This window comes from Sciurus vulgaris (genome assembly GCF_902686455.1).
Source record: "Sciurus vulgaris genome assembly, chromosome: 8".
Lineage (NCBI taxonomy): Eukaryota > Metazoa > Chordata > Mammalia > Rodentia > Sciuridae > Sciurus > Sciurus vulgaris.
The window spans coordinates 137,308,446-137,380,534 of NC_136468.1; the positions used below are offsets into that span (position 1 = coordinate 137,308,446).

General features: G+C 43.9%; 1 protein-coding gene across 1 annotated transcript; it reads right to left on the reverse strand.

The window, feature by feature from the left end:
• Positions 1–18,369: 18,369 nt before the first annotated feature.
• Positions 18,370–50,259, reverse strand: LOC306667716 (piwi-like protein 3; the record flags this gene model as incomplete). Its single annotated transcript, XM_079150420.1, has 15 exons — positions 18,370–18,510; positions 18,675–18,822; positions 21,056–21,181; positions 21,812–21,962; positions 22,343–22,413; positions 23,834–23,937; positions 24,058–24,258; positions 28,469–28,541; positions 28,860–28,911; positions 35,251–35,377; positions 37,817–37,940; positions 40,081–40,275; positions 42,176–42,294; positions 42,851–43,062; positions 50,253–50,259. The coding sequence occupies 15 exons, from the start codon at positions 50,257–50,259 to the stop codon at positions 18,394–18,396; spliced, it is 1,827 nt and encodes a 608-aa protein (XP_079006546.1). The 3' UTR covers positions 18,370–18,393.
• Between the last annotated feature and the right edge of the window lie 21,830 nt (positions 50,260–72,089).

A 72,089-nucleotide genomic window follows, 5' to 3' on the forward strand; every position in this document is an offset into this window, starting at 1 on the left:
ATTCCAATGAATATACATACATATAATACATATACAATGTGATCTATCAATCACATTTTCTTTATTCTACTCATCTGTTGGCATGTAGGTTGTTTCCATATCTTGGCATATATACCAAGTAGTGGGAGTGCTGGATCATAAAAACATAAGTGTGATTTTTAATTTTTTGAGGAGTGAACCTCCGTACTGTTTTCTGTAATGGCTCTACTAAATTTATATTCCAGCCAACTGCATATAAGAGTTCACTTTTCTCCACATCCTTGCCAGCGCTTATTCTTCCTCTTCGAGAAGAGTCATTTGAACAAGTATGAGCTACCTCCTGGTGTGCAGATCTTCATTCCCGTGATAACTAGTGAGGTCGAGCACCTCCTCATAGATATGACAGCCATTTGCAGATTGTTTTTGGAGAAATGTCTGTTCAAGCCCTTTGCTCATTTTTAAACGTGAGTTTTCTCTATTGAGTTGCAGGAGATGCTTCTGTGTTTCATGACTACAGATTCTGCTGTATCACTCACTAGACCTCAGGCATTACTTTATGAATGTAATTATTTCTTCTGGTGACCAAATCCATGGCTGTGGTCACATTGTCATTAATGGAATGGAAGATTATTCACCTACACATGTATTTCTAGTCAAGCTGTTTAGCTTCAGAACTCTATAATGTGTTTTGAAAGTACTTCATATATCCATCTTAAGGAGTCATAGGAAACAGTTCAATGTCTCTGATAGACTGAAACCCAAAGGTTGCCCATAACCTTGATTTTTGTTTCATTATGGGACTAAACCTCTGGACAGTGATGGCATTTAGTAGTTGTTCAAAAAGTATATTTGAAAGAAAAAGTGAATAAAAAAACTACGAACATTTCGTCAACCCCAACCTATGGGCAAACATGGCTGAAAACGTTATTTCCGGGTTTTTATTCTTACATCAGACCTTTCATCATTCATCCACATTCCCAGTCATAATTGTGGACCTCTTAGAAATAGCCACATAAAATGTTCAAGCAATCTCCGTGTCCGGTATATTTCTTTTTAACCTTTATTCTTCTCCCCATAGTACCTATTTGGTGGCCAGTAACAACAAGCCAAGATAGAGTGGTAAAGGTACAGTTGACAAAGTTTTTGCATATTATATAATATGATTTGCAAACATTTTCTCCCATTTTGTATGTTGTTTTACTCTTAAATATTTTTAAATTGTAAATGGACACAATATCTTTTTATGTATTTGTTTTTATGTGGTGCTGAGGATCAAACCCAGCCCATGTTTTATTGTTCTTGATAGTGGTTATTGATGCACCCAAGTTTTTAATTTTTCTAAGTCAGATGTATATGTTTTCTCTTCATTGCTTATGCTTTTGATGTCAGATCTTGCAATCCACTGCCAAATCCAAGGTTGTTAAAATTTACTCCTACATTTTAAGAATTTTTTCCAGCTATTACATTTAACTTTTTAATGCTTTCAGAGTTAAATTGTTTAATATAGTGCAAGGTGCATGTCCAAATTAATTCTGTTGCACATGAATATCCAATGGTCCTAGCAACATTTGCTGAAAAGACTATTCTTTCCCCCATGCATAGTTTTAGCACTCTTTTGAAAGTAAATTGACCATAGATAGATAATTTATTGCTAGACTCTCAATAATATTCCACTCATCTATGTATCTGTCCTTACGTAGCATCACAGAGTTTTGATTACTGTACCTTTGCAGTTAAGTATTGAAATTGGAAAATGTGGGCCCTTTGTGTTAGTCAGCTTTCTGATACGAAATATCCAAGATAATAGGCATAAAAAGAAAAAAGTTTTTAAGTCTTTTGGATATACACCATGGAGTGGGATAGCTGAGAAATACGGTGATTCCATTTCTAGTTTTAATCTAAAATTTTCATAATACAGGAATGTAGCCATGACATTCCCAAACCATGGAACCAAATTCAGTGCCCTTCAATAGATGAATGGATAAATAAAATGTGGTATGCATACACAATGGAGTATTACTCAGCCATAAAGGGGAATGAAATTATGGCATTTGTTGGTAAATGGATGGACCTGGAGACTATCATGCTAAGTGAAATAAGCCAGATCCAGAAAGCCAAAGGTTGAATATTTTATCTGATATGAAGAAGCTAGTCCAAAATAAGAGGGAGAAAAAAGAAAAGGGGTGATTCCATCCAAATAGAAGAATGATCAGTGGAGTAGAGGAAGAGGATGTAGGGATAAGATAAAAGGGGAAGGGAGGAGGGAGGAGGGATAAGATAAAAAAGATTGGGACAAATTTGACCTAGTTTTCCTATGCACACATATGAATACACCACAGTGAATGTCACCACTCTGTATATCCACAAGACACTAAAAACCCAGCGAACACAGAAAGGTCAGAGAGTAGAGGGGAGGGAATGGAGTAGGGGAAAAGGGGGAAGGGGAACCATTGGGGACCAAATTAGAGCACATTATATTCTATTCTTTTATAATTATGTCAGAATGAATCCTAATGTTACATATAACTTAAAAGAATCAATAAAAAAGAAAAGCTTGCTTCTGGCTCCCAGTGTTGGAGGTTTCAGTTCATGGTTGGCTGACCTGTTGTTTTTAGGTCATCCTGGTGGGAAAGTGTGGCAAAGGAAGCCCCTTTGCCTCATGGTCGAAGATAAAAAGTAAAGGAGAGGAAGAGACTGTTGTCCTGAAATCCCGTGCAAGAGTATGCTCCCAGTGACCTCCAACCTCCAACAGGCCCCTCCCCAAAAAGGTTTCCACCGCCTCCCAATAGTGCCACGCTGAGGTCAACCCTCTAACACCTGGGTCTTTGGTGGGCATTTCAGATCCAACTTTATTCTTCCTTTTCAAGAATGTTTTGGCTATTTGGGATTTCTCATAATTCCATATGATTTTCAGGATTATCTTTTTTTATTGCAAAAAGAACGTTGAGATTTTTCACGTACGTGCTGGGGATTAAAACCCATGGCCTCACTGCATGCTAGGCAAGCACTCTACCACTGAGCTACACTCCTGGCTCAACACTGGGCTTTTGAGAGGAATTTCAATGAATCTGTAGCTCATTTGGGGAAGTCTTCCAATCCATGCACATACATCATCTTTCCACTTCCTTAGGTCTTCTTTAATTCTAGCAAAATTTGATAGTTTACAGTGTGCCCGATTTGTACCTCTTTGGTTAAATTCATCCTGAAGTGTTTAAGTCTTTTGGATGCCATTGTAAAGGGCGTTGTTCTTCTTAACTTTATTTTGAATTATCCATTGCTAGTATATGGAAAGATCCACATACAGTCACATTATTCAAAAATGGGAACATGTTTTGAAAAATAGGGTTAGGTAATGCCATCGCTGTGCAAACATCGTAGAGACATTTACACAAACTAAGATAGTCACAATATCACTAGGTAATACAGTTTTTATGGGACCACTGTTATATATGCAGTCTGTTGTTGACTGAAATGTTATGTGGCATATAACTGTAATGTGTTCTTATTTTCTAACTTAATCAGCAGTAACTACAGAATCATACAAATTGTTTCCAATATGAATTAAGAAAGTGTGTTTTCTTTCATGGCTGAAGATTATAGCTAAAAGAAAATAATTCACCTCGATGAGAAGTAGGGGTCACCAGGATGAGGAAAAAGTGTCACGTCTGAGGACCGTCAGAGGAACTGATCCCGGAATCTGCTAACTGCAGTTGACCACGCTAGGGAATCTGCAGAAGGTCTTTTAGTGTATAACAACTCAGAGGACCCGAGACGAATCTCTCTCAAGGGCCTCTGAGGATGAGATGGAGACTCTCCAAGGCACCTTTGATTACTCACTTAACGGTCGTCTTGATGATGCTTTGGCAGCATTTTGAGATCATGGATTCTGCACAAATAAATACCCTTCAAACTTCATACAATGGAAAAGTCCAAAGAATCAAAAAAAACCCACTCCCTCTGCACACCTTCTCCGACATAGATATTTATCGTGCAAGAACTGGGTCACTTACATCTTCACTTACGTGGAGATGGACTCCTGAGGTGAGGACGTTTCAGGAATGAGAGAGCAGGGGGCACGCATGGAGAATGGAACCTGTGGAAGAGAAGAGGGGCAGGGAAGGCGGCCCGAAGGACAGGACCCTCCTCAGATCCGCCCAAGGCAGGCCTGTGCATGGTGAAAAGATGGAGAGGGATCCGCAGCATTTTCATGGACCACAAGTGCATCTGAGGCTGGCAGTGAGAGAGACTTGGTTCTTGTGAAGATTGTTCACGGCTGAACGTGATTCTTCCTGATACTGAAGGCATACACACCAGACAAGGCTTTCCACTGAAGCAGCAGTGCTCCTGAAATCCTGGCTGTATATTAATATGTATTCCAGGAAGTCCTTGTAACTAGTTTTTAAAAAAAAAGAACATTTTGATTCTTGTGACCTGTTTAAAGTAAGAAAGCCTCAAGGCTTTTAGGTTTGGGACAGAGATGGATGGTTGGTTACCCATCTGATAGTGTAAGATACTATCTGATTCTCCCTAGAGAAGCCTCACACACATAGGGCAAGCCCATAATGGATTCCAAGAGTGGTGATTGGGTCCTAAGCATGAAAGATACCTTGGGGGAAGCCACTAAGAGAGACTTTGACTACTGTGAAATATGGCATCCCGTTTGGCCTAGAATTTAGGAAGCACAAGGATCGCATTGATCAAAAAGCAACAAGAAACCACTGGACTTTCTACAAGATTCCATTCTAGGTAAATAGACAATGTAAAATGAATGAAAAAATGGTATGGCTTGTGCAAAAGCTGGTGGAAAGATGTGTTTGTCAGCTTTCTATTACTGTAACGAATACCTGAGATGATTAGCTTATAAAGACAGGAGGTTTATTTTGGCTCACAGTTTTGGAGACTCCAGACCATGATGAATTGTCCATGTTGCTTTGGGCTTCTGATAAGTTCTGGTAAGGCAGCACATCTTGATGGAAGCATATAGCAGAACAAAACCACCCACCACATAGTCAGGAAGCCAAAGAGAGAGGAAAAGGAAGGGGTCTTGGTCTCCCCATTTCCTTCATGGGCATGCCCACAAATGACTTTAAGACCTCCCATTAGGCCCACCTCTTAAAAGTTCCTTCTCTTCCAACTAGCACCATGGGCTGGGGATCAAGCCTCCAACACAAAGGTCTTAGAAGGAATCTTTATGATGTAAACTATAATGCAAGACAATGTCGATTTCGGAAAAATATAACACATGAGGATTGACATTTCATTCTGATGTTGACTCATCAATACGACCTAATCCTAAATGTATGTGCACCAAACAACTTAAGAGTCATGACAGGGTTTTTTTGTTTTTGTTTTTGTTTTTTTTGATCAGGGATTGAACCCAGGGGCACTTGATCACTGAGCAACATCCCCAGACCAATTTTGTATTTTGTTTAGAGACAGGGTCTCACTGTGCTCCTCAGGGCCTTGCTTTTGCTGAGGCTGGCTTTGAACTCTCCATTCTCCTGCCTCGGCCTCCTGAGCCACTGGGATTACAGGCCTGTGCCACTGTGCTCAGCTGGTGACAGGACTTTTTGATAGCAAAAGCTCAAAAGGAAGGAAGCCAAGTCAATGATTATAATGGAACACTCCCATATTTCTCCTTCAGTAGTCATATAAGAAAAGTAGGTAGAAAATCAGAGAGGCTGATGCCAACAAACTAGACCAACTTGACCTCACTCACATTTACAGCACCCCACACTTGAAACAAAGATCACACTTCCTTTTCCAGGGCACCAGAATACCAAATATAGAACCATATTCTGTGTCATTTACACAAGGACATTTAACATAAATGAAATTAAACAAGGTACATTCTCTGACCATCCTGATTTAAAGATAGAAATATATTAGGAAAAGACACCTTGAAAATTCCCAAATATTTGAAAAAGATAAAAGAAACCGACACACTTTGAAATGATCCATTGTTATGGTGTAAATATGGTGTCCCCCTAAAGCTCATGTGTGAGACAATGCAAGGAGGTTTGGAGGAGAAATGATTGGGCCATAGCCTTAACCAGATCAGTGAATGAATCCCTGATGGGATTAACTGAGTGGCAACTGGAGGCAGGTGGGGTGTGATTGGAGAGAGTGGCTCTTTGGGGGCTTGGCTGTATTTTGTACATACTTTGTATCTGGAGAGTGGAGCCTCTCTCTGCTTCCTGATCACCGTGTGAGCTGCTTCCCTCCACCACACTCTTCTGCCATGACGTCCTGCCTCCCCCCCGAGCCCTGAGGAACGGAGCCAGATGTCTGCGGACTGAGACCTCTGAAACCGTGAGCCCTCTACAAAACTCTTCCTCCCCTAAAATTGTTCTGGTCCCATCTTTTAATCACAGTGGCGAAATAGCTGACTAAAACACCCGTGGATCCAAGAGTCAGTCACAGGAGACCCTAGAAAATATTGCAGATTAAGTAAATATTAAAACATATCAAAATTTGTAGAGGGAAACTAAAGCAGTGTATGTATGGGGAAGTTTAATATTAAATTCTTAAATTAGAAAAATGAAGACCGGTATTGAACTGACTAGGTTTCAACCTTAAGAAAGGGCTAAGGAGAGAAAGAATATATTAGAACCAGGAAAACCAGATAGAGAAATGAAAGAGAAGAGCATCCATCAAAGGAACTGAAAATAGGAAACCCACCTGGCTGCATCACCGTAGCGTGCTGGCTAGTAACTGGACGGACCTGGAGGCTGTCATGTCGCGCTAAGTGAAAAGAGCCAATCCCAAAAGAGCAGAGGTGGAGTCTTTCCGCTGATAGGTGGAAGCTAAGCTGCTACAATAAGTAGGCGGGGCAAGAAGGGAAGTTCAGTACTTCAGACGAAAGGCAATGAAGGGAAGGGAGGTAAGGGGGCCAGGAGTAGGAAAGACACTGGAATGACCCTGACATCATTTTCCAACGCAGCACATAGAAAAATGCCTCAGCCAATCCCATCATTGTGTCCGTCTACAAGAATGGGGTTCTCATTAGAATAAGATAGAAATATGCATGTGTCATTTTATTAAAGTGGATTCTACTGTCATGTATGACTAAAAAGAATTTAAAAAAGAAAATAGGAAAATGGAAAAATCAATGAAACCAATTGCTGAGACTTTCAGAAAAATCACAAGAACTGAGAGACCTCTGACTGTGCTGATTGAGAAGAGAGAGAATGTTACTAGATACTTTTAAAAGATAAGAGGGCTGGGGAAGAGGCCCAGTGATAGAGCACTAGCTAGCGTGTGTGGAGCCTGGGTTCCATTCCAGCAATGACAACAACAACAATAATAATGATGATGAATGCGAGGAACAACTATGTCCCCAAATTTGAAAACTTAGATGATCAAGTTCCTTGTAACACAAAACCATTGGAAGCTCAATTCATGTAAGAATTTCGATGTACCTCATCATAAACAATAAAAGTGAGTGATGGGTATGGTAACTGCCCTGTGTTGATCATTGCCCAATGTATGCATGAGTCAAAACGTCATGTTGCACCTCTTAAATGTGTCCAAACACCATGCCAATCAAAACATTCAGACAGAATATAGTCTATCCTCATTAATTTTCTGCTTGTCATTTCTGGGTATAGTTCTCTACAAATAACAAATAGGTCCAGGTGGTTGATGTTGTTAAGCCTTCTATATCATTACTCCTTCCGGCAAAGTGAGGGGGCTTAACAGCTCCAAATATGATTGTGGATTTGTCTTTCTAGTCTTATTAATTTTTACTTCTTGTATTTTGAAATTTTGTTATTGGGTACATACACATTTAGGATTGTTATACTTTTTGTTTTTTTTTTTTTTTTTTTTTTTTGTTATACTTTCTTGAAAAAGTTACCCTCCTATGGTTATGAAATGTTCCCTTTTATCTCTGAAAATACTTGTTCATGAAATTTATTTTATATTAGCTCTACTTCAGATCTCTCATGCTTATTTTCCCCCTCTTTTGCTGTCAACCTTTTAGTGTATTGATATTTAAAGTGTGCACATGTATAGAGCACATAGTTATTGTTTGCTTTTTACACATATTTAACACTCATACTTTTAATTTATGATAACTAGATCATTTATATTTAAATTAATTATTGATATTGTTGAAAAAAAAGAACACCTGACCCTGAAGGCCAATGGAAAGTTGGGTAAATGAGAGGTTTGACGATGTAATATTTTGGAAAATCGGTTGAATAGTCCTGCTGTCAGGCTCAGAGAGAAGATTGCTGGGATGCTTTTATTGCAATTGTTCATTCTCTCATTTGTCATATGTAAGACAGCAACAGATTTATTGTTAACCCTTTTTATTTTGCAAATAAAAAACTAATATATACATATGTATGCATGCATATGTGTGTGTTTATCTCTATTGTACCATAAGCAGTCTCTTAGGTAGCCCTTTATGGTTTTTATTGAAATTATTTAACAGCAAATAAAGCTGGAGATTTTTTCATATGCTTACTTGCCATTTGACTATCCTCTTCAGTGAAATACCTGTTCGTGTGTTTTGTTAATTAATTGCATTATTCGCTGATTGTTGTTTTCCAGTCTTTGTATGTTTTGTAAACAAGCATGTATATGGCAAAAAATAAATAACAACAAAAACATTCAAAATATGCATAAAATGTAACTAATCCTATCTATTAAAAACTCAGATTTGGAGTTAAAATTGTGCCCCCAAAGCCCTATCTGTTTCTGGTTTCTTCATCTTACGTCTTCCCTCTCTCTGATTGTTCTTTGGCAGTAGTGGAAATTGAACCCAGGGCCTTGCACATGCTAGGCAAGAGCTCTGCCTCTGAGCTATATCCTAGCCCTCCTCCTCTCCTTCTGCATTAGGTACTCCCTCCTCTTCCCTCTGCCAAGAAGAGCCCACCACTGGCTGTCAGAACTGAGCTGTACCAAACAGCCACGAGTGAGATGTCACTTACATGTGATGTCACCACAGTGCTGGACTCAGGGAAGCTAAGCCTTTATCCAGGAGTCCGTAGGGGTGACTGAATTCTTTTGAAGATCATCTGACAATCACGTTACTCAGAGAGACCCTGGAAACAGTGGAAGAATCAGAAGAAAGAAAAAACAAAAACTGCTGGAGAAACAAATTTATACCTAAGATTCCAAGTAAGGAAGAAACTGCGAGGGAGGGAGGAGATGCTGGTTTGCATCTGGAGATGGCATAAGTGGACGTCCAACCATGGTCATGCCTGGAGAAGGCTAGGTCCAATTCCAGGCTGAAGTATGTGGTGGCCTGGCATTGTGGGGGATCCTCCACCTCATTTGCTGATAAGCCACTAAATACCCAGGATGTAATTGAATTATGCAGCAGCTGCCCTTCTGACAAGTCCACAAAAGAAGACAAGGACAAAAACAAAAGATGTTCCCAAAGAAGACGCCATCCAGAGACTCCGGTCAAGAATATGTGGGGTTCCACTGGAAGAGACCTACAGGTATTTATTGAAAATACACTGAAAAAGAACCCAAGGGACCAGCATCCTGTTGCTAAAACTAGAACAGGAGGTTCTGGAATAAATGACACCAACGAGCCGTGCAAGAAGTCCCTGAGGTGACCTCACATCACAGAGTGCTATTAAACTCTCTATCTGGGGATGGACCACGATGTCGATCAAACTGGGAAAGCGGTCCTCATCCACCAAGTCAGTAACCTACAAATCCCTGACAGAGGTTCTCAGAACGTATAAAGGACAAGAAGAATGCCGAGACTTGAAAAGAGATTCAAGACAGATGAGGCCAAGAGAGGCGGAGACGATGATGGAGGTAGCCAGAACGGGTATCTAAGTGACATCGGGGGAGCCAATAAGGGCTGAGCTGCATCTCAAGCAGCCACCAGAGCAGAGCATACACAGGGAACTCGGGACCCTGGAGCCACCACCTTGGAGCAGCATAGGCTCTGATGGCTCTGTCATTGTCTCTCTCCTCACTCAAGGTGACGACATTGGCAGCAGTCGAGGTGGCAGTGCAAGAAGGGCCACTGGGCCAGGATGGCACTAGATGCCCCAGCAGCATGCCACCTGGTCGCCTCTGCCCAGTCTATCCGGGGCCTTCTCCCTTGTATATTTCTTCCTGCTTTTCCACCCATGTCTCTCAGTAACAGTCATCTTTGAATCATCTCATGATTTCCCGGGCAGGTGGCCTCAGCAACCCCTCAGATAAATGAGCCTTAGCCACCAAGTGCTTCGGAAGCAGCCTGCTGGCCCCTGGCTCTGTCCCAGCCCCTATCTCCCAGCATCCTCAGCAGACAAGCTTCATCATGGCTCCCACAAGAAAGCTCCTCCCACGTCTGCCTTTTCCGCTTCTAGCCATGCACCCCCTGTTCAAGCCCTGCTACCCCAGGCTACAAGCAATCCCCTCCCTCAACAGATCTGGGTTTAGTACCTAACCCCATCCAGCAATCTCAACCTCTCGCCCACATTCTCTCGGTAGTCTCAGACCCAGAGTGAGAAAGAGCTGCCCCAGCCAGCCCAGTAGCCTGCTTAATGGCCCTGCTGCCTAGGCAGTGGCTTTACCAAGGCATGCCTGGGGTCCAGCAGCCCAGCGTAAGGCTTGCTCAGCAACCGAGGGGCAGCGTGGGCTTGGGCAGGCGAGGCCTATGGCTTGGTATATACATCAGTGCTTTCTTCCTAAGGTCCATCCTAGTGGCTGATGACACAAAATGTGGTCCAGCTGCCTTTCTAGCAACCCAGGCTGGTCTCTGAGAGCCAGTCCAGGGCAAGAAGACCTCCTAGAAGTGGCTGGGCCAGCAGATCCCCCAGCTCAGCAGAATGGTGTGAGCCGTTCTTTGGGGTTTCGGCAACCTCCCTGCTCTGAGCAGCCCCAGGATGGCACAGTCTCCTCCTCTCCCCATGGCCCCTCAGAGATGCCACAGCTCAGACACTCAAGAGTACCACCTCCTGGACCCCAGGTGTGCTGGTCATGGAGCTAAACATCTAAACATGGACCCCAGACTTCTCCAGAACTGTGTTCCACTGGGATCACTGTAAATACTACAGCATGGGCTGGTGGGGTCAGACACTTGGGGGGCTGTACCACCCGACAGCCCAAATGAGTAGCACCCCCTGTCTTGTCTCCTACCCAGTCTCCAGCACCCTCTCCTGTTATCAGCCCCAGCAGCATCAGCACAGGACTCACTTCCTGTTTTCATACAATTGCCCCAACCTGGGTCCAACACAGGGTGATGGGCACCTCTCTCTTTGGGCCAGCCATTACAGTACAGTCTGTCCATCTGCCCTCCCTTACTCCAAGGTCAGTGGACTTACACAGTGCACCACAGACAGAGTGAACTGACACATGGAAACCAGAGCAAGAGACAAGCATACAAATTTGCCTCCTACGACCTGGGGATGGTAGGTGCTGGAGGTGACTGATCTTGCTGGAACACCTCCCTTACTGAAGTGGACAAACTTCCATCAGTCCATCGGGTCTGGTTCCAAGACCCAGTGACTCAAGGATGCTGGGGTGGGTGTGGGGGGTGCTGAGAAACAGCTGTTGCTCAGATGTCCCTGCTTTGTACACTCTTGTGGCCATGTCCCCACTCCCAGCCCCCACTGCTCCACATCTTCAGCTCAACGACTCCACGTATGACTTTGAAATTCAAGTGGCCCCAAAAGAACAATGACCTGAGGATCCTAGAGTGGGCCACCTCCCTTGAAGAGGAGGAGGCAGAGGTTTGGACAGAGTAGAGGAGGCCTGAAGGTCCTGGCTGACCAAGACAAGGTGAAGTCGTAAGTGGAGCTGGCGCCAGGCATGAGGGACGAAGAGGAAGACAGACCCCCGCTCTCCTGCCTAGGTCCCCATTTCTCCCTGGCTGGTCCCCTTGGCTTCCCAGCCTCTTCTAGCATCTTTAATCTCTTCTCCACCATGAAATTAACTTCTCAGTTTGGCCTGGTAGAATTGGGAGGGTCCCACACTCTTCCAGGCTCCTATTTTCTCACCAGCAAGCTTTTTCCTTTGTTTTGGTCTTTATGAATATATTTATGTGGATAGAATTAAGAAAAACAAAATTGGTTTCCCTGTTTTCTCCCTTCTTTCATCCTGTCCCCCCAAACCTCACAGAGCTAAAACCCCACTTCTGCAGCCCTCCTACATTGTTTTCTGTTTATTTGGGATGTTCTTGGGGGAAAAGGTTGATTTTTATTTTAAATATTTTTTAAAAATCTGTCACTGTGAGAAAGAAGAAAGTCCAGCTGGCTTTGCACATCACACCAAACATTCAAGGAATAATTAATACTAATTCTACCAAACTCTTCCATAAAATAGAAGGCTTCCCAAATCATGTGCAAAGTCAGAAAAAAACATTAATAGAAACAGATTGCACAGACACAGCCTTTATGAACACAGGCATAAAAATTCTGAATAAATAAAACCAAATGTCACGACACTTGAAAGTGCAATCAGGATTTATCCCAGAAATGCAAGATTCATTCAACATTCAAAAAGAAGACATCGGGAGGCTGAATCAGGAGAATCGTGAGTTCAAAGCTGACCTCAGCAACTCAGTGAGACTCTTTCTAAATAAAATATTTAGGGCTGAGCCTGTAGCTCAGTGGCCAAGTGCTTGCCTAGCATGTGTGAGGCACTGGGTTCAATCCTCAGCACCACACAAAAAAATTTTAAAAATAAAATATCTTAAAAGGGCTGGGGTGTGGCTCAGTGGTTAAGCACCCCTGTGCAATCCCCAGTAACAGAAAAAAAAAAAAAAAAAAAAAGAATCCAAGGGCTCCCTTGGCTGAGGCTGCTCCTCTGCTCCTCTAATTGGGCTTTGAAGTGGGCCATTTCTGGGCCTGGGGGGCTCCAAGAAGGCATCCACATTGCTGGCAACCACTGCGGCAGGGCCAGGCAGGTCCTCGGCGTCCAGCTGCGTTGTCCCTGCAGCCTGAAGCACACAGGGCTGGCCGGGCCGAGCTCAGGCCTCCCAGCCGTGGCTCTTTACTTGCTCCACGGAGAAGGCAGGTGAGCCTTGGAGCTCCAAGAGCCCTGAGGAGCCAGGCGGGGCAGGCCAGGCAAGCAGCCTCCGAGGGAGCCCAGCCCAGTGCCAGCGCCTCCGAAACCTCCGGTCCCACCAAGGGGAAGCACCAAGGCCTGGAAAACCACCACAGCTCGGGAGGAAACCAAGGGGCAGACCCAGAGAGCACCTCGCAGGCTCCTCCCAGAAGAAGCAGGGACCCCGCAGGGCCTGCTCTCTCCAGGAGCTGCTTCCTGCTGGGAGTGGACTGCTTAGCTCCGATGGTACTGCCCGCCCCTTACCCCAGACCCACAGTCAGGGCCTCTGGCGTGCTCCCTGCGCCCTTGCCACACGGACACAGCACAGTCCCCGCTACAGGGCCCCTGAGGCTCCAGTGTGGAGTTTTCCTCCAGCCTCTGCTCCCAGTGACCTCTTACACACACGTCCTGTGCCTGCTGCTGCCCCATTCCCTTGGTTGGGGACACTGCTGTCTGGGCTCTCGATTTGTGGGCCCCTTCTCTGCTCCTCTCTATTCCCTTTGGCTTCCCATACAGAGACCTACAAGGGTTCCTCTGGCCGTGAAAAGGGCACGCACCCCACCTCACTTTGCCAAATGCCCCACTCTGCTGGACAGGAAGCAGGTGGTGTGGACAGTGGAGGAGGGCCCTCAGCCGCCAGGGTGCCTCCAACCAAACCGACTCTTCCCTCCAGTGGGCCTCACACCCGTTCCTCTTGCTTTCCCGTGTCACCCGATCCTGTGCTAGGTTGGACAGACCCCTTTGGGGTACAGGAAGGCAGGCTGGACTTGGAGCCTGTGCCCTGGCCCCACACACCTGCCCTCAACCAGGGAGCTGAGCATCTCCTTCAGTGGTGGGGATGAAGTCACCCACTCCCCAAGTAAGGCCCAGTTCCAGGTGCCACCATGGAAGGCAGGCCAGGGGCCAGCTCACCTCTCACGCACCCTGCCTGCTTCCACAGCTGGGCCGTCCCTTCCTCAGATGGGCACTGACAAGGACCAGGTCTGCCCACCCCCGGCTTTCCTGCTCCTCCAACTGGCAAGGGTCTGGTTTCACCCTTTCCTGGGCCCACAGACTGCCTCTGAACAGCGGTGTGTTGCTCGGGGTTTGCCAGCCCGCCCTCACTCTTCCTGGGGAAGGGAGGGCGGGGGTACTGTCCATCAACGGGGTAGGGGCCACCTTTTCCCCCTGTTCTGTCAGGGAGAGACCTGGCCACTATTTGTTCCCCTTGAGGACTCCCCTCCTCTGGCTTCCTATTTATAGTTACGTGAATAATAAATTATCCTTTTCTGAAAAAAAAAAAAAAAAAAATCCAACTATGATTGTGGTAGCAAACGACTCACTCTCCCTAAAGATGTCCAAGTCCTAATCCTTGGAATCTGCTAGAATGTTGCCTTACGTTGGGAAGGGGTGTGAAGGTTGCAGATAGAACTGGGTTGCTGGACACCTGCCCTTCGAAACAGGGACGCTGTCCTGGATTTATCCAAGTGGCACTAATGTGACGCGCGGGAGGGGAAGCAGAAGCAGAGGGGAAGCCACTGTCAGGGTGGCAGAATGAGAGACTGGTCAGCGGGTCCTTGCTGGCTCTGGAGATGAACCAGGGCCTGGGAAGCTGGAAGAGAGCGAGCACGGCGATTTCCTTGTAGCACCTCCAGGAGCGCAGCCTCGCTGACGCCTCGGCTGCAGCAATGCAGGTCCGTGTCAGACCTCCGGCCTGTGGACTTGTAAGATATGGCATGGACATCACTCGAAGGCGACAAGCTTACAGGGATTGTTACGCCAGGTAGGGACTCTGATGCAGCAATTCATCACATAAACAGAGGTAAGAAGCGAAATCATGGGCACTTCAATGGCGGCAGAGAAAGCATTTGCCAAAACTGGGCATCTGCTCGTGATGAAAAACTAACCTTCATTTTTATGTGGTGCTGGGGATTGAACCCAGTGCCCGGCATGTGCTAGGCGAGCGCTCTACCCGAGTCACAACCGCAGTCCCCAGGTTAAAAAAAAAAAAACAGAATGAAGAAAGACCTTGTCAACCTGGTGAATGGCACAAATAGTTAACCAAGCATCTAATAATGAAAAACAAACATTTCCTCTTAATTCATCAACAGTGTGCAGGACTTGGTAACTATCGTGTTAAGCAAGAATAACCAGTGGGAGAAACACCAGTGAGCGTAAGGAGGAACGGAACACTCACACAGGCTCAGAGTATCTTCCCACAGGATACTTACTAGAAAGGGAAATAGGAACTTAAAACTTGAATTGATCAAAGTTATTATGACTAATGGGATGAAGCAACACCATGTGTCCCCTGATATGAAAATATGGTATCACTTCTATTTCTACCAAAAAAAAAGGCATGGATTTAATTATGACACATAAGCTGTTTTTTAAAATATGATTTTCAGCCTCTCCTGTATTTTTTGACATTTATATAACCTTTATTAAAATAATTTTATTATTGTTAATCTCTATGTCTATCCCCATTTTTATTGCTGCATTACAGTTATACATACTGATATTTGTTACATGTTCATGCCTGCGTACATTAACAATTTGGCCAGTACTCTTCCCAGCACTTTTGTCCCATATATTCTTATTGTGGGAACAATAAGGAAAGTTCTAGAAACAAAAATAAGAGATTCCCTCATCTCTCTATAGTCTATTTCCTATCATTTTCATTTCACTGCTTTTTCTTCAGATCTACCTTCCATTTTATCAATTCTCTTAAGCTATGTCACATGTGCCACTACAACCATCCCTGAGGGTATTTATTCCTACTGGTTTTCAGCTTTAGAACTTCCAAGTTCTTTTCTACAATTTTCTCTTGCAATTCTTTTTAATCTTACCTCTTGTAATACTCTGGGTTGATAACTTGGGTGATTATAGCCCCTATAGTTCCATTTGTATTGTTTGATTTCCTCAGTTTTGTCTTTCTCTCTTATATCTTATTTTTCATTGAGTACTATATATGAGAATATAAGACATTGATGTTAAAGATGTTATCCTGCAGAGAGACTTTGTTTGCCCCTGGTGGGTGACTGGGGGGATTAGTGGTCTGGCTTCCAATCCTGTCTGTGTGGTCTTATCTACTTCAAGTTTCCCGTAGGGTGTATGCCACAGGACTTTAAACCAAAGATCATATAAGTCACCAATAACCAACTTTCCGTGGAACATACACCCAAGAACCTATTGAAATAAATCCAATTTTTCAATTGCCTACTATGGACTTTGGGCACAAAAAGTCCCAAACACCAGGGTTATTTTCCCAGATTTTCTTCTAAATATTGGTATAATTTGCTTTGCTTTGCCATCTCTTTGAACATTCTAATAATTTGTTCAGATTTTTCATCAATACTCAGGGAAATAACTGATATTGTTATCCCTCAATATCTGTGGGAGATTGGTTCCAGGATCTCCCAGGACACAAATATTTGCAGATGCTCAGCCCCTTATATAAACTGTCACTTTGCATACAACCTTTCTTTGTATACTTTATCTCCAGATTATACAGTACCCAATGCAATGTAAATACTACATAAACAGTTATATTGGATTGCTTTGGGACCACTAACAAGTCTATACTGAGGACACATATTTCCCCACTTATTTTCAACCTGAGGTTGTTTGAGCCACAGATGCAGAACCCACAGATCTGGGGTGCCAACTGCATGTTATCCATTGTTGCCAGAATTAGGAAGGACATTTTCCCCAAGTTGTTATAGTATTGCTACACCAGCCAAAAAGCATTTGACAGAACTTTAATGAGCACTCTCCAGCCCCTCTCCACAATGTGAAACAGACTCTGATGTGTGTGACACATTTACAGAAAATTTTATGTCTTTGGGACAGTAAGACTTCCTTTTGAAACATTAATACCCAATTTCCTTCATCTAATTCCCTCCCCCCAGTGCTAGGGATTTGAAGCCAGAGGGACTCCACTATTGAGCTACATCCCCAGATCTTTTATATTTTTATGACAAGGTCTCATTAAATTTCCTAGGTTGGCCTCGAATTTGCAATCCTTCTGCCTTGGTCTCTAGTAACTTGGATTATAGGCATACACCACCATGCCCAACTTGCTTTCACCCAATTTATAAAAGACTAATAAGCCAGTGGAATGAGGTATGCCCCAGTTTCAGTAATTATTTCCATTTATCTTAGAAAAACAACAATTTAATCAGTAGAACATATTAAGATATTCAATGGCTTTAACGTGAGTACCTTTATTGACATCATTTTAAGTTTAATAGCATTAGGAATGACATTTGTGCATATTTCATTTATTGGCAAAGGTTTTCTTAACAAAGTTCCATTCTTTCCTTCCAAATTAACCTTTTAGATTTCTAGAAACTTAAACCAAATTCTAACTTCAAAAAAGGACATTTGCCTTAGCTCTTATTTAATTATGGGACTATCTCCTCGATTATTTTGGCTTGTGTCTCAGTAGGATTTTACCTGGATCACAAATATTTTCTTAGACGATTTGTTTTTTTAATAGGACAGGCACAAATTGCAAACCTCAGTTAACACAAACAAAGCAAATTATTTTCTAGCATACCCTGTTATATTTGAAACTAATCTCTGCCCCCTGCCCAAATACCACTGTTTAGAAGAGTACAAGAAAACAAAGTTCTCATACATTGTTTCCTGAGTCTATTCAAAGAATCATTGTAAGTGGGAAGAGTAACCTGTGTGGTTCCAGAAAAAGCATGTGACTTCATATAAACAAGGGATCCAAAACTCTGCTGATTATGGTGCAGTTCACATGCTATCACACTTAGAACAACAAGAAAACAAAGACTAAGAGAGATGTTAATGTCCTTTGCAGAAATGGCAAAAGGTTTCCATGTTCTCAGACTGCCAATTTAAATCACAGGTTCTCTATTACCTCTCAAATATACATCTATTCAAAGATATAATCCCTAGATGACTAACAGCTAATCCTTTTCAATTATCAGAGTCAAACTACTTGGAATAGGAGTGTTTGGGTACATTTAGTTACATAAGCTTTGCAACATTTGCAAGGTAAATTCCAAGATAATACTTTGCAGTTCTTTGCAGGCTGGAATGGCAATCTTGGGTAAAGTTGGTGGTATTTCAGGTAGAAAGTACCACGATTTGGACTCCATTTTCACAACATAGACCCATCAATCTGTCAACACAAATCTACCTTCTCAATTGCCTCCTGTGGAATTTGTGGTATAAAAAGCACTCCCAGATACCAGAGTCATATTTCTGAATTTCCTCCTAGATATAGGTGTGGTTTTCTTCTTTGCCATCTCTGATGCCATTTGACATTCTCCCATGTGCAATAAAAATGATTACAATTTACCTATGAATCTATTTCAGATATCCAGCTTCAAAAGTTTAAAAAAAAAAAAAGTACAAATTGTGGTTTTCAATATCAGGTCTTTCTTCTTCTACAGCTCAAAGGTAATAGAGAGAGTCGGAGAGTGATTTATCTGGTTCTTGGTGAATATTCTGGCCCACAAGGTAAGCCAGTTTATGGGCATAGTGGCAAGGAGCAGGAACTCGGATGATACCCTTTAGTAGAGAGAAAAAATTTTTTTTTTTACTTTACACCTTAAACTTACATTTAACTTTCTCTAAGTTTACATCGTCATAGATATCAATTCAGAGGTTGAACGTTGCTCAGTCTTGAACAACACATTTTACAGTTCTGAAGGGAAATGTAACACAATACTCACAGGCAAATTGTAGTACATGTGGCACAGTTTGTAAGTTAAACGCTGTACTGTATCCGGGTCCAAGCAGATAGTGTCATAGATAACATTATAATGAGTGGGAGTAACGGTACCAGTTCTTGAAGACTGACTCACAATGTAAAAGTCATACCTGGAATCACAGAACATGTGGGTGTCAGCTTATTTTAGTAAAGAAATATGGTATCCCTAGTATCAGCTGAAAATATTTCATTTACTAATTTACAGAAATCTCTCTACAGTTTCCTTTAAATTTAGAGGCCTGACTAACAATGATTTGATAAAATAAATCCATAAAGGACAACTAAGAACTAGGCAGATAATGACTCTCCTGAGGTGGAGACTTGAAATGTAGGTACTGATGCTGAGGGAAGGAAAGAAAATGGGCACGTTTGGGTGGCAACAGGTGATTAGATGCAGACATTCAAGGATGAGGCTTCTTGTTTCTCCCTAAGAATTGTTGGAATGCGCTCAAACTCTGTAAATGACATCACTGGTAAGGTTCATCTACTTCCATTTGTTGTAAATATTGAATTTTATCTTTATGGGTACAATTAATACATTATACTTTTGCTTTTTAAATTAGTCCTTTCCTGCATTTGACTATATGGATCCATGTTTCTGTCCTTCCTTAATGTTACTTCATTGATTCCCTTCTAGTGCTATAAATACATTTCCTATCATGGTTTCACATGACTCAATTAAGAAAATAAAACATTTAAGTTAACCAGAAGCTCTTTTATCCAGTAACTGAAGAACCTTAAAATGTTTTAACCCTATAGCCCTTTCCTGAGTAAATATGGTATTATAGATCTATCTTCAGTTTTTTAAAACACAAAACACATCCATAAGATCTACCTTATTTTAATATACTCTAGCAGTTAGTCATTACTTACGAAGTCAAGTCTTTCAGTGAGAGCTGGGTAGATCAGTTTGTGTGTACCCAGTATGTGTTTACCTAAGCATGTTTGTACTTCAGGCACCCTTGATAGCTTAGCTGGGTATCAAATTCTAGTCTGATACTTTGGGGTGGTTTGAAGATACAATATCACTGTGTTCTGGTTTCTACTACTGGTATTGAATAATATATTATTTATTTATTATTTATAAATATATTATTCTCCTGCCTGCTTTTAAAATTTCTTGTTCCTACTCTTAAATTTCACCTGTACCTAAGTGTAGACTTATTTTTTTAGATCGTGCTCAAATTTTGATTTTCAAACATGAGGATTCAGAATCTGAGTCTTTGATTATTACTCCCAAACACATTTTTTCCTACAGAAACACTTTGATATAGAACAAATCTTATTTTGCCTTATAATTTCCTCAATATTTCTTTCACTTTTGTATCTTTATGACTCTCCACTGCACCATGGAAATTTTAATGTGGTTTTTAGTTAACCATTTTCTGTGTAAAATGCTCTTTGGTACTTCCTCAATTTTTCTTAATTTTTGTAAAGTTTATCATTGTTAAATATCTAAATCTAAACTGAACTTTTAATTCAACATTTCTTTGTTACTTGTTTTCTTCCATTTATGTATCTTCCCCTTTAACATGGAATGTTTCTAACCACTTCATTTTCTACAAGTTTGGGATGTCTGAACCTGCTGTCTTTTTCTCTGCTGATTCTCATTCATGGTGGGTTGCTTTCTCGCATGAAGAAAGCAATTCATAAATGACTGATCTGAATTATTGCAGATGTTCATGGGTAATAGCAATGACAATATAAAACTAAACTATTTTTTGACTTGTACAATATTAATATTACTTTGTAATTCATCATTTGTCCAGGTTCTTAGAAGATAAATGTCATAAGAGAAGCTGGTGTTTTATATTGCCCCTTTTAAAAGCAGCAAAACTTTTTAAAAAATATTAAGTTGTAGATGGACACAACATATTTTTATGTGGTGCTGAGGATCGAACCCAGTCCTTACACGTGCGAGGCAAATGTTCTACCACTGACCTATAGCCCCAGCCCCAGCAAAACATTTTTCAAACCAGAAAACCACTTCAGGTTATTACATAAATATTCTGATAGGACATATTTCATATTTGATTTAGGATGACTCCCAGCTGTCACATATATAACTTGCTACTTTCATATCCATACTTGAAGTTGATTTAGAGCCACACTAAAATTAATTTTGTCACAGACTCAAAAACTTGATTAAGAAAGTTAACCATAAGATCAATCACAATTTCGAAAATCCAAATGAAGAGTCCCTGGCCAAGTGTGAAAATATATAGACCAAACTCGTTGTCAAGGATCAGATGCTTCCCAGGTGAAGTTACTAGGATTAAGTGATTTGGCCAAGGTGAACTGAGAACGTTAATAGATGCGGATGTAAAAATAAAACTGTCTTACCATTGCTCCCTGGTTAACACCATGTCAATAACAGTTCCTGGATATGGATTTCCAAGTCCATCGGTGTTAGAAACAAAAAACCTGGTGTTTATTCGTTTCTTCACCACGATGAACGTTAGCTTGATACTTTAAAAATTAGGATAAGACGTTTACTCCATCTCAGAAGCATTCGGGGTGCTAGAACATCGCACACTGGGGACCCATTTAAAAGCCTGCAGGCAGCGGCCCCCTCCACACAGCCCAGGGTCCGGTCTTAGTTCCATGTACCCGATTGGGCAGTAAAGGAGGAATATCTTCAGAGCCACCAATATCCTAGGTGAAGAGACCCTTCCTCTCAACCTCAGGGCCACTCCTGCTGTCTGTTGGACAGCAGGCCCAACAAACAGAAGAGGCCAGAGGAGACAGCTGGGAGGGATCCCCATCCCAGAGACTTAAAAACTCTGGGATCAAAGGAGTGATACCTGCAAACCAGACAGTGTGTTCATGGATCTCTAAGGCTGACAAGCGCTCCCACACAGCCCTCCTTGAAAGGAAATCGGGAAAAGATGCCACCAGGACACTCCACTCTGCACCCTGACTCAGGGTGAGCCACAGGGTCAAAGGGGGGTGGCTGTTTTCTGCCCACCCAGCCACTGAAGCCCACCGAGGGCATCAAGCCCCTTGTTTCTCATCCCATGTCACTGGTTATCCTCCTCTGTGAGAACAGATTTTTCTCAGTGCACGTTGCATCGTCTGAACTGGACAATACGTACTTACCTATGTGTGCTCTGAGCGTCTAAGTAGCTCACAAGCTGGGGTACCTCATGGTCAAGCAAGGCCTGAAGCTGACCGTCTCCCACTCCATCCCGATAGACCACAATAGATTGTGGTGCATGCGGTACGTTTCTAAACCAGGAACTCAAGGCACCTGAAAGGAACCCGGAGACACGCAAGTAAACCTCAACTTGGGTTATTTGACAATGTCTGGGTTCACCTTTCAACACTGTGGCTTTCACGACAGTTTCACTCATGGCCTCTAACTTCAGTCTAGTCCAGGTCTCTTTCATGTATTTACTGTAGTTCAGGGGTTCTCGACAACAGTACCGTTAGAAATCGAGATCCACAGCTCCTGGTGGGGTGGGGTGTGCAGTATTTCTGGTCTCTACCTGCTGGGCTACATGCCAGCGCACCACCATCCCAGGGTGGCAACAAAGAAAATGTTTTAGTCACGAATGGATAGTCTCTGGGGGCACTCTCTCCACTTGTGGAGAACTACTGATGTAGTTGGTACACAGCCCCAAGGCTGACCTTTCAAACAGTTCTTCAGTCCATCCACAAGCTCCTCTCCCGGTTCCTGGAAGATACAATGAGAGTACCACCTGTTTGCAGAAAAAAAAAAATAAGTCAGTTGGGATCTTAAAATTTCATCATTTGGATTCTGAATCTATGACAAAAATATATACGTGTGTGTATATGCAGATGTACATACATATACACCAGTAGCCAAAGAATCCAATTAAGGATAAATCCTTTTACATATGTACAGTGATCAAGTATCAGTCTCTTCTGATATCTTAGTTATAAGGGTTTTTTGAATACAAATAAGATGAACTATTATCATTACTACAAATTACTCATGTTGTCACATGCATGACTACTGTAGTTTTATCTACTGGGGAATGTGACCAAGTGAAAACTCTGTTCCTGGAGGTTCCTGCTTTGGGGTCAACGTCTTAGACAAGGGCTCATCCGTGATAATCATCCGAGGAAGTGACTTGCTTTGCAAGAATGACATGACAACTTCAACATGTCCAGTAAAATCATAAAATGCCTCCAGCCTCTATCCCCTTACTGTTGACTTCAGAGTGAGCTCACCTGACCACCTGATATTATGTACTACACTTTTATTGTCTGCCTCTTTATGAGATACCATCAGCATTTGGTTCTGTTTTCACTGCTGCACTGCTAGTATTTGGGCCTAAAAAATGCTTCAGAATGTCCACTCAGTGCATAGTGACACTGTCTTCCCAGTATTGCGACATTATTTTCTAATTTCAAAGAAAAAAGCAGCACAAAATAATGTTACTGTGTCAAAATAGAGAATGACTGGGGAAAATGATGTCTTCTGTGGAAATGAAGATGGGTTTTCCCTAAAGAACACTCTGGAATTATCCTCTGGTGGGCCACAGACACCGATCATAGCGGGAATCTGTAAGGGCCACATACCATATAACACACAGGGACTAAAAACTCATTTTAAGGTGTGGTGTGGTTTCTCCTCTAAGGATGGTAAAAAAGACTCCAAGTGCCCGGGGTTGTTGGAAGATGGGAGGGAGGAGTGTTTGGTAAGGAAGGTGGACGACCTCTAAGAACTGTGACCTGCGGCTGACGGCCAGCAAGGCACTGGGACCTCTGTGCTACCCCCACAAGGAAATGGCTTCTGCCACACCCACAAGAGCCTGGAAGAGGACCACAAGCCTCCAGTTGAGAATGTGACTCAGCCAACATCTGAATTTCTATCTCGAGATTTCAGGGTCTCATTCAAAGAACTGCACAAAAGCAGGTGCTGTCAGCTAGTACTTTTATTCTGTCAGGCAAAAAAAAAAAAAACATAAAACCAAACAAACAAAAAAAAAAGCATGAACCCAACCATTCATGCAAAATATTTTGGGAGCATAATTTTGTGAGAAAATTGGGACAGCTCATGGCTAAGAACTACTTGTCTGAACTCCAGAGTCAGGTGCGCCTCTTCTGTTGGGTGCACAGTTACCAATTAAATGTCTGCCAAAGCTTACTCACTTGGTTAATTCCTCATCCGTGCTTGCCACAAATCCTGCAATCGATTTTCGCCGATTTACAATATCGTGGAAACAATCAATACCGACGAACATCGTCTTTTCCAACTTTAAAAAAAGTAGTAAATTTAGAACAGAATATGAACAAAACTTAATCATTAAATTAAAAATCAGACTCTTACATTTACTATGCACAAATAAAAGAGAAGGTAATGAAATCCTACATACACCTGTCTCCACCTTCCAGAGGGCTCCTCCCATCTTGCAATTCATCTGCTGGGCAATCTTTGCGGCCACAGTTAGTAATGACCAGGGTTTGCCTAGGGTATGTGCCACTACACACTGGCTTGGAGTTGGGCATTGAACACATAAGTACTTTTTTATTTCATCATACCTGTTTTTCCCATCATCAGGCAATAAGCAAACCACCTTGAAAGCAAGCAGACATGAAACTCTTTAAGACAGAGTAACAATAAGAGAAATGAGAACCATCTCAAGGTAGAACACTGACAAACTAGTGTCTATTAAGCGACGACTGGAGGCTAAGAATGCAGAGGGTGTAGAATCACACTCCACCCCACAACTGTGAGGGGTGGAAGAAAAAGGCTGCAGGACTGGCAATCTGGCAATGTGCCTCCAGTGCTTAAGCCTGCAAAGTCCTTTGTCCTAGTGACTCCATTTCCAGGAATTTAGCGTGAAGTTAACAAGGATGGGTTGGGAGTGTTGACTGAAGGATACCAGGATCAGGATAGTCACCGTTTGCAGGATGATCATTATACATAGGGTACTTGCTAAATACTTTACTTGACCCAATTCTTTCTTTCAGTGACCCACTAACAAGTACTATTATCCCCATTTTACCACTGAGCAAACAAGCTCGGGAGTTCCTGGAAACCACCCGACTTAGGAGGTGCCCAACATTGCATATGACCTCTGGCAGGACGACTAAGTAGTTAGGAAGGGTGGCTCCCACTCGGTCTGTTCCTGACTTCAATGGGGAATTTTTTTTTTTTTTTTAAACCATATGATACCTATAGGAAGTTTTGGGAAGATATCCTTTTATCAGATTAAAATTATTCTATATTAAGTGAATTTTTCTTCAAGAGAAGAGGTATAAAATTTCAGGTACATTATATACAATGATCCAGATACATATTTTTATTACTCGTCATATCAGTTAATCATTATTCTTTTTCTAAAAGTGACCTTGTTCAGATTTTAGATTACTGGCATATAGTAGCTCATCATGTTCTTTTAACAGTTCTTTAAAATTCCAGTGAAATCTACAATAATGACCTCCACTTGCCTCTAATAGTTTCAAAAACTAGTTTTCAATTTGTTGTTTTCCTTTTATTTGCTGTACTGAGGATCAGACCCAGGAGGCTGGACCACTGAGCCTCGACTCAGCCCTCCGTTCTGAGCCAGGGTCTGGCTGACTTGCCCCGCCTGGTCTACAGAGTTGTGATACACACCACTTCCATGGTCTTTCGGTTCTGATCTTGTCCCCACTGTTACTACTCTAACATAGTTGTTACTTGGAAATCACCCAAGATTGCAGTTTTTTTTGAGAAGCCTGGCCCTCCTGAGAGGTTAGAGTCGAGCTGGATCAAAGTACAGGAGTGTGGCTGTGTAAGGCTCAGCCAGATTAACCAACCAATGAAGAATCAAGGGCTAGGATAAGAGAATGGGGACTCAGAGAGATGAGCCCAGCCAGCGAGGCTGTGATTTCCCAAGGTATCTGCCAATCCCGGTACTTGTGACTGGAAGAATTTAAAGAAACTGACAAGCCCCATAGAGGGAGAAGCACAGAAATTGAAGACCAAGACCTGTCAAGAAAAGGTTGCTCCAGTTAAATTGTGAACATTCTCCACCCAGAACTAACCAGGTTAATGACTCAGTGCTGAAGATGACATTTGGAAGAGGAATACATACGCTGATGGAAATGCTGATTAGTAGTATCTAATGACCTTGAACTTTCTACTCCCAGGTGCATCCCAACAAAATACATTCTTGTGTGCAGGACAGACATGTGCACAAGAGTATATATAATGGTGCTATGAGTAATAGCAAGACTAGAATAAAAGTCATAAAAAAATCCATGAAAGTCAAAGGCAGACTGAAGAAAAAATTTCCAGAGGAAAGGAGACAATGTGGAGCCAAGTGTCAAAACAGACATCTCCAGGATGATTCCCCTTTTGCAGAAACATTAATCTGAACAACTATCCACATGTGAAATCACCTTCAGGAATGGAAGTTCAGTGGATTAGACAAAGGGGATCCAAGTGAAGGGAGGGGGGATAGGAATGGAAAAACAGTGGAATGAAACTGACCTAACCTTCCGATGCTTGTATATGAACGTGCAACCAGTGCCTCTCACCATCGTAAACATCCACAAGACTGAGATCCTAATTAGAGTAAAATATACTGCAAGTTTCTATAAACGTATCAAAATAGACTCTACTATCATCTGTAACTAAAATGAATAAAAAACTAAAAAAAGTCACTTGGAATCAACCATATTTTTACAAACTGACAAATTTTAATGTTTTTCTATCTTAAAACTAAAATTCTAAAATGCAAGCTGTAAGATGTTTGTATTTATGCATGTTACACAGTTGTACATGGTGTATGTTGTGTCTACCTTCCTTTTAAGGAATTCAAGTTAGCCTACAGATAAATGAGTGGTAACAAATTAGAACTGTTGAGATTAATTAACCCAAATACCTTCTAAGTTTACATGACTTAAATAAATATTTGATAAATCAGCTAGGAAAACAAACACCAAAACAAAGCAAACCACCTCCAGAAGAGCTAAGGAAACCAGCCAAGAGGTCACAGTACCTGATCAGAGTATCATAGGATGCACCTGAGAGGTGGAAGGACAATTGCACATCACTCTTGTCACTTGTCCCCAATCCCAGACAGCATAGCAAAGATGCTGTCTGATTGGGAGAAAGAGGGAAGCAAGCACTGGACTTTTCCCTGGGCCAGGCCTGCTGAAAAGCTTCTGCAGGGCAACCAAAGAGAACCTGGAGAGCAGGGGAAATATTTGTAAATTATCTAATAAAGGGTTAATAACCTGAATATATAAGGAACTCAAAAAACTAAACAAGAAACCTGATGAAAGAATGGGCAAAAGACCCGAATAGTACGTCCCAAAAGATGTACAAATGGCCAACACTCATGTGGAAAAAATACTCAACATTACTAATCAGGAAAATGCAGATCAAAGCTGCATGAGGTATCACCTCACCCCAGTAAGAATGGCTGGGATCAAAGGTGTGGAGTAGGCAGCTGGTGGGAATGTCAACTAGAACAGCCTATCATGGGACACAGAGGAAGTTCCTGAACACTAAAAGCAGGAATACCCTATAATCCCATGATCCCACTCTGGACATATATGTAAAAGAAACAATCTGTTCACAAAAGTAGTATCTGTGCTCCTACGTTTACTGCAGCACTGTTCACAATAGCCAAGACATCAACTCAACCTACACATCCAAGAGATGAGTGGACAAAGAAAGTGGTATGCACACCCACAAGGGCTATAAATGGAAGGAAATCTGGTCATTTGTGATAACATGGATGAACCTGGAAGACACTACATGAAGTGAAATAAGCCAGGAACAGAAAGAAAAGCATCATATAAACCCCACTCGTGTGTGCAATCTAAAAAAGTTTATATCAGAATTGGAAAGTAGGACAGTGTTTACCACGGGTGGGGTGGTGAGTGGGGATGGGCAGCCTGTTAGGGGTGTGGGTCAAATGACAATTATAGTGAGGTAGGAGGAGTAAGTTCCAGAAATCTAGTGTGCAGCATGGTGACTACAGTTAATGGCACATATTATATTCTTGGAAACAATGTCACGAGAGTGGATGTTAAGTGTTCTCACCATGAACATGACTATTGAGATAATGAATGTTAACTTGCTAGATTTAACCATTCCACAATGGATATACACTTTAAAACATGTTGCAGCCCATAAGTATATATATGTATCTATTGATTTGCCTTTTTTTCCTAAAGCTCTGAGACATTTCATTTGAAAATGAATATGGCTCAGAAAAGGTGTTTCCCAGTGTAGCCTCCCATGATTCCCTACAGCAATTGAAAGAAGAAAGTCTAGGCTTCAGGTAAAAGGAAGAAAAACACACTGGCTTCACCACTGAGAAAGACCATCCTGGGGGCAGGAGGAGGGTGCAAGCTGAATTAAGGGAAGGAACTCAAGGAAGGGGGAAAGACGGGATCTTTCTGTAGTAATTCAGACACCTCATAATGACAACTTGGTCCAAGACAAGGGATGGAAGGAAAGGTCAGAATTCCATTGAGCAAGGGGAAGAACTTGAGCTAGAAGAAATAGAACATATACTTAGATTATGGCTGGGGATGAAAGTGATTTCTATAACCAGCGACACATTAAATTTGTATGTCATTTCACCTTTTAAAATAATCTCAAGTCCAAGCCTGAGAACGTTGGCAGAAAATGGTGATATTAAGGAATAGCTAAACCCCAACAGCGTGTATTCAGCTACATTATAGAGGCACGCTGGCATTTGTTGGCTAGCATTCCAAATTTTAAAGTACATATAAATGCAGAGTTAGAACTAAAGACAGAACACTCACCGAGGAGGCACTTACCATCTGTGTGTATCGTGTGACACACCTCTGTAACGTGGTTATGTAGGAGCTAGGGTTATCATTTACTTCATACCTAGAAAATAAGCATAACGTCTATTCTCAAGAGGCAATACACAGCAAAACAAACAAAAAACATGTCATGCAATGAATAAAATGTAAAATGAGCCATGATAAAAAAGCATTAGTTGTTTTTAAAACTAATTTTGTAGGTCAGGTTCCCCTTGTAATGAGCTTGGACTCACTACTTGGTTATAGGAAGTAAAAAGCTAAATAGACTGACTGAAAAAAAAAATTAATAATCCTTCTAGAATCCCTAAGAGAGGTGAGGACACAGGGCAAATGGCTGCCTCCAAGGAGAAAAAGATAGGTGAGCACAGGAGTCAGGGCTTACCTGAGCAGCCTCAGAGCAAACAGGCCCAGGACACAGAAAGGAGACACCTGAGCTGTAACTGGCAATTTATTGATATTGCTGGAGGCTCAGTGTGGACAACTGTGGGAAATTAAAAACTCCAGTTGTACCCAGGCACAGGGAGGACCTGGTAATTTTGGAAGATTGACTTCTAGGAGATCGACCAGGATCTCAGAAATACCACAGAAAAATTCCCTCGTGCTTCCAGAAGGGGAGGGGAAGAATTGTCCTGAAACATTCTAGAGCATTCCTCTTCCCAGCAAAGCCTGCCTGCAGGAGAAATCAGTTACCAGAGCCTGACCTTGCAGGAAATTATCAGCTAACTGGCATGAGGTGAGGGAAATAGCAACTATAGTACACTCTAGCCATCTGGTTCCACCTAACCCAAGACAACTTATAAACCTTTGAAGTTCACAGTCCACAGGCATAACCCCACCAGAGAATGAGACCTAATGACAGGAATGTAGCTTCTCTTCACCTTACTACCACATGGCCATTTATAGTACACGCTGGAACACCCAACACATCATATGGAGCCATCAAGGAAAAATTACGAGACACACCAAAAGGCAAAAACGCAATCAAAAGAGACAGAGCAAACATCAAAACAATGGAGGGTGGCAGAACTCTCAGATTAGAAATTTATCTTGGCTTTCATTTATAATGAAAAGGATTGATTAAAAAAACTTTGAATTTTTAAAAATCAAAGGTGTCCCTGCTCATCAACTCCTTAACATCTTACTCAAGGTTCCTTACCAATGTAATTACACAAGAAAGTCAAAGCAATGAACCTGTCTTTGTTTGCAATCGACATGTCTGATGAGAATCAATCAACAAAATCCTGGAATGAATAAGAGGTTACAGTAAGGTTTCAGGATACAAGGGTTAAGAACTAAATGCCTTTTTAAAAAAATACCAGCAACTAGCAAAAGTAGAATTTGAAATTAAAAACAAAATATTAGGACCCTAAAATGAAATACTTAAGTCTTGTACACATATTGTTAGATTTTACCTGAGGGAAATAGATTCCAAGGAGTCAAAAAATCAAATGGAGCACTATTTCATGCTCAAGGTTAGAAAGACACAATATTGTCAAGATGTCAGTTCTTTCCCACTTATCAAGTCAATGCAAAGCAAAGCAAAAAATCAGTGAAATATTTTGTGAATAGTGGCAAAATAATTTTTCAAAGTTAAAAGGAGAAGCAAAAGACCCACTATAACCAACACAATATATTTTTTCTCTTTCCACATTTTTAATTGGTGCATTACAGCTAGCCAATACAATATTGAAGAACAAAGGTGGAGGAATAAACTAACCAAGATCAAGACTTACTAGAGAACTAGTAATCAAGACAGTGGTTTTGGGGAAAGCATAGATGAATTGGTCAATGGAGAAGAATATATAACCAGAAATAGACTTCAGTCAGTAATCAGAGGAACAAAGGTAACATAATAAAGATAATATTTTCAACAAATGATCCTGGAACAACCAGACATCTGCATGCCAGAAAAAGTAAATCTCGACATAAGACCCCTCACAAAGCTAATGCAAAGATGGATTGCAGACCTAAATGTACAACACAAAAATTAAGAAGTCCTAGAGCTTTATAGGAGAAAATTTCCATGACTTTGGTTATGACAATGACTTGATATCATTAAGGGCAAAAATCCATGAAAAAGAGAAATAGATTAGGACTTCATTAAAATTAAAAAACTTCGGCTCCTTGAAGGATACTGCCAAGAGATGAGAAGACAAGACACAGACTAAGACGAAGTATTTGCAAAAGACATCTAATAAAGGGCTGTTATCCCAAATATACCAAGAACTCTTACAATTCAACAATGAGAACACAAGTCAATTTTAAAAATGAGACAAACACCTCACCAAGGAAGTTAAATATGGAAAGATATAACATGCATACTTTGTATCATATGCTATTGGGGATATGCAAATTAGAATACATCACCATGTATCTATTAGAATGACCTGAACCCAGAACACCAGATGTTGGTGAGGATGTAGAGCAGCAAGCACTCTGGTTACTGCCAGTGGGAACGCAAAAGGTGCAGCCACTTTGGAAAACAGGTTGGTGGTTTGTTAAAAACTATCAATTTTATGATATGATCCAGCAATCGTGTTCCTGGGTATCTACCCAAAGGTGTTAAACACTTGTGCCCGTCCACACAAAAACTGGCACATGGATATTTAGAGCAGCTTTATGCATAATTGCCAAAACTTGGGAGCAACCAGGATGTACTTTGGTAGGGGAATGGATATAAAAACTGCGGTACATCTAGACAACATGGTAGCATTCAGCACTAAAAAGACATGAGCTATGGAGCCAGAAAAAGAAGAGCTTTAAAGGCATATTACTAACTCAAAGAAGCCAATCTGAAAAGTCTACATATTATTTGCTTCAACTATATGACATTCTGGAAAAGGAAAACTTATGGAGATAGTAAAAATTAGTTGAAACTACTCCACTTGATATTATAATGGTGGATATGACACAGACATTTGTCCAAATCCACAGAATGTACAACATCAAGAATGAGCCCCAATGTAAACTATAGATTTTGAGTGATCGCAATGTATTAATGTAAGTTCATCGATTATAATAAATGTGCTTTTTTTGGTGGGAGGTACTGATAATGGGGGAGGCAGGGAGTACATAGGAAGTCTCTGAACCTTCTCCATTCTTCTGCTCTAAAAGATTAAATCTCTTAAAAATAAGTTCAATTTTTGGAAACGTGTTTGGGATGATTGGGACCTCACTGTTGTTTTTGTTTTTGTTTTTGTTTTGTTTTGTTTTGTACTGGGGATTGAACCCAGGAGCACTCAACCCCTGAGCCACATATCCAGCCCTTTTTATATTTTATTTAGAGACAAGGTCTTGCTAAGTTGCTCGGAGCCTTGCTAAGTTCTGAGGCTAGCTTTGAACTTGTGATCCTCCTGCCTCAGCTGCCCGAGTCACATGCTTGTGCCACTGCACCCAGCAAGACCTAGCTCTTAATATTCCCCATCCAGAACTGGAGAATATCATGCTAAGTGAAATAAACCAATCCCCCCGCCAAAAAAACAAAGGCTGCATGTTCTCTGCTAACCCCAAAAAAGGGAGGTTGGGGAAGGGAATAATAGAAATCCATTGGATTAGACAGGGAAACATAGGGAAGGGAGGGAGGAGGGGAATAGGAAAGACAGAAAAGTTAATCAGTCATAACTTTGCTAGCCTTGTATTTGTATACACGACCAGGGTAACTCCACATCATGTGCAATTCCAAGAGTGGGATCCTAAATGGAATAAATTATGTTCTAAGTATGTATAGTCTGCCAAGATACATCCTACGGTCATGTATAACTAAACAAAGTATTCCCCATCCATTCAAACTGTTATTAATTCCCATGCCTTCCTCGATGTGTATCCTAACAGTCACAAACCATGTCACAAAAGCCTGTTCTAGTGTTTGCCGACGGGAAGAAATTAACATTTATTTACAAGGTTTCAAAGTTTTGATAAAGAAAATGATTCCTACAAGTCAATACTTCAGGGACTCTCTTTCAGATCATTAACAACTGATTTTTAGATTGGAAATAATTTCCACTCTACTTACATATTTGCTCTTCCCATAGTCATGCCCATGGCAGGGGTGACTTTCCTTAGACTCTGAAGTAAGGAATGTGCTATTTCAATACAGCTCCTCGTATAAAGTATCACCCAATCATTTAATGCCATCGCTCTAAGTAAAGATGTATTTTTTGATCCTTTTAACCAATCTGCTAGTGGATCAGCCTCGAACTGGAAAAGAATTACAAGACATAAATTACTTTTTCTCCCCCAAGATCGACATTATCCAAGGACATTTCCATCGTATATCTGTGCTATTTCCTGTTGAAATCTCGGAATTCTAATTTTAATAATGACGAGATTATATATAAGATATGTTAGTGAAACTTGGATTCTATCTTGGGTGCTGTGAAGTTTCAGTTGAGAGTTCATTAGACGGAGATGATTCCAGGATTTCAGCTTCCTCCACAGGTATATAGAGACCTAATGGAAAAAGTCAAATGAAACTGGAAACTTTACTAACCAACCTCTACATAGGGTCTTTCTACTCCAGTCCAATAGACTGTTTTCATTTATACTTGCAAATCAGCCTATGGAGGCTCACGGCCCACACTGCTGCCATGAAACTCTGAAGCTCTTCTGTTTCTCCCAAGTGCTGCCCATTAAGCCCTCTTTGCTCAACTACTATTCAAACTTTAGTCTTTTCTTTTAACCCAGGATCCTTGGCATCATTTTGATTCTAGGTAACTGGTCCTTAAGAATAGACTTGGGGGCTGGGGAGATAGCTCAGTCGGTAGAGTGCTTGCCTTGCAAGCACAAGGCCCTGGGTTCAATCCCCAGCACCGCAAAAAAAAAAAAAAAAAAAAAAAAATAGACTTGGAAGATCAGTCTTCCAACTGTCATGAGCAAATTTTCACACGAGATAAAAAGATGACAGAGCCAAGTGCTTTATATAATTCTTAATCTGTGTTTGCCTGTTGTCTCAGAAAGGACAGGTATACTAAAAAGAGCAACACTCATCATTATAAAATGACTAAATTGGTTCCTGTGTGCATTACTCTTTGACTCCACCATGACTTGAAAATCTTGAAAATCTGTCTTACCGATTCATCACGTTGGAAGATTCTTACTTCTTTCAAAGTTCTTCCCGAGACAGACAAGAAGTCTGCGTTAAGCCTGAAATGCCAGCGTTTAAGTTCTCTTTGTGCGTTCTTGTTTCTGAAAATTAAAATATTCCCATTGTGATCAAACCAAGGAAAATAAGCAATGACAATTAGATATTTGCAAATCAGGACAATTTTCCTTGAACCATTACTGCTTTCCTCAGTGTTGAAATACTGAAATTCAGCAGTGGAGATGTTTCTGTTCATTTTGGGAGTCGCTAGCTGAGGAAGGATGCTCAGTGTTCACTGCTGGGAGTTTACAGTATGTAACTAATTGAGGAAGGATGTTCTCCCTCATCACAGGGAGTTCAGCTAACAGCTCAGCTAGAGGGTCGAGGGAGAGTTACCTTCCCCCTCCCCAGGCCTATCATTGTATAATATGCAGTTAATCCATTATAGGAAAAAACATGATCTTTATTGTTAAGATTTTAGACACTGGAAATCATCATGACTTGGATATCCGTTATCCAGTTTTCCCTCTGCAGGATGCCCACCTGTTTGGGAACACCCATCAATCACTAACATAAGCCCCCTTAGATCAGTTTCCTAAGAGGAAGGACTTTGGACACAAAATTCCCCCTTTGTTCTCATTAAGCCACTTTAAAAAAAAAATTGTGTGTGTTTGTATACATACACACAATATATATATATATATTTTATAGAGGGAAACAATACCTTCATTTTTATATGTTGCTGAGGCTTGAACTCAGTGCCCCACACATGCTAGGCAGGTACTCTACCACTGAGCCACAACCCCAGCCTGCATTGAGCCACTTTTTGAATAAAGTCGCTTTCCTTGCCTCAACTCATTAGCTGTCAACGTGATTGACCACTCATGGGGCAAGCAACTGGATCTTAACTCTGCAAACAATATTGCAGATAGAACTCTGAAATAATCTTGCCGACTCACGTTTGTACAGGCAATTTAGAGCCTCTCTTTCAGTATTCCTGTATCTTAGTCCTCTAACATCGCCGAGTCAGAAAAACTGAAATTGCTCCCTCTTTCCCCCCAAAGAATACCATTTTCTCTACAATTGTCATTTTTAAATAGAAGAATCTGAGATGCCAAGAGATATACACAGAGCTCAACCTCAGTGCACACAACACACAGGCACAAGCACAGCCTGAACACTAGCACTTACACTCGTATAGACTTGACGAAATTCTTCAATACTGTCGTCCTTTCCATGGGACTTGGTCTCATACTTTCAGACAAGTTTCTCATCATTGTAAAGTTTTTACGCATTGCATCTGATAAACCTTTAAAAAAAAGTTAAAGATACAGCTACACAAGCAAGAATAAATTAATATTAGAGAAGACTGTGGTATTGGAGTGCGGAGAACTCCAACTGACCAACTTAGGAGTTGCGATTCTGAGTCATAGACTTCTGCAAAAAGACTATTTCTACATCATATTTAAATCAGTGACTTTTGCTTTTTGATATTAAAAATTCAGAGACTGAACCCAGGGGCTCAACTGGACAAGTGCTCTGGCTACTGTGCTACATCCCCACCCCACCCTTTTTATTTTTAGCAGGGTTTCATTAAGTTGTCTTGACTGACCTCAGGTTTACCATCCTCGAGCCAGATCTGACTTTTAAAGACAGGGTTGTCTTCTGCAAAGACTACATTAGTCAGCATTACCTGTCAGGTAGCACAGCTCAGGAACCAGCCGAATAGGCGAGCGTGGCATAAGCCTCTGGCCCTTTTTCCATCTGCCTTGGCTGACCAAGAGTGGCTGAGATAAGTCAGTGACGTGTTTATTGTATTTCTGCTCAAGAGAAGCAGGGGAGACTGGCATGATTATCAGAAAAACCATAGTAACATGACATGAAGAGGTACAAAAGTACATATTTTGGGTCATGTGGATGTCTTGAGGCTTGCTGGTGATAGTTTTTTCCATTAGGTGTAAGTACTCTTTAGATTCTCTTAATGTTGATGTCCCTCTGGTTCCTATAAGCATACACGACCAAAGAGTAGGACTCCCACAAAGCATTACATTGAAGTCACTGTTCTCTTTTCTACCCTTGTATACAGAGACGGCTGAGAGACCCTTGAGAAAATACAGTCTGCACTGATCTTGCCTCGAAAAGTCCTAAAGTGCACTGAGAACTTTCAAGAAGACTCATCCTCCTGGAGAAGGGCAAACGTTGACCTTTTTAAAATCTCAATTACAGATCTACACCCAACATTTGTTCTCAGTCATTTCCCCTAAGCCTATAGTTCCTGTTTCCAGTAGGAAAAGACATTTTCAGAACCTGACATCACAAACAACTTCCTACACCAATGTTGCAACTCTCCAGTGGCAAAGTTCCTTTCCTCCCGATTAAAAGAGCAATTCTGCTAGAGCCTTCCATATCACTTATCAACAAGGTCCTTACCCATGATAGTCTGTCATGCGGATTCTGGCATCAGTTGTTTCTCAAGCATCTGGGAATTTCAAGAGAGTTCTCAGACCCCCAAAAAAGACAACTTCAAATCCAGCATTTGTGACTGTAAGATAGGCTCCGAGTTTCAATTCTTAAGATGCTGATGCAGGGGATGTAGATTTCTTTTCCTTAAAGTGGCCTGTAGATATTTTAGAAGCAGGTGGGACTCACCAGTGTCCCTGTCCTAAACTTTCTCATGGTGCGCTTACTGACTTTGCAGTTTGAAACTCCATCAGAGCCTCTTGGATCTCCAGTCCACCCCAGCCAGCTTCTTCCAGGCACCCCCATCACAGAGGGTGATGCCACTGTCTACCCATTTCCCCCCTTTTTCTGGCACCCAAGATCCACAACAAGACCTGCCTGTTTCTACCCATCTCTCCAAGTCATTTACCAAGTCCCTTTAACAACCTCCTCACTGGGTTCCTTGCCTCCATTTTTATCTAGACACTGCCCGTGCTCTGTCCATCTACACAAAACGGTATTTAAAAACAGACCACTTGGGCTGGGGATGTGGCTCTGTGGTAGAGTGCTTGCCTAGTATGCTCAAGGCCCTGGGTTCAATCACCAGCACCATAACAAAACAAAATAAAACCAACAAAACCCAAATCACTTGATCCGGCTACATAATACCACTTGATCACAGTAAAGTCCAGTTTGCCCCAGAGCATAAAATTCTATAAAGGCATCCCCTACCTCCCCCTCCAATAATGGTGCAGCCCCTGCCCTGTTCACAGAGCTCCTCCCTGTACCCACCTGACTTCTCTAGAGAACACACCAGCTCTGTCTGAGATAGGGACACGCCAGGCCCATCCCAACAAAGGTGACTTCGTCATTCCCTTCTCCCTCATCTGCACACAGCTCACTCCTGGCATGCACATTTCAGCTTCTCAGGGGCTTCCCAGGACCACTCAGTCTAAACAGCCATGAGAGCCCCCGTAACATGAGATACTATCAGAATAGTTTCTTCCTGTCTGCCTGCTGTGAGAACCCAAGTTCCTCAAGATGAGCAGACTCAACTGCCCTAGCAATAGCGGCACTAACTGCCTTTTGGCAGGAATATACAAACACAGGGTGGCACACACACCAGGGTAACCTTATCACTGGGCCACTCCCTGGGACACCCACCAGAGTGGCAGTGCATTTGCAATGGCTCCACATAGCTATATTTTGGGTTCTTACATAAAAAAGCTCTTTCCTTTATCACCCATTTGCAACTTGTTTCTAGTTGCTACAAGTATCTGGCATTCTTTAAATGATCATTCTTTCCTCTGCCAAAACTAGAAAGTCAATCGCATCAACTGGAGCTTCTTAGTTTGCTGAGCTAAGTTTACTTATTATTTCTTTGTGAATACTCAAATTTCAGATTGAGGAATCCATGAATTATAAGCCTCAGCTGTACCTGATATCACATCAGATGCAACTGGTCATTTTTGTTCTTTTTGGACCAAGTTCTACACAGCTAAGACTTCTAGACAAGTAAATTTTTCTATCTGACGACTGACTTTATTGTTATCTAGTATTCCATCTACACGTTTAAAACCACTGTAGCCACTTCTGAGACGGACAGAGCAGCCCTGATAGAGCCAGTCTAACGATGCCACGCAGCCCCATGCAGAGGCCCTTAAACACATGGATAACAGAGGAGGCAACCCTATCCCCAAAGGAGACTATGTTAATATTGCATATTGAAGGTTCCTAAGTAAGACTTAAGAGAAGTTGATTCAACTAAGCTTGAGAAAAATTTTAAGATTCAAATATATTTTTTAAATAAAATTTCCTACCTGCCAGTAGTAGTCCACATAGGTGATTTGGCTGCCGTCTGTTTTTATAAATGTATCTCTGGGAGTCTGATCCCAGCTGACAGCGTCCACCCTGTAGGTTTTATTGTTGTATCTGTGGTGTAATCACAACACAGGAGGTTATTCCTGACCTAGTGACTGCATGCAGAAGTATCTGGAATCCTTCAAGTTACTGTAGGATATATCAATTCTAACAAGATGTGATTCACGTACCATACAACTCACCCATTTACGCAGACAAGCCAATGGCTTTCAGTGTATCTGCAGAGTTGTACAATCAACAATCTTAGGACATCTCTACCTCCCCAGAAAGGGCACATAACCATAAGCAACCACTCATTTCCACCCCAGTGTCTCAGCCCCAAGGCAGCCAGAAATCAACTTCCTGCCTCTGTACAGTTGGCCTCTCATAGGTCATGTGAATGGAGGTACCCAACATGTAATCTTTCCCGACTTTCACTTAGCTTAACATTTTCAAGGTTCATTTGGGTTGCAGCAAGTGTTGGTAATTGATTCTTTTTTATTTCCAAATAATATTCTATTATATCCAGGAGCAGTGGCCCATATCTGTAATCCCAGCTACTAGAAAGGCTGAGGCAGGAGGATGGCAAGTTCCAGGTCAGCCTGGGCAACTTAGCAAGATCCTTTCACAAAACAAAACAAAGGACTGGGGCTATAGCTCAGTGGTAGGACACTTCCTAGCATGTGTGAGGCCCTGGGTTCCATCCCTCACACCAAAATTTTATATACCCACAACACAGATGGATACATACAAATACACACATTTTCTCCTTGATGGATGCATCCCATTTTGTTTATCCATATACCAGTTGATGGACTGGTTGTTTACACTTGGGTTATTATGAATAATGCGATGGACATTCAAGTACCAATTTTGGCCGGTACAAGTTTTCAATTCTCTTAGGTGTATATAGCTAGGAGTGGGATTTCTGGGTCATCTGGTATGCTAACTCTAGCCTGACATTTCCTCAAATGTTATTTCCCAAAGAAACTATATTATTTTATATTCCTACTGCAATGTAGAAAGGATTTGGTTCTACATTTCCCAAATCCTTACCAAGTTCTTAATATCTGCTTTCACTTTAGCCATCCTCATGGATATGAAGTGGTACCTTATTTTGCTGATGATGTTGAGCATTTTTTCATGTGCTCATTGGCCCTTAGAATATCCTTTGGAGAAAGGCCTCTGGAGAAAGGTTTACTCAGATGCTCTGTCCATTTTTTTAAAAATTGGTTGTCTTAACTATTGGGTTGCATTCTTTATATATTCTAGAATCGGGTTTCTTATAAGATGTGTGATTGCAAGCATGTTCCCTGTCAGCTCTCCTTTCACTTTTTTACCAATGTACTTAGAACAAAAGTTGTTAACTTGAAGTTCAATTGACCTATATTATTCTTTATGTTATGGAGGTTCTATCCAAGAAGGCTTTGCTTAAAAGTCAAATTTTACTTTTAAACATTGTAATAAAATTATACTTTTAGCTCTTACAAATTTTACCCAAACTTAATTCAAGAACTCAAAATAGAACTATGTGCACTGTGTGGAGGGACAGGTGGATATCAAAGCATATTACTGAGAAGACTTTTCCCCCTGTTGAACTATCTTTACATCCCCATCAAACTAAGTGACTGCAAGGGCGAGGACCAACTTCTGGACTTGGCTCTATTACAGTGTCTGCGGGTCTATCTTTATGCCAGTATCACCCTGTCTCGATTACTGTCGCTTTGTAATAAGTTCTGCAGTTGGGAAACGTGAGTTCTCCAACTTTGTTCTTTTCAGACTGCTTTGGCAAAGTAACTGGTTATTAAAATCCACTCTCTTATCAACTGAATACTCCTGGTGTAGAAGGGAAATGAAGGATAAAACCTTCCTTCAAATAAGAAGTAGCCGATGGATTATATTTAAGTGCTAATTTTTAAAATAGCCTGACATCTACTCCCCCAAAAAATGAAAACAGGGAAAGAAATGCAGGAAAAACATGCTGCTCTAGGCAAGCGGACCAAATGAAGGGGCATCAGGGACTGCAGGACAACTGAGCCCAGAGAACCTCCTCTGGATCAGATGAGCAGAACAGCCAACGACTTATGATTTTCATGCAATTTCTTGTCCTAAATGTCAACGCTCAGTGATTCAAGAAATATAGGAACATCTTTTCTTTGGAGGTGCTGGGCGGGGGGAGTAATCAAATCGATGATTGCATCGGTTCTTAAAAAAGTAGACTTACCTTGTAAAAACAATTAGCCCAACTAATTCTTTCTCCACTTTCTCTTTGAAATTTCTTACATTGCTTTCAAATATCTTCATTATTAAATCATAAGCAGTTTCCATTCGGAGTAGTTTATGGCTCAGGTCTGCACACAGAGTAAGACTGTTTTCATACGGAAGAATGGAGGTAATGTAACCAGGCAAGACTTCCAACCTGCAGGCAGAAGAAACCACATCAGAGTGTGAAGATCAAGGTCTGCACAGGGAGCAGAGCATTTCAGGGCCTGAGCTCTGGGTCTAAAATAGATGCAAGTCAACTGGTTTCAATTCCTTAATTTTAGCAGTAATTGATCTTTCCAAGGACCTTCAAATACAGATTATTTATAAGTAGTGTGTCTCTTTGGTAACTTATTACCACACACAGGCTTAATGCATCATCTCTAACTTTTAAAATATATGTATATATACCCTGTCAAGTAATATAGACACATGTAATAGATATAATTGCTATTAAGTTTTTTTCAGAGAAATTTATAACTCAATTTTTGACTTAGGTTTCCTACACTGTTTATACAATAATTAAACACTTTTAGGTTTATGTTTTTCATGCTAGGGTTTTTTCTTAAAAAACCCAAAAGTTTAATTGCTTTGCTAGCAAAGGAGTAACAGAGGAGTCCTGTCCCAGAGGCTGCCCATCGTGGGGACAGAGGGTTTTTAAAGAGGTGATTCCAGGTGTGCCTGGTCCCACTTCATTTGTTAATTTGGGAAATAATCATTTCTTAGATCTGCTGGTGCTATTGCCAAGTCTGAATTTCTTCACTCTGGTAGTGGGTGTGTACTCAAGGACAGATAACTGGATAGGGAAGAAGAGTAATGCTGTTCCCACACCCCAGGCTAAGGAGGGGGAGAGGAAGAAGAGAAAAAAAATGTTCATGTTATAATAAGCTTCAGTGGCAGAGCATCATGCTGGGGTCTTTAAGGTTAATCTTTTCCCTTTAATTTATGCTAAACTGAACTTTAGTTGTTCATGGTGGGTAGGTGGTACCGTTTAAAAGGGCATCACTTTTAAATCATAGCAGTTCAAATACAACAACTTTCTAATTATATATATATATATATATATATATATCTGTAGAACATTATATTTTTCACTTTATACAAACTTATAGCTGGCGAAATCATTTTTACTCCTGTCTTCGTAATAGTTGCGGCCGATTTGTTTCAAATTCATCTGCCTCAGAGTTCTAGAAATTGAAAAAATAGAATATGTTAAAAACAGTGAATAGTAGTAAGCATTTAGTCTCACCTAAGATACATTAGAAAACAGCCTGTCAATGGTTTTGGTTCTATTATCAATTAATAGTAACAAAATAAATTGCATGGCTATGTGTATATATGTGCATGTTGTATATATGTGTATATATATACACCAAATTATATATATATATATATATATATATGCACCAAATTTTATTTACTTATTTATTAGTACCAGGGATTGAACACAGGATGCCTAACCACTGAACCACATCCCAAGTCCTTTCTACTTTCTAATATTTTATTTAGGGACAGGGCCTTTGCTAAATTGCTCAGAGACTGACTTTGAACTCACAATCCTCCTGCCTCAGCCTCCAGAGCTGCTGGGATTACTGATGTGGGTGGGTGACTGCACCCAGTGAAGATATAAAGGTTCATTTAACCTCAATTTTTCTGGTTCTTTTTCATAAGATAAATTATAGAAATCTCAGCAGAATGTCCTTCATTCCCACAACAGAGCTTAAACATCTCTTACAAACTATGTGTCCCAAATCTTGCATTTCTGGTCATCATAGTGAAGCCAGAGTAGACAGCAAGCAGTTGCTCCAGAGAGAAACACATATTGTGTCCATTGCTCTTGCAGACTGTACCAAACGAGGGAAGTGGGGGTGGGCAGGGAGAACAAGTATTGGGGATGAGCCAAGGAGCTTGCCTGCTGTGAGTTCCCAGTGTCACTTCCTCCCCAGCACTTGTCCCTGTCTCAATGCATGGAGTGCAGGAGCACACAGTTGTTCACCAGCATGATACCTAAGCAAACCACAAATGCAGCTCAAGGGAACTCATTCTTGCTAACGCACCTTCTAAAGAGAATATTGTAATAGCGCACACAGTCCGGGTGGGTGGGCTGCAGTTCCTTGGAAAAGTGAAGTGTAATCTTCACAATGCTACGGCTTAGGGTCCGGCTGACCAGTTCCACCTGCTAAGAAGTAGAAACAAAAACAATCCAGGTGTTCTTTCAAGAAGCTAAGGTTCACTGAAACAAGCCAACATGTCACTTGGTCATCCAACACACATGGTGGTGCACCTTTCTCACAGAGGGGCATGCATGTAGAAAACATGATTACAAAAGCCAAGCATTGAAATTTTTAAAAGAATTTTTAACTTAAGCTCCTATAAATAATTTGATTAATATCAAAATTTATTGAAGATAAAGTTCAAAGAAGATAATAAAAATATAGAGGAAATATGTCCTTATTTAAACATTTTTTTGGCTAAAGTTTGAGGAAATGATAATTTTAATTTTTTATCAGCATTTTTCAGCCACATTGGGCTTCAAATCCATTTAAATTACACTTGAGCCCTAAAATCTGAAGCATTGCTTATCATCCATGATGATCAAATGTGACATGTAGGTTAGTTACAAGTCCTATGGGCAAGAGATTCTCAGAACTTCTCCACACACTCTTGTACAGAAAGTTTTGTTATAGCAAAGTATAAATGCAAGAGAAAGAAAACATCAGATATTACTTAACCCGATTGTGTAGCCTTCTAGATAACAATAAAGAGTTTCCATCAAATATATGGCAGTTGCCAAGAATTGGTTCATGTTGAAAAAGTAGCTGTGAACGCAGATTTGTATCATCTATGTCTGGTTTGTAGTCAACGTTGTACTTATATGCAATCCACTGGGGACATGTCACTTGGAAATGGTTCGTTTTTAGATCTACCAATGTACCTTCTGAACCTGAAAAAAAAAAAAAATGAGACAAAGTGACTGATTAGACCTCAAATAATCTGGACACTTATGATATTGATAAACAAAGTTAGGTCTAACAGGGAGATAAATGGTAAATAACCATTTGTGCATGCAAGATCTCCAGAATGCCTGTCCATTTGGTGAGAATTGATGTAAGTATAAATTTAGAGAATTATGATAAGATTAGAATATTTAATAAGAATAAGTCAAAACCCAAATCAATCTCTATAGCTTCCAAAAGAAAAATAGGCCACAATGGGTAACAATGTTTAATTTTTCTTTAAGCTCAGTACAACCAAAGAACTGGGTCATTCTGTTTTAGGGACTATAAAAGGAAAAGAAAATAGTCCACCCAAACTACAATGAATTGTCATTTCCGCAAAAGCCAATGTCATTACAAAGGCCAGTAACAGCCAGAATGAAGTATCTCTACTTAGAGTGACCTTGTGAAGCAGTACAGAATCTCTTAAACACACGTTATTGGTAATCAAGAGATTAAAATGAACAGTTCCATAAAACATAACGGTCATAGGCCAGCATACCTGATTTTTTGGTTTTTCTTTTAATGCCAAAAAAAAAAAAAAAAAAAATCAGCATTTATGTACACATTATAATCACTGCAACAACAGCAACTTCCACTTGAACATTGGATACTAAAACTTGTTCTGAGCATCACTAATTTATCTCATACGGGGTACTTATTTCAAACTGGGACAATTGGAATCATCTAAGAGGAATATTGGTCATCTAAGGAATATTAATATCTATCATATTTAACATTAAAACTAATAGTTTCTTCTTTTAGTGAAAAAAATTAGAAACTTAAAAAAAAGTAATGTCAATATTTTTATAAATGATTTAAATTACCATCTGTAGACAACATGCTTTGAAACTCTGGGCAAACCATTTCCTTAGTAGTGAGCTTTATTCCTTAGTTTACATTCAAAGTTGAAGTATTTACTAGAGACTGGTTAAACTAAATAGTATCACCACGCTCTATTGGCTCTGACCTTCTCAAACATTTCTGACCCTCAATTTTAAAAAATTATAAAAAGGAAGTGATTGCACAATTCTTTGACCTAATTGTACAGACACTGGTATTTTTAAACAGTATTCTACATCTTTCACGTAAATTCAGCTGTTGACCATGACAAGAGGAAAATCTTCAAAGCCAGCAGGGAAAAGATGAAGTATGACTAATGAGTAAAGTTGCCATTATCACAGCACCAATTACACTTCTAAATGAATCCACTGTCCTCTTCAAATTCCCTGTGCACAAAAGATACATCAGCCAACACTGCAACTGCTCATCATGAATTTTTGGTTTGTTCATATGAAAATGTAGCAAAAGAAAATAATTTCTCATAATTTGTTATAAGAATCGTGCTTGTAATACTTGATAAAGGTGTTATTCATATGATTGCAAATTCAGTATTTTCATGCTTTCAAACAATTCTTTTAATAAAGAGTAACAAAAAAAATTCTGTTAACCTAGCTTTCAAAGGAAAATTCAGTAAATAGCTATTTTACATGGAAAAAGTCATAGTGGTACAATTTATGAATGTCACAAATGTGCACAAAATGGCATATATGACAAAAGTAGTCAGAAAATATTGAATTAGATCTAAAAAGATATGAAGGATTTACACATAAAAATATCATGCAAATATTTGTCTCATTTTAACAAAGAATTAAAAGTACATGTTACTAGCTAGTTAGCACTAAGAGGCTAAAATCAGATTGGCATTTTAAAAAATCTATTAAAGTAGCTGGAATTTATTTTTCTCTTATATAATTTTCTGTATTTTGGTAAAACAGTGTTCATTCTACTTGCTGATAATCAAACTTTAGATAAGAAGCACCGTTTCTATCTTACATCAAGGTTCCAGCAATGCACAGGTAAACTGAATATGTTACTGCATCAGCTAATGAGAATGGGCACCTTCATTTAAGCGCGCTGGTATTAGCATTCAGTCGCCTTTGTGTAAATTATTTGTACAGACCAGCCACTGTAAACCCAGAGTGAAAATTAAAATTATAACAATGGAAGATTATGGCCAGTATCTTACTAAATAAAAGTGTATTGATCTTTAACAAAAGAAAGAAGGTTCAAAGTTTAGCACAATACAGCAATAAGCAGCTGACAACTTTGATAAAAATGTCAGAAAGCAACAGAGCCCCAGCTACCCATTATTTACTGTGTGCTTACAGGAATCCTGGACTTCAGATGTATAAATTAGAGACCGATTTCAAGTTATTAATTTAACCATTTTTGTCCACCGTGCTAAACTAAAGTTTACGGTAAATGTGCTACTGCGTTAACACTTCAAAGCAATCTGAATTAAAATGCCAAATCCATCATTTCTTCAAGATCTTTGTCAACATAGTCATGGGCCAACATCTCAGGGTGGGGTCAAAATCATGATCTTTAGAAGACAAAGACCCACCTGGGCTTCCAAAAGAAGCCTCCCGGGCTGTGGGGAGTCCAGCTCTTTTCCCGCGAAGCCAGGAGGCCACGCATCTCGCTCCTTTCCCCACCCGGAGAGGGTGGAGCTGCTGCTCCTTAGCTCTGCAGCCTGGGGGCCTTGGCACACTCCCGGTTTGTAACCCATCCGCAGCCGCAGCTGGGGAGCGGTCGGCCGGTTTCCACCCATCCCCGGGCTGATGCCCAGGTCCTGTTCCATCGCCTGGCCAGTCGCAGCCCCGCCACCCCCACGTAGCAGCACCAGCTCCCTAGTGAGTCCTAGACCCTCCAGGCTGCTTTGGGGGTCGAGGGGTGCCCATTCTAGCCCTGGCCGCTCCTGCCCGGTTTCCCTGCTCCAGCTTACCAGTTTTTGAGTGTCTAACATGCTCCAAGTTCTGCCTGGTATTCACCACGAGGTCTTGAAAAACTCCAGGACGTCTCCTCGGCCTCACCGATAAGGCCTGCAGCCCAGCTTCCAGAGGGACTTCTACATATGCATACATGCAAAGAACACGCGTTTACACAACAAAAAGGGGGGAAGTACAATGTAACCCCAACTACCAAGTACAATAATCCAGGTTTGAGATTGAAAAGATGCCACTGAGAAGGATCATTTCAGTGACAGGTTGCAAGAAGTTTACCAAGAAAGTTTCCCAATAATCTCGCTTATTGGCCCTTGATTTATTCCCGTTTCAGGATTTGTTCACCCTCACAAGATTCTGAAAATACCTTGCTTTCTGGTGGCCTAGCTTCCCAGCGCAGCTCCTGCCACTGCGTGCTGCCCTCTAGTGGCCATCAGGAAGTGCCACATGAATGAACCAACTAAAATCCCGGCAATTAATTGGCTTTTGGTACCGAGGGGCTGATCTTTCTATGCAGAAAAACTGGAAAAAGATCCCAGCCTTTCATTACATTCTAGGATTTAAATATTCTACAAAGGTAAACTTTGAAAGAGCAAATAGTGCATCGTGAAAGATATCTGTAAATCCTGTATCCCTGCATAGCCAAGAGTACGTGGTTTGGATTACAAAAGTGGTTGTAGTTAAAATGTTACTTCTGGAAGCTATTGTTCTTAGTTTCCAGTGCCCTTTCACGTTATTAAGAGTCTGTATTTCTACAGGAGAAAGACTATTTCACTATATTTCATGTGTAAAATTTAGAACTAGCTCCTGACACACCTAGCAAGCAAACTCATTAAAATTCCAGTGGAAGAAAACAGCAGTCATCAATTACTGGCATTTGCTACACACCATGTATTTTACGCATGATATTTATTCACACCTGCAGAACTGCCATCAGGGATACAAGTTATATATTCGAACTTCAATTTCTGGATTCTGGATTTTCTATTAGTATATTAAAGTACTTCTCTACATTTCTTATTTTAATGTTCACCACTTTGGCCCATCACAAGTTATTTTGATGTAAGAAGCAAAGAAGAGAATGGGATCTGAAGTTCTACTGCATTAGCCATGTCCTTGGCAAATGACAACAGCTGAGCCTGAGGGCTCACCTGTATAATGAGGAAAACTGTCACCTGTTAGGATGCCGCAAGGTGGGAACACCCAATGGTCAAGGGGCTGCTCAACCTTTGCAATGCAGCAATTTAAACAGCCAAGGGAATCGTGTTCCCAGAACTCCTGGCTAACTTAGGGTTATCTGTACAAATGCATTATCTGACTTTAAGAAGGATATTGAATTGGCTGAACTCCATTTCTTTTTCCTTAGCTTTTAAAATGTGAGGCAAATAAAACACCGATAGCCAAACACTCACTGCAGGGAGAAAGTTGCAAGCTGCACATGCTTCCCCTCCTGCCAGAATCATGGGAATATTGAGGAGGCTTTTTATTGCTGTGTGGACCTTCCCCTGATAATCCTCCCCTGCCCCCCTTCCCTCATCTCACCTGGAGCCTGGACCCCTCCTTCTGCACCCCTTGGCTGCTCAGGTGCAGCTGCTTGAGCTTCCTCTTGTGGTGGTTGGGGGCGAGGCTGCAGCCCAGCAGCCTGTGGGGCCTGCAGGATTTTGGAAATAGAAATAAAAAGCAGTGTTGCCCTGTGTGTTCATTGTCCAGATGATATGCTCAGGACCTAAAGAAAACCACCCCCTTGAAACAGCTCACATTCCAGCAAGAAATGAATGTTGAACAGTAACTTCTATTGCACCTTGCAATTGCTATGGAAATGAACAAGTAGAGCAAAACAGAGAATGGGGGGTCACTGCTAAGCTGGTTGGAAGGGGGAAGGCTGCAATAATGGGGAGCAATGGAGAACCTCAGGGGAAGCTGACAGTCAGACTTGAAGGAACTTGCCAGTGACCTGACTGGTCTTCCTGCCTCTGCCCTTGTCACCCCCCCCCCCCAATCTGTTCCTAACAAGGAACCAGGCAAACCAGCTCCTGCAGCTCCTTTTCCCAATACCCTAGAAGGGCTCCCATTTTCAAGGTGAAAGGCAAGTTCCTTCAAACGGCCTCCTTTCTTCTACCCTACTATCTTGAAGGAGGCGAGTGAATGAGCAAAGTCCAGGGAGGGATGTCAGTAGCTTGGACCAGAGGGAGGGCTAGAGGTGCTGAGAAGTCGGGGCTGAGAAGTATCTACTGGATAGCTTTCCACTCCCAGCTTTGGGTGGGGGGGGGGGTGAGAGACAGTATTTCCTGGTCGTTTATGGGACAGATTTGCCATAGAGTCTAGGATGAATCCAAAGATGTCGGCCTGAGCATATGGATGAATGGAACTCTGAATGAAATAGGAACAACATGTTTGGGAGAAGAAATTGGGAATGTGAAGTGTCCCTGGACATCTGAGAGATTGTCCCAAAGTGCAGGAGAGGTTCTGGCTGGAGATCTAGACATGAGGACCTGGCCACATACCAGCTATTTCAAGCCATGACACAGGCTGACATCACCAAAGGGTCTAAAGAGAGGAGGCCCCCACAGTGTGTCACGAGAGCAAGGAGAAGCCAGCAAAGAACAGGTTGGCAGGGGTGGCCATGATGGAGGAAGCAAGGGTGTGTGCGGTGGCCAGAGGGAGTTCAAAGAGGGCAAGTGCAGGGAGGACAGAGAACCAAGCCTAGGATTTGGCAAGGTGGAGGGCACCATGGGGCCTAAGAGGAGTCTCAGTAGAGCCCTGGAGAGTGCCCAGGAGAGAAGTGGGGGTCAGAGTAGAGCCGGTTCTGATGTGGGAAGCGGGTGCTGGTGGCAGTCCTGTTGGGGGAGATGACCGAATAGGAGAACCCTCATTTGTATGCAAATGATTTAGATGAGCAAATTCCTCCGCCCTGGGTGCTGAGCGGGGAGCCGCAGGGTGATGCCTGGGGTTCAGGGCTGCCAAGGGTCGCTGATGTAAGCAGAGCTAGTGCCTGGGGCCTCAGGTAAGGGGCCCAGACCAGGGGTTTTGATGCTCCTGGGTGAAGAGACAAGGTGAGGAAACAGCATTGACCCCAATGTCAATGGCATCAGTGACCTTTAGGAGTCAATGTCAACGGCTTGAAATTAGGACTAGAGGGGAGGGAGTCTTGAGGTCAGCAGAGGAGGAGAGGAGACAGCAGACTGGGCAGGCCAAGCAGTACCTGGACGCCAAGCTGGGCTCCCATCAGAAGTCTGGGGTTCTGCTTCGCCAGTGCAAAGCCCAGATGCACTTAAAAAAAAAAAAAAAAAAAAAAAAAAAAAAAAAAAGAACATACCCACGTAGCAGGGATAGCAAGTATTAAACAAGACTGGAAATTCTATCTGCTTCAGGTTGTTAAGGACTTTAAAGAAGTTGCTTATTTCCAAGTTCATTCCTAAGAGTCGTCCTTGGCTTGAAGTCAAACTTCGAAACCTTTGGGATCACTCTGGGGTGAAAGGAGAAAACCCATTTGCCTGTGGTGAAAACCAGCCAGGGAAACAGCAGCGTGTCCAGGTGCCTGTGGGCTCCCCATCCCCTCCATGAAACCTGACTTTTCTTAGAAATCTCAGTGCTCAGCAGGGGAGACGCTATACTGGACTGTAGTGGCGCAAGCACAGGCTTTCTTTGGTCCCCTCGAGCCCCGATCTTTTGCATCAAGGAAACGATCATTACAGGGCTCACCGCAGCAGCTCCAGGTGCCTCCGGTTGGGGGAAACGCTGATGCCTCGCTCTGCCTCGGGCTCGTGTCCTGGCCCTGCCGGTCATTGTGGTCCGCAAGGTGATGACCCTAAAGGACAGAAACCCTTAAAGAACATGATTGTATCCGATAACTTGGTGAAGTCTCCTGGTAAATTTAAAAAAAAAAAAAAAAAAAAAACTTCTTAGGTAAAACGAGGCCTGGGGTTAGTTACTAACTACACACGTTTTCCAATCACTCCAATAAAGACGGATTGCTCCTGAGTTGGCAGAGAAGTGATAGAGCACCTAGTAAAATACTGCTAGAAATTTAAGAATCAAACCAGGCACAGTGGGCCATGTCTGTGATCCCAGCGGCTCGGGAGTCTGAGGCAGGATCACAAGTTCAAAGCTAACCTCAGCAACTTAGGAGATCCTAAGTAATTTAATAAGACCCGGCCCGGTCTCAAATTTAAAAAAAAATAAGCAGAACTGGGGATGTGGTTCACTAGTTAAGTGCCTCTGGGTTCAATCCCTCGTGAGAAAAAAAAAATTTTTAGAAAATCCACAGGATTCTTTATCTCATTTAGACTCCCAAGACAGTGCTGGTTACTAGGCTTGTTCATACTAGTGAGAACCAGGTTCTTCCCACCTACCGCACATTCGCGTAGCACAACATGCCCTGGACCCCTAATGCACCCCCCCCACACACACACACACCTGAGCTTCTGCACCCGGATAGTCGCTCTGCCTAGGCATCCTCTCTCCTGGCCCTCACCCCGCATCTCACCTGCATTCTGCGCGCTATGCGAACCCACCCAGGTCCCCTTCCCTGAACCTGCAGTGCCTGAGCAGCGTTATTCTCGGTCGAGTGGGAGGTGCAACACTCCTTTCCAAGAGGGGCGCAAACTTGGCTCCCCGCCTGCTCAGGGACAGCCCGTTCCAGGGAGCAGTCAGCAAAAAGGCCGAGGTGGGGGTGAATGGGAAGACCTACCCGGCCTCCCCGCGAGGTGCACCACTCAGCAGAGCAGCCGCTGGCCCTGGCCCTCACTCTCTGGCCCCATTTCAATTTCAACCCCGCTGGGCCGGCCTCTTCCAGGGCGCCTCCAGATGAAGCCGGCAGTGGGGCTGCACCTGGTGGACTCTGAGACGCTAAGTCTAGTGGGATGGAAGAAGGGTCGGCTTTACCTGCTTTCCTGCCCCACCTTGTCTCGCCTAGTAAGCATCCCCAGATTTACCTGCCAGCTGATGTTACAAAACGATATGCACTTGGGCCCCAGAAACTTAGCCCTTAGCACTGAAGAGCTTTTAACCAGATCCCTGCAGAGACCAGCACAACTAAATGCAGCTGCTGTCACCGTGGAGTCAAATGAAGACATCCCAGATCCCCTCTTTGGCACTGAGACTTGTGAGTGGATTTCCTGTGATTTGTAAGTTTTTGAGTATTTTGTGTCACTTAAAAATATATCTGTGATGCCAGTCTCCATTGTTTCCAGGTTTCTGTCCTTTGGCATTGCTACTTTTTTTAAAACCACCAACTCTTTCTTTTAATATTATTATAGTTGCATTGTTGTGCATTTAAATCCTTGACACACACACACCAGAGACCCATTATTAAAGCAAGCACTTAATTTATCTCTTATCAAGACACAGTATTTGTGGATCTCTACGTGGTACGTTGTGGTAACTCAGTACCTATGCAGAATGTGTAATAATCAGGGTAACAACCACTTCCATCTGTAGGGAAAATGGATTCAGTCAGACTCCCTCACCCAGATATCCAGGAAGCAATGACTAAGGTATCTTATTAAGTCAGGAACAACAAAGCATCTGTGTTCATATATAACCCATGATGTCATGCTTGGCATGCTGCTGGCTTTGTTTTAATCCTGTATATAATAAGCTAAATAGGATTTCCCACTGCATGGATTGACCACCCACCCTTCAAATAAAGGCATGTCAGATCTCCCTATGGCAGTGTACCTTCCTGAGGCTGCCTGAATCTGGAGTCAACCTGCCTGGGATTGAGTAGTTGTACTCCACCATCTCTTCAACCATTAATTTTTTCTGTGTTGGGAATTGTGTGGTCTTCTACTCATTTTGAAATATATCAGATTGTTTTAAAGTACAGTTACCCTACTGTGCTAAAGAAGAACCAGAACTAGTCCTTCCTCTCTGTGTTTTGTACCCCCTACTTCAACTTCTCTGCATCCCCCCATCTCCTGCTCTTCCCAGTCTCTGGTACCATGTTTCCATTTTGTTTTTCTATGAGACTGTCTCATTAGTTTCCACAAATGACTGAGAATGTGTGGCATTTCTCTTTCAGTGTCTGGCTTATTACACTTAACACAATCGTCTCCAGTTCCATTCATGTTAATGAAAATGACAGGATTTCATTCTTTTTATGGCTGAATAGTCCATTGTGTATATATATCACATATTCTTAATCCGGTCAGCCACTGCAGGCCATCTGGGTGGATGCCCTGTTTAGCTATTACCAATAGTCCTGCAACAAACATGTGAGCAAGTATTTTTTGGTATAACAAGTCCCTCTCCTTTGGGTATATACTTTTAGTAGTTGGATTGTTGGATCATATGGTGTTTCTATTTTTAGTTCTTTGAAGAATCAACATATTGTTTTCCATAATGGCTGTGCTAATTTACATTCCTACCTACAGTATGAATTCCCCATGTCCTTTCCAGCATTTGTTATTTTTTAAAAATAATCTTTATATTACTCAGTGCTTTGAGATTCCATGAATGTCCCATAGAAAACTTCTTGCACTGTCAGGTCTAATTCTAATGTCATCTGTGCACTGTCCCTGGTACACCCATAACACATTGTTCTATTTATCTTATCTTGAAAATATTCCAAAAACTAGGAAAGCCTAACTTCTGTTCTTCAAATCGACTTCAGAATTATTGCATTGAATTGCAAAGTGTAATCAATTATGGTGTCCTCTTAATTTGGGGCTCTATTAAATTTAGACATTGGATTTCTTCCTCCAAGTTTTGGAGTCCTCTCTCTGATTTTTCCAGAAAAATCCTTGTGTTCATAAGTGATTACAAGGAAGATGCATATGGTGTCAAGTTGCTGCTGAGAGTTAGTCATGGGAACCAGTCTTGGGAGTCTGCTGGATAGTGACATTTCTTTTTGAATGTTCTAATTTAGGCTTCTGCTTCATCTGGTGGAGAGTAAGCCAGAAGGGAGGAAATGGGAAGAGGAGGAGGAGAAGAGGAGAAAATGCTAGTGCATTGGATTGGGTGAGCCACTCCCAGACATCATGATGTCCAGTGTAGCATCCATCCCAGTGTCCAGCCCAGGGCTCAGATGGAGCCAGTCCTCAGTATGTGTTGCCAGAACCTGCATTAATCACAACTGTTCTGCATCCTTCAGCAAGTACCTATGCGAGATGATCCCTGGAACACTCTCCAGTGGGTCTTCTTTAATGCCTTTGAGAAAAGTGGTATGGTTTTACTGCCCACAGGTCATGGGATAGAGTCATCCCTGGGAACCACATCATTTCCATATCTGTTTATCATCAGTCTTTCACCATTAGGTTGGGAGAGTCACCTGGGAGGGGACCTGGTCTGTCCTCTCACAGTACTTACATACAGTGGTTCTTGGCAAGCGGTAGGTACTCCATTAATATGCTTAGAGAGAATAAATGAATAGATGGATGGATGATTAAACTCAATATGGAATCCAATAGGAAATCAGTCTACATTATCTCTCTCAACAAGCCCATATGTCACACAATTCTGATTATCACTATTCTGAAGAAATAAAATGCAAACAACCCACCCAAAATTTGTCTCCTCTGTGGGCTCAAAAAAAGAAAAAAGAAGGAGGGGAAAGATAGTCGGAGCAAAAGTGTCATTCAAGCTGGAAAAAGTAGGAATACACAGAAGCAAATGGCAGATGACTAAATACAATTCATATATTCACATATCAAACATGTATCAACACTATATCAACTATACACACACAAAATTTTATTTATACCTGTAATGAAAAAACATGTTTACGCACCAAATAAACTTAATGAACCCCCCCCCCCCCGTGGGGGAAAAAATGAAATCGAAGGTGAAAATTCATGGAAGCAATAAATAAAATGAAGCGGTGTTTCTTTAAGAAACCAATGTAATCGCTAAACCACCAGGCAGCCTAATTAAGACAAAAAGTAGATCTCCCAAAGCTGAAAAGAGAATGAAGAAATGACCACAGAGGAAAGCTATCAGAGAATAATTAGCACAACTCTGCCAATTAGTGGAGAAACCTGGGAAAACCGAAGGGCATGCTGACCTTCTGAGAAAGGTCGCTCTCTCCCCTCCATGCTTCCTGCTGCACCTCCTCACCAGGGGAAGTATTGGAAGTCATTAGTGAGAGGTGACTGTCCTGATCCATGGGAAGGGAGATTCCTCATGCCGCATCACCAGAACTCACCTTAGCGGTGGACACGTGGGGGACACTAGAGGGGTGCCGGTGATGGAAAGAAGGATCAGGGAAAGAGCGCCATGTAGAGAGTGGTGGTCTAGATGCTGCTCCAGTGAAGCCTTCCTGGTCAGGGCTAGCTCATCTCTGGGGTTCGTGTTGAAGGAGAGGAGACTGGAGACCCCTCATGGAGCAACAACTTGTTGAAGTTCACAAGGGAGAAGCAAAGACTAGAACCCCGGTACTGGAAATAAGGACGAGGACTTCAGAACTAGTGGTCACCAGTGCTTTTCCACCCTGGCTCTACCTTGGCGTCACCTGGTAGCTTATAAAACATACAATTCCTGGAGCTAAGGGTGTAGCTTAGCAGCAAAACACTTACCTAGCATGTGTTAGGCCTTAGGTTTACTCCCCACCACACACACACACACACACTCATTCACAACTCTCAGTACCCAGTCTGCAGAGCTCCTGCTTTAACTGGCCTCAGGTGAACCCCGGACACCTGTATTTGTGGAATCCCTCAGATGATTCTGATGCCTGGCAGGGTCAGCGCACTAGAGCACTGACAGTGGCCCAAGTGGGGGAAATTGAATTAAGTGTGTAAAATGGGATGAACCCATTTTTGTGGATAGGTTAGAGGTACCTGCCCTGAACTTGACTCTGGACCTCACAGTTTGACAGCCAACCCTCAAATATCAGACAATGCACTGTTGTTCTGATCACAGAAAAGCTGTGAGGATAATGTGACTAGCTTATTTCAACAGATCTCCAACTTGAATACATAATATTGTAATAATAACAATTACCCAGAAGACTTGCTTAAGTACAGATTTGAGGTCCTGCTCCTCCTAGTCCCTGATCCAGAGATGGAGATCTTTCAGCCGAGTGCCAAGAAGCAACTAAGATGGAAACACTGTGTCTGCTACCTGATCTAGGAAGTGCTGCACAATAACCCTGCTGTGCTGTACTGGCCACACATGTCAATCCCAGTTCAGCGTGCACAAGGTGTGACCACCAAGAGGTAAGGACCCTTTGGAAGACATTAGGAAACTGCCCCCATGTCCATGTGTCTCTGTGTTAGTCACAGTAGTCCAGAGAGAACAAACCAATAAGATAATAAATACATAGTCCTCCCTGGGGATCCATGGAGTATTGGCTCCAGGACCCCTTGCATCTGCTCAAGTGTTATATAAAATGACACATTACCTATCCACAGCTCCCATCTACTTTGAAAAATGGCTTTTTAAAAACTGATACATAAAACCACAAAATTGGTTTGATTTTATGTATCAGTTTTAATGTCTATAGCAACTCAACTCACAATAGCTAAACTATGGAACCTACCTAGGTGCCTTTCAACAGATGAATGGATAAGGAAATTGTAGTATATATACATATGATGGAATATTACTCAGCCTTAAAGAAGAATAAAATTATGGCAATTGGAGAATATCATGCTAAGTGAAATAAGCCAATCCCACCAAACCAAAGACTGAATGTTCCAGATCTCATTTTTTAGATGAAATTATGATTTTTAAGCCATTTTGCAGGACAGTGAATCATAATCTTCAGTAAACTGTTTCTCTGCACGTCAGCACCATGGCCAGAGCATCTGGGGCATGTTGGGTGTGTCCGCTGTGATTTAACCTCTCACACATCTTCCCTGCTGCTCAGGTAATGCTGAGGACCTGTCAGAGCACTGTTGGAGGCTTGCTGTGGCCTGGTGGTCAGTGTGTCACAGTATCCTAGAAATAAATTTCCTCTGTGTAAGTAAAATAAAGGAAACCTGGAAAAAAGGATATGTCCTCCATTTTATCAGAAGAGTTGCCTTCTCTGAATTATATAGTGGCAGCCCTGGTTTGCATACACAGTGGTACTAAACAAGAGCTTCCTTAACAGATGTGCTGATGCACTAAGGGCAACTGGGTAAGAATCTGGTCAGTGTGATTTCATGGACAACCATGATCAGCACATTGGACTTGAATTTCCACTGAGGGATTCATTTGGTTACTGCTTTCTTAGGGCGAACTTTTTAGAGCAGGCAAGTCTCATCCCATCCTGTAGCCACTTATGAGCTCAAAGTTACCCTTTGATCCCAAATACCTGAAATAAATTGTGACTTTATCAGTGCCTGTGGTTTTGCCAAAGCTGGTACTCTTCTGTGCCTCCTCAAGAGATCTCCCTTCTTTTCTTAAACTTAAGATCAGTAGGCAATGTGAGAGAAAGATGGATATGGGTCTCCTGACCAGAAGAATGGAGAGAATTCTTTACTCTTTAAAATTGGGTTCCTTGAGGCTTACTAAAGGGGAGAAGGATAGTGAGACATTTGGCCATTTTTTATTACTATAACAAAATTTCTGAGATTATCAATGTAAAAAGAGGAAAGGTTTATTTTGGCTTAGAGTTTTGGGGGTTTCAGTACCCGGCTCACTAAGTCCTGCCTATACAGCCTTGCTGGTTGCAGCCCACATGGCCACTATCTTGGGCGGGTGTTGCATGCTACCTGTGCTTTCCCTCGGCGGCCATACCTACCGCCAGCATCTCTGCCTTCCTGGGGTCTCGCTGCAGCTTCACTTCCACGCACCACCCTGGCAGGGGCCATCTTGCAGGGACTCCGGCCTTGCCACACACTGCCTGGCCTCCAGGGCCTTTCTCTATATACTGTTGGTGGGAAAATGAGTCGGTGCAGCCACTGCAGAAAATAGTACGCAGTTTCCTCAAAAAATTAAAAATGTAAGAGTATGATCCAGTGATTCCACCTCTGGGTTGTTTGGTTACAGAAAATAATTCACTATGTAATCTCAATACATTCTTCCTTATACCAATGTACTTATAAAATATAATCTTAATATTTTTGTGGAGGAAGAGTCCTATAATAAAAAAACATGCCTAAGGTCCCTTGAATGTCATTATGCAGTCCCCTAATGTCAGTCTCCAGATTTAGATGGTGTAACAAACTTTTATTTGCTTAGACTGTTTTCCAGAGCATTCCTGCCTGCTGCATGTGAGAAGGGCTTTCTTCCTCCCCAGCTGTGCATCATACTTTGCTATCAGGGTCCAGGAGCAGCTCTGTTTGAGACTGGGTGTCATTAATTGTCATACTGACAAACTAGTCATTAAGAGACCATCAACTTCTGTCCATGCCCGTCATGTCCCCTAGGACTCGATACCCATCCAAAGCGTCTGCTAAGGAACAGCACCCAATCAGCTCCTCTCCTTTGCCCATCCCTCTTTTCAGGCCCTCACCACCTGCACCTCTCCATTCTCCTCCAGACATGCCCATGGTATGATAGATTGCAATGTGTAGTTTTGAGATGGGGGGGGGGGGGGTCTACGTATATACTAGCACATGTGACTCCTAACCAAGTTAATGCATTGCTTATCATCACCACCACTTATTCTAATACCATTTTAAACCAGACACTAATGGAATTACATATTAAGGAAATGAAGGATGTTAAGAAGCAAAATTAGCCTTAAGAGCACAATTGCAATCTACCCAAATATTCAATAATAGAAGGTTATATAAGTTACAGAGCATTCATACTCAGAAAATCCTTTCATAGATATGAAAATTCATGATCTAGATCTGTTTGTTGGCATGAGAAATGTTTGTTTTTTATGTGAAAAGGAAGATCAGCTACTTTTCAATTTATGTGCCTGGGGATTTACACATGAGGAGAAAGTATGTCTCAGCACTGTCTTACTCAGGTTCAGACTCCCACAAAGTACAATAAACTGGGGCAGCTTGTAAACAACAGGAATTTATTTCTCGCAGTTTTGCAACCTGGGGGTCCACCATCAAGATGCTGGGATGTGAATTCTGGTGAGGGCCCTCTTCAGGGTCACAGACACCCAGTTTCTCTTTGCATCCTCCTGTGGTGGAAAGAGGGCCAAAGAGCTGTCTGTGGTTACTTTTCCAAGGGCACTAATCCTGCTCATGAAGGCCCCACCCTTGTGACCTAATCACTTCCCAAGGGCCCCACCTCCTAGACTCACCAGCAGGGAATTAGAGCTTCCAAATGTGAGTTTTTTGGGGAGGACACAGATATTCAGTCTGAAACAAGCATCATGTATTCTACTGCAGTTTTTAAAAAAATCTGTGACTTGCTTACAAAATAATTATAGGAGTGTTCAAGGAGGCCATGCTGGCTAACTCCACTGAACTTCGTTTCCCCCAAATATTCCCAAGCACAGGCAGAACAAGGTACAATCAGGAACACTGAGGAAATGTTTGGGAAGAACATATCCAAAGGGGTGTCACTGGCCCAAGAGCCTTGTGTTTCTGTCTTCCTTCTTAATTGTGCTTGGGTAAATTCCACTTGCCCTTCTGTACCCTCTGGTCACACCTCTGCATCCTCCCTGAGGCCCTGAAGGTGAGTGCTGACCTCTCCTGACTCGGTCAGTGCCTTACTCACTCTTGACTTCTAATTGGGATCAGCCAGGGAGTCGGTCACCTGCAAGGGAGAAAAGGGAAGTGGGGGAATAAGGCTGAACTTCCTGTGCTGATGTCACCACTCCTGTCAGACAGTCCAGTCCAGGAACGCACCTCTCCTTATCCCTTCTAACCCAGAGGGATGTATTGTCAGTTTCATGGGGTAGGCAACACCCTCAAAATTTCAGTGACTACTAGAACACACATTTGTGACTTTGCAGGTGGGCTTTGACTTTCTCTTGGTCTTGGCTAAACTTGGTCCAGGCTGCCAGTTGGGTTCAGAATTCCCCCATGAGTCTCCTTTTTCTGGATCCATCAGAGCACGTTCTTCTCATGGCAAATGACAGAAGCACAAAAGGAAGAGCATGGCAGACACGGCCAAGTCTATCACTTGCTCATTTCCCACTTCCACTGTATTCTATTGATCTGAGCAAGTCCATCAGTCATGTCCTAAACCAGTAAGGTGGAGATGGACTCTCTCTTCTTCTGGGAGACACCTCAAGGTCACATGATGCAGAAAGAAACACTAGAAAAACAGTTCTCTCCATCCCAAATGACTGACATCTCTGCTGCTGCTGTCTCTGGAATACAATATTATTGCATGTTGTTGACCCTAGAACCTGCCTGGGCCTAGGCTTCTCCACTTATGTGGGGCTACATTGAAATAAACTCATCAGAAAACACTAAAAGTAAAAAATGCACTATAGGCAGGGAACCTACCACAATCCGTCCTCTGAAGCACAGCCCACTGTAGAGGGCCACAGCCCAGTGTAGAGAGTCACAACCCACTGTAGAGGGCCACAGCCCAGTGTAGAGGGCCACAGACCAGTGTAGAGAGCCACAGCCCACTGTAGAGGGCCACAGCCCAGTGTAGAGGGCCACAGCCCAGTGTAGAGAGCCACAGCCCAGTATAGAGGGCCACAGCCCAGTGTAGAGGGTCAAAGCCCACTGTAGAGGGCCACAGCCCACTGTAGAGGGTCACAGCCCAGTGTAGAGGGTCACAGCCCACTGTAGAGGGCCACAGCCTACTGTAGAGGGTCACAGCCTACTGTAGAGGGTCACAGCCCAGTGTAGAGGATCACAGCCCAGTGTAGAGGGTCACAGCCCAGTGTACAAGGCCACAGCCCACTGTAGAGGGCCACAGCCCACTGTAGAGGGCCACAGCCCACTGTAGAGGGTCACAGCCCAGTGTAGAGGGTCACAGCCCAGTATAGAGGGCCACAGCCCAGTGTAGAGGGTCACAGCCCAGTGTAGAGGGCCACAGCCCAGTGTAGAGGGTCACAGCCCAGTGTAGAGGGTCACAGCCCACTGTAGAGGGCCACAGCCCAGTGTAGAGGGCCACAGTCCACTGTAGAGGGCCACAGCCCAGTGTAGAGGGCCACAGCCCGGTGTAGAGGGCCACAGCCCGGTGTAGAGGGTCACAGCCCAGTGTAGAGGGCCACAGCCCACTGTAGAGAGCCACAGCCCAGTGTAGAGGGTCACAGCCCAGTGTAGAGGGTCACAGCCCAGTGTAGAGGGCCACAGCCCAGTGTAGAGGGTCACAGCCCAGTGTAGAGGGCCACAGCCCACTGTAGAGGGCCACAGCCCAGTGTAGAGGGTCACAGCCCAGTGTAGAGGGCCACAGCCCACTGTAGAGGGCCACAGCCCAGTGTAGAGAGCCACAGCCCACTGTAGAGAGCCACAGCCCACTGTAGAGGGTCACAGCCCAGTGTAGAGAGCCACAGCCCACTGTAGAGGGTCACAGCCCAGTGTAGAGGGTCACAGCCCAGTGTAGAGGGTCACAGCCCACTGTAGAGGGTCACAGCCCACTGTAGAGGGCCACAGCCCAGTGTAGAGAGCCACAGCCCAGTGTAGAGAGCCACAGCCCACTGTAGAGGGCCACAGCCCAGTATAGAGAGCCACAGCCCAGTGTAGAGAGCCACAGCTCACTGTAGAGGGCCACAGCCCAGTGTAGAGGGTCACAGCCCAGTGTAGAGGGTCACAGCGCAGTGTGGAGGGTCACAGCCCAGGGTAGAGGGTCACAGCCCAGTGTAGAGGGCCACAGCCCACTGTAGAGGGTCACAACCCACTGTAGAGGGCCACAGCCCACTGTAGAGGGTCACAGCCCACTGTAGAGGGTCACAGCCCACTGTAGAGGGTCACAACCCACTGTAGAGGGCCACAGCCCAGTGTAGAGGGTCACAATCCACTGTAGAGGGCCACAGCCCAGTGTAGAGGGTCACAACCCACTGTAGAGGGCCACAGCCCACTGTAGAGGGTCACAGCCCAGTGTAGAGGGCCACAGCCCACTGTAGAGGGCCACAGCCCAGTGTAGAGGGTCACAGCCCACTGTAGAGGGCCACAGCCCACTGTAGAGGGTCACAGCCCAGTGTAGACGGCCACAGCCCACTGTAGAGGGTCACAGCCCACTGTAGAGAGCCACAGCCCACTGTAGAGGGCCACAGCCCAGTGTAGAGAGCCACAGCCCACTGTAGAGGGCCACAGCCCAGTGTAGAGAGCCACAGCCCACTGTAGAAGGTCACAGCCCAGTGTAGAGGGTCACAGCCCACTGTAGAGGGTCACAGCCCACTGTAGAGGGTCACAGCCCAGTGTAGAGGGTCACAGCCCAGTGTAGAGGGCCACAGCCCCCTGTAGAGGGTCACAGCCCAGTGTAGAGGGTCACAGCCCAGTGTAGAGAGCCACAGCCCACTGTAGAGGGCCACAGCCCAGTGTAGAGAGCCACAGCCCACTGTAGAGAGCCACAGCCCACTGTAGAGGGTCACAGCCCAGTGTAGAGAGCCACAGCCCACTGTAGAGGGTCACAGCCCAGTGTAGAGGGTCACAGCCCAGTGTAGAGGGTCACAGCCCACTGTAGAGGGTCACAGCCCACTGTAGAGGGCCACAGCCCAGTGTAGAGAGCCACAGCCCAGTGTAGAGAGCCACAGCCCACTGTAGAGGGCCACAGCCCAGTATAGAGAGCCACAGCCCAGTGTAGAGAGCCACAGCTCACTGTAGAGGGCCACAGCCCAGTGTAGAGGGTCACAGCCCAGTGTAGAGGGTCACAGCGCAGTGTGGAGGGTCACAGCCCAGGGTAGAGGGTCACAGTCCAGGGTAGAGGGTCACAGCCCAGGGTAGAGGGTCACAGCCCAGTGTAGAGGGCCACAGCCCAGTGTAGTGGGTCACAGCCCAGTGTAGAGAGCCAAAGCCCTGTGCAGAGGGCCACAGCCCAGTGTAGAGGGTCAGTTTTTTCCCCTCCTGATCCCAAGGCTAACTCATTGCACAGCTTGAAGCCCATCCAGCATCATGAGAGCACATCATACTACCACCAGCCCAGGAAAGGATCCAAGTTCAAAATACAGTCTTTACTGAAATTGTATCACTTCTGATCATTGTAAAGTCAAAAAATCCTAATTTGATCAGCAAGCAGCACCTCCTGGGTGCCATTTGCAGTGGCTCCCTGATGGTGCCGTGGTGTGTGGTCAGGTGGCTCTGACAGAGCCTGCCGTGGCCACTACCCCTCTGGGCCTCAGTCACAGAACTATTGGCACACCTGCCATGGGGTGTCCCGCTGCACAGCACCCCAGATGCCTGCATGGAGGCAGTGCTGAAGTGGACCCCTCAGAGGAACCTGCAGCCTGTGGAGCTCCTAACACCTGCTGCCTGCCAGGACTAGGAGGCTGGTGTGGAGTAGGAGGAGGGCAAGGAGGAGAAGGAGGAAGAGGGGAGAGGGGGAAGGGGAAGAGGTGGACCCCCAATACAGGGAGAACTGGAGAAATTAAATCAATCCATGGATGCTATCAACAGACAGGAGACTGATCTTGAGGATGCTCCTGACAAGTTCCACTCTGTTCTAGTTGAGGCAACGGTGAAACTGGACTGGTGAGGGAAATTGGCAAAGGCTTGGAGGACTGGAAGCCCTACTGGGAGGTACAGAGCTCGGTGTGGGCCCGGCAGGCTCAGAAAGCCACTCAGGATTTCCAGAGGGCCACGGAGGTGCTCTGTGCTGCCAAAGTGACCTCCAGCTGCTGGAGGATGACAGGCTGCAGTTGGCCTGGCAGGAGATGGACAGTCTGGAGGCAGAGCAGATCAAGAGGAGGGATGAGCTGACACTTAAGGAGACTGCAGCCAGGTACCAGGTAGGATGCCACCATAGGCCGCATGCAGCAGCTGGAGAAGAAACTCAAGAGGGCTGTCAACAAGTCCAGAGCTTATTTTGAACTCAAGGGAAAGTACTACCTGCAGATTGAGCAGCTGAAGAAGACTGGGATGATCTGCAAGCCACACTGACCCTGGCAAAGGGTGAATACTAGGCAGCCCTGAAGAACATGGGGAGGTTCTCAGGTGAGATCCTTCAGGAGCATCAGCAGTGCTTCAGTTCCAAAGGGTCTGGGGGCTGCAGTGGTCACCAAGGGCAGCAGCAGGCCTTTGGAGCATCTGGTGGGGAGCCAACCTCAGCTGGATGCTCTTTCTGTAGCAGCTTTGTATCTGAAGATGACTCAGAACCCAGTTTGAATCCAGCTTTAGTTCAGGACCACTGAGCCCATCTGAGCTACCTGAACAGTTGCCTGCAGTCACAGGGTCTGACAGCCTGGATCTTCCCAGCCCAGTGTCCCTGTCAGAGTTTGGGATGATGTCCCCAGTGCTGGGTCCTCAAAGTGAATGCAGTGGGACCTCTTGCTCTGAATGTGAGGGAGAATTAGCAGACAGGGCAGAAGGGGAAGAGAACAACCAGTGCAAAGCCAACAACAATCAAGGTCTCTAACTGCAGTGGCAGTAGTAGCAGGGCCAAGAGCCCAAGTAACACCTCCCCTGAGGGCCAGGCCTTGGAGACCAGGTGAAGCAGCTCTCCCTCCAGGGCTCCAAGGTAAGAGATGGGATTGTTGCTGACCTAAAAATGGTGGCATCCAGTCCCCTGACCCATATGCAAATCAATATTTATACATGAAACTGGAGAGTTTTGTGCAAATAATCATTTAATATATGCCAGATCTTAAACATCTACTCTAAACTACACTAATGAAGTTTCAGTGACCTTAAGGGCTGAAGGATTTCTGTCTGGTAAGAGCTCTTGGGCTGGATTTACAGAGCAGGGTTGTTGCAGGTGGACTGTGTCCAGGGTCACAGCCTTTGCAGAGCAGTCCCTGTAACAGTGCTGAGGAAGCAATAATTGGCTCATGTGAAAGAACTGAATCAGGAAGAGGGCTGGAAGCTTGGCCAAAGTGGGGGTGCCAGCTTGCATCTCTTTCCCTTCTGACCCCCAGTTCGCTTGGGGACAGTGAGATGATCTCTTCCATTATATCTCAGAGCATCTAAATATTTTTTTTTTAAATTTAAATACTCAGAGCACAACTTTTTGACCTAATGAAGGCTTAAAATGAAATGCCAGAACACACTTCATGTCCACTACCTCTGGTGTTCAGATGTGTTTTTTTTAAAGCATGCATGCTGGGACATTCATCAAAACCATTTTATAGGAGGTTACCATGAACTGCACTTTTTCGGGGGGAAGGTGAATATGAGTGTGGGGAAGGGGAAATGGGAGTAGCAGGGACAGATCATAGGAGATTTGTGACTTTGGGGAGGAGGTTCTATGCACAACATTATCCTGCCAGTCAAGTGGATTTATTCTGAGAATTGCATGTGAAGAATAGTTGCCATTGTTATATCTAGATTAACAAGGTGTTGATTTGTCTGTAGGTGTAATTTTAAAAACAAATTACTTAAGGTTATGCCACACTAGTATTCCTTAGAGGAGATTGTCCTTAAGGCTGGGAAAGGAAGTAGGCATGTGTTGGCTAAGGCTGTTAAATAGAAGCAATGGAGTGTGTTATGCTCACAGTATAAGTGTTAAGAGTGCTCTTTTTATTTTCATGTTTATGCATATTTAGAACATTGTATTTTATTTGTCCCATTACAAGAACATTTAGCATTTCTAAAAGAAAGCAACCTCCCCATTTCATGTTGTCTGTTAGCTGTCAGAACTGTATACGTTAGTCATTTGTATATCCCTTCACACTGTAGTGGTTTCTCCTTTTTCATTGATGGATACAGTATCCTGATTACAAGGTTATTTGATATTTGCCTTAATACCTTGAGTGTAATAAAGACTGCTTATGAAAAAGAATCCTATGTCAAGCTGTCTTCAGTTGGGGACTGCCTGCACCTGTATATAATTCATGCATGTATTATTTTTATTTGATATTGCATTACTTTAATATATTTGTAGTGTTGCTATCACTCACCAACACTCCTCAATTTACCTACCATGGGCATGACAACAGTTTCTTGCTAGGACCCTGAAGAACCCATCATGGAAGGGAGCCAACATGAACTGAACACTTCCTCCAGGCCCAGTTTGGGGTGGATAAGAACCATATTTACAAAAATAGCACCCTCTCTTCACCAAGCTCAAACACTGCTCTGTGCCCAGCACTCAACTCTTTGTGTGTATGACCTCCTATAGTGACTAAAACCAATCTGGGCTGGATGTTCTGTTATTATTCCAATACAAGGAAACTGATACTCAGGGTAGTAAAGTGATTTGCCTGAAGTCAATCAGGTAGGAGGCTGAAAAGACAAGATGTCAACCAGCTTCTCCTAGCTTCACAACCCTTTCCTCTTGCTCTTCCCAGCCTCCTGTTGCCAAAAAATACAAGTGCTTTGCAAATACAACCTCATGACATCTGTACCCTATCTTTGTGGAGAAAGTGCCCACGTGGTGGATGAGAAAACTGAATCTCTGGGAATTGAACCTAATTCTTCAGAGTTTCTTAACTATAAATTTATAAAGTGAAATACAAATTTAGGTCCATTTGAATCCAAAATCCATCCTCCTTCCACACAGCTCATGGCTGGCCATATCTACTCTCTTACCAAGGCTCCATCCTGAGAAGGTCCCAGAAGGAACTCTGCCGGCTCTGACCACAGCCCCCTGGACAGAGATCGGCCTCCTCCAGCCTTGCCATCATCTCTCCTCTGATTGCTTGGCTCCTTTCCAGGCTCTTCGAGCTCTCCACTCCTGTGTCAGTTGTTCAGTGACATCACCTGCCATGCATGTTTTTACAGGTCTCTGAGGAAGAGAAAGTTCATATTGATATCAAAATGGCTCAAGATGTAAATGACTGGTCATGATTTACCTGGCTACCCTAAGAGGGGATGGTATCAACTGGACCAGGGGTATAAATTTCATGATGACCCAGAAAACTCATTTACAGAGCAGCCAAATTGTAGACTCTTAAAATGGCCACAAGCTACCTGCAAATCTGGGTACCACCTCATCTAGAGCAGTCCATAGCCTCTGTTTGCTGGATCAAAGTCCAGGGGCTTCCTTTGGAATTGGATTAGACATGAAAATAGCTCCGATGCCATTTGGTTATGAAAAATGGTTATGATGATGAAGATGATAATGCAATAGCCAGTATTCCTAGACCACTTTGCATACATCACTTTTGGTATTCACAAAGTCCCTTCACTGGCTGTCCTAGTCAGCTGCAGCTGCTACAACAAAATACCCAAACCTGGGAAATTTAAAAAACATTTATTTGTTTCTCCCCATTTTAGAGAGTGGGAAGGTCAAGGTCAAGCTTCTGGAAGATTGAGTTGTTGGAAAGAGCCCCCTTCTTGCTTGTAGTTGACTGCCTTCTCACTGTGTCCTCATTTGGCAGAGAGCACATGAGCTCTGGTCTCTTCCTCACCTTCTAAGAACACTCATCTCATCCATGGCCTTATCTAAATCTAAGTAACTCCCAGAGGCCCCACTTGTCATGAGATCACACTGGCATTAGAGATTCAAGATATAAATTTGGAAGAGACACAAACATTCTGTAGGGAAGACACTGTGGGATCCTGGGTAGGTTTTGTAGCTTCTCTCTGCTCCTGTTTCCTCATGCAGAAAATGGGCAATAATAACACCTAATCTATGTACATGTGTATGGGTGGGCATATCATTACATTCAACTTAAAAACAGGTTATTAGATGATATGTGCAAGTAACTCTAGATGTTTTTAAAAACTGAATATACAACTATAAGTATCCAAATATAAACTATTATAAACTTAGAACCCAATTCTAAGAAAAATTTTCAGTGTGTGAATAAATATTTCCCAGTGAGAAAATAAAAATGGGGATTTGTCCTGATTGTATAAACTTTTAAGGAGATCAAACACATACTCATAAAATTTAACTTGATAATTTACAAGCAATTATATATTTACATTACATATGAGACATTACTATTATTGTGCTTCCACGTTTAGAAATCAATTATTAACTCAAGTTTTTCACATTTCCAACATTGGTGATTTTCTCATGTCCAAAGCACATTTTGAATCTTCAAAAGCAGTTTCCAGGACTCGGGGTTCTATTCCACCTAAGGAGAGGGAAAGAAAGGTCTCTGTGAATCAGGACGTTCTTAACAATCACAGTGAAGACTTCGTGTGGCTTAGTATATGTGCAAGTTCATCCTCTAGGTATGTATCTGTGGCCACCACCATGTAGATTCCTTTTAAATGACTGCATCTCACCTGCATACAACACCATCCATACACTCAAAAAGGTAAGGCCACCTTCCAAGGAATCCTGGTCAAATCTGAGTTCAATTTCTTTATTATTTGTTTTCCTGATTTCAAGATGTCACCTCTTAAGCCATTATGCCCCCACCCTAACTGTACATAGCATGTCAAAATGAGATTCTTGAGAAACCCCCACACCTCAGCATTCCTAAGGACTCCCTCTTTCTCATGGGAAGGTGGGAAGGGGCGCCCACCTAGAAGTAACCCATGAAGAGGGTCCACCCCAATGACAATGATGAGGTCCCTTGGGTGCTGGAATTCTTTATGGGCTGTTTCTTTTTGTTTATAGATCTGTACTTTCTAACTTATCCACCATGAGCATGGATTTCTTATTCACTAAGGAAAAAACAAGCAACAAAGACTGTGTTTACCTTTGTCATTAGAACTTCAGGAGCTCGGCCAACCCCAGGCTTCAGGTCTCTTGGGTGTGGCCAGAGTCCCCTTGCCCCCTTCCTCAGGCAGTCGGCACCATTGACTCCAAGGCAGCCATGATCTAGGAGGGTGTCCAGATTTCCTCCTGTGCAGCAGGAGATGGGGTCTGAAAGAGGACACTGAGAATTCCCAGCCTGAGAGCCGTGGGGAGGCCTGTGGCGGGGGACAAACCCCACATCCCGGTCACTTTCCAACAGCACTGTGAATCCACTACACTTGGGCAAGCAGTGGTCCTGGCCACTCCAGAGGAAGATTCAAGATTCAAGCTCAGCTGTGCTGTCACGGGGGAGGACCTGCCCACTGAGCCTCAGGATCATGTTCTTGGCAACCCCACCCCAGCTTTTTCACCCACCGGAAGAGGGGCGCTGGTCTGCGGTTACACGCAGCTCATCTGGGCTATGGGTGATCCCTCTCCATCCAGGGTCCCCACTGCAGCCTGCCAGGCAGCACCACCAACCAGGGTCAGGAGGATGGGTCTCTGGGGGTAACAGCACCAGGCACCATGAGCGCCAGCGACACCCCCACCCTACAGGGTACACCCGGGAGAACTCGCGGGCTGTGGGAGGGAAGGAGGAGCTTGGACACTGATCCAAGCTGAGTCTCCCTCCTGCCACGCTCCTCCAGGCACTGCTCACACTCACGATATTTGCCCAGTCCAGAAACCCACCCAGCACTCCACCAGTGACAAGGATTGGCAGATCTTGACAGCTGCTGGCAGAGGAGCCTGCATGGCTGCTCAGTAGGTTATGGGAAGCTTGAGCTAAAAGCTCACACCTAACTCTGGCAGGGTGTCCTTCCTACCACAGAAGTCATTACCCGCGACAGCTCGAACCTCCCAGGAGTGAACGCTGAGGGGCTCTTTAGGTCTGTAAGGCTACTGCCTTGGATTGAACTGGTCAGCTGTAAACAGGTCTTACACTGTGGAATCAGGAGGCCTACTAGTGTCCCCAGTACAGCTAAGCAAAACCACACCCAAACAATTGGAGAATCTTGATACCAAAATTCAAAAGCAGCCCCAAAATGAATAAAAGCAGATTTTTTGAGCACATGAGCTGGGGTATTCTGGCTTCCCTACGGAGAGAAGGGACGGTGTACCAGGGGCCCAGTCCCTCCCAGCCTGCCCTGCTGAAGCTCTCAGGCAGATGCTGGGTGGCACCCGCCCACACTGTGTTCTCAGCAGCTGTCCCCACCAGTGTTCCCAGAGGAAGTGCAGGAAGACAGTCCCTGATCCCCAAGCTGCCACCACCAGGGAACTTGCTCCCCAGCAGTTCCCCTTCCGTCTGGCCAGACCTTGCAGGACAGCAGGCAGCCCTCTGACAGCTCTGGGGCGGGCATGGGTGGAGGGATTCCAGCCATGGCATGAGCGCCTAGCTGTCAAACGCACCATCGCCTGCCCTCTCCAGAGCAAGGCTAGAACGAACGCTGGATCACACAAACCTTCACTGCGACAGTGGAGGACAATGTCCTGTCCCAGGCCCAGTGAGTGAGATCCTGGTGACGCCATCTCTATTTGCTCACTGGTGCACCTGCAGGACCAGTTCTGTGCTGGCGCCTTCAAGGCCCAGGATGGTTCCCGCCAGCAGCCCAGCTCCAGCCCACTGTCCTGCACCACCCTTGGTGGCAGGTGAAGCATTCATATTGGGGCCCATGACATGCCTGCCTTTCCAGAGAAGAGTGCACCCAAGGAGGCACAGGCCTGTCCCTGAACTGGAGCACAGGTACCACCAGCCAAAACCTCCATGTGTCACCCTAGTCTGCACCTCCTCCATACGCCAAAGGCCACCCTCTACCTGCTGGCCAGAGGCTGCTCAGCCCTCCCGCCACCCGCCACCTACTCCAGACTCCAACCCACCTGTGCAGCCATCCTGGCTGCCTCTGGCAAGGGGAGGGATCCCTGCCATTACCACGACTGCTGACCTGCAACCAACATCTACAGCCCTTCTTAGAGGATCAGGAAACCTCGCTGGGTCAGCTGGTGGACCAGCAGGATCTGGATCCAAAATCCCAGTGCTAGCGCTCTGCAGTCCCCCCAGGACCCTCGCACACACCAGACACGCAGTTCCCGCGCCTATCCCTCTTGCATCCTGTACACCCCGCATGCAAATGTACGCATCCTGTACACCCACGCGTACATTTGCATGCGTGGCGCCTCCTTTCCTGGTACAACCCTGCCCTGTGTGGACGGTTTTCTGCACGTGCCCAGGATTCACTGCTCATTACCTTCCCTAGCTGCGTCCTGGCAACAGGTCTCACTGCCCTTTCTCCTGAAGCTGAGTTGGCCGCAGAAGAAGGATCCTTTGCACTCACCACTGGCATTTCGGAATTGAGCCTTCTCTAATTGCTGCCATGGGTACATCCCAGGACAAGCTTTGTCCCTCACCCTTGTCCCCCAGGGACTGGCCAGCGGCATCCCACATGAAGCCCTATCACAGCTCCAGCAGACTTCCCTACTCTGGTTGGTCACTCTGGGCTGCCTGCTCCTGTGGGGACACTCGCAGGTCATCCTGCTGCCATCCCACAAGAGCGCATTGGTGTTGAGTCGAGTGCCTCCCAGGTGCTTGTCCAGGGTCCTGAGGACCGTTCTACACTTCCTGGGAGATGTGGACATGTCCTCCATCCTCCGCATGCCAGGTCTGGTGAGGAAGATGCTGCTCTCTGCTGCACCTTTCACCGATTCCTGCAGCACAGACCATCGAATCATCCGGCACATGCCTCCTATGGCACAGGAGCAGGAAGGGCTGCTTGCCAGCTGGCAGCACCAGAGCCTGTCCAAGATCACTGTCCAGGGAAGACTGTGCACAGAGCCCCTGGAGACAGTGGCCAAGGGCAGCCTGAGAAGGCAGAAGACCCAGAAGAAAGAAAATGTCAGAGGGGGAGCCCCATGTCACTGGAGGAGCACAATCTGCCTTCAGGCCCCTGGTGTTCCATGGCCGCCTGCCTTCCTTTGTGCCCAGGCCTGGGGCTCTGCAGGGAAACCTCTGCACCCAGAGCTCCCAGACAGAGCTGGCATCTTCCAGGCCACCTGTATGAGCTCCAGCCACAAGAGAAATGCCATCAGCAGCTCACACAGCTCCAGTCGAGGTCCCCCAGGCCTGAAGAGGAGGGCTCCAGGCCCTTCCAACCAGGAACTGCCCCTGGGATGCTCTTCATCCCCAGGGATTCCACCGAAGAAGGCCCAGACTGAGAAGGTGGCAGAAAGCAGGGTGGGACAGCCGTTGCCCAGGAAGAAGGGTTCAGGTACTGGGGACACCAGCAGGCCACGGAAACGGAGGTTTCCTTTGCTGCCTCACAGCCAAGGGGAATCTCTGTGGCTGCCACCACCTCTGGAACTGGCCTGTCCAGTCACTGCTGAGGACCTTGACCGGGAGGAAGAGAAAACTCTGCAGCACTTCAACGGCCTTCTGATGGGTGAGACCCAGGCCATGTGTGGCAGCTGTACCATGGCCCCCAAGCCCAGGCATGGGCCCCCGCTGCATTGGGAGAGTCTGGGCCTGTGGAATCACTGGGCCTTAGCCAGAACTCGCCCCACCATCCCAGTACCACCACTGTGGCAGCCTCCACCCCAATGGGGGTGGGCTCTGCCTCTCCTCCCAGAGACACCCTCCCACCTCCACCTTAGCACCTCCTTCTCCCCCAGCCTTCCAATTGCTGCTTTGGCCCCTCCTCCCAGGCCCCCTCCCAGCACATTGGCAGGCTTGGCGCCACAGCCAGTGGCTCCCTTTGGGGCCACCCTCATGAACACCATTATGCCTTCCAGCCCCTCCATCTGGGGCCTCCATCCAACTCGGGTAGGAGCTTCCTCCTCTCTCACCAGGGCCCAACGCCCAACAGGACTCAGAGCCTCACCTGTAGGCTGCACCAACAATACCAACAGGCCAGCTCCAAGAGTGCAGCAACATGGGAAGCAGTTTCTCATCCCTGGAGCCACCATTCCACCAATCCCTGGGGTTCCTCATGGGAAGACGCCCACGGCCCTCTCCTTTGCCAGCCCTCAGTCTGGATGCCTGGGAGCTCCAGGTCCAGGGGCAACCCCAATCCCACCCTTGACTGCAGGCCCCCCAGTCTTGGGCAGCCCAAACCACTTAGTCCTTGGGGCTCACAAACATCAAAACCCCACCATGGGTTCCCATGCCAGACCCAGACACGTTCTGCTGGCAGCCAGGCTACAGGGCCTGCTGGGGCATCAAGTGCATTGACCTCTGCTTCTGCAGCTGCCCCCCAGAGGCTAGAGTCTGTGGCCAGTGTTTGTCCTGAGAAGAGGCAGCCCCAGACAACAAGGGACAACCAAGTTGCCTCCCCTTCAAGGCTGACAGAGGTAGTGACCTCTAAGGCAACTGGAAGGACAGACTTGTCTCCAGGTCTGACTACTCCCAGCACTGTAATGAACATCTGCTCAAAAAGTAGAGGCACCCCCAAAACCAGAGAGAAAAATCAGGCAAGCTTGGGACAGAACACCAACAGTGTCCCTGGCCAGAGCATTACCACTGCACCAGAAAACATAAAACCAAGAGCAAACGGGGGCAAGGAAACACTGGAGTTCCTACCCTGGATGCCACCCCACAACACCTGCCCTCCCAGGAACACCTAAGCTCATCTCAAGGGACCAACATCACCCCTAGAAAGGCTACTTCTAGTAAC